Genomic DNA, 69,087 nt, shown 5'->3' with positions numbered 1-69,087 from the left:
GAACTTTATTTAGCCTTTTGCAAAAACAATCAAAGCTTGAAGATTTTCTAAGGAAAACAGATGAATCTCCATGTCATTGTAGAGAACAGGAGCCCACAGATGCTGTGCACTGGTTCCCCCAACTGGCCCGGGCCCTCACTTCTGAGAAGGTGACTACTCCCTCTTCAATCACAGAGGGAAGGATTACCCTGGCTGCTGCTCTGGCTCAGGCCCCCTATTCCTCCTCCCTCGCAGCCTCTGCAGACAGGAGTGGGGAGGCCCTCAAAGCCCTCTGTTAGACCCTGAGCACAGACACCATGACTTGCCACTTGCTGGTCTCCACATAGGCCAGGGCACCCCACAGGAACTCATAGCGAGCAGGGTGGCTGTCAGGCACCTGCTGGTATTCCAGGTATCCCTCCCGCACCCACACTTGGGTCAGCAGCTCCCTGAGTTCCCCAAAGAGACAGGGCTCACTCCCAACACACACCCCCGTCCTGCTGAGTACTCCCAAGACTGCTTCCTCAGGGGTCAGGTCTTCACTCTGCATGATCAGGTTGAGGACCAGCACCAGGATGCCAGCCTTGGGCAGGGTCTGCCCACTGCTCAGCATCACATTGCAGGTGAGGCCCAGGGTAGGGACCATGATGTAGATGTGCTGCCTGGGGTCCAACTGCTTTACCTCCAGGCCAACGACAACCTGTAGGCACTCTGCAGCTTGACTGAAGACCACTAGGACATGCTCCTGGTTATTCCTGAGGACCTTCTTCAGCATTTCCGCCTGGGATGTCAGATGTTTGGCCAGATACTACAGGAGCAAGAACTTCATCAAGTTAGCCACTATCTCATTCAGAGCTTCATGGGGCAAGGCCTCCACAAGGGTGGAGCAGGAGACTGTGGGGGAGGAGGCTGAGGGTGATACAGCCTCCCCCGCTCAGCCCCAGAGAGCTGCACTTCCACAGGACCCTGGCCTCACCTGGGTGCTGAAGGTCTTCCTCGAGCTTGCTCAGCTCAGTCATCTTGACCACGAGCCTGATGCCTGGGATCAAACTACAGAGTGAGGCAGGAGTGAGGCATGGGGGCAAATGGGACAGATGAGGACCATGGGCCTGGATGGTGGATAGACGGGCTGTGAATGGCCTCACCTGAGAACCGCCGCACCCTGGTTGGCCACAGGCCACTTGCAGGTCTCCTCTTGAAAAGTGCTCTCAGACCACACAGGGACATGCCTCTGGAGTGGCCAGTCCCCTGGCTACCTGAAGAAGGAAGTGAGGTGGCTCCCCAGGGTGTGGTCAGCACAGCCCGAGATTTCTGGGACTGACAAGGTAAGGGGATTAGGCCCTTGTGGGGTCCCCTCTGTTCTGGGATGGGCAGCACTTGGTGTCCACTCAGGGCACCCTCGTCACCTTGACTCCTGGCATTGCCTGGACCTCCTCTGTTCACTGACCTCAGGACACGGGCCTCAGATGTCTGCCTTGGCCTACTGCTTCCTACAGCTCCTGTGAGAAATGGAGGGGCACCTCAGTGGTATCCTGTGGCACAGCCCTTAGCATTCTCTGACAGTACAAGGGGTGCACACTGTGAGGGTCCCTCAGTTGTGTGGTGAGAGGTCCCTTCAGAGCTCCCCTTTCGTGCTTACATTTGCCCTGGCTCACCCTGGCCCTCCCCTCTGGTGGCCTGGAGGGAAACACAGAACAAGACCCGAGACTGAAAAGAAAGCGCTGAGGGGCCCCACATGCGACCGCACCTGCCCAAGGTCTCCTGTGGGGCCTAGGCCAGGGAGGTGTTCGGTCCTCAGCTCCTCCTCATGTCCTGCCTTCCCTCCCAGCACTGACCACAGGGGCGGGGGTCTGCTCAGTCCTCCATTGCGGCTGAGGAGTCCAGCCTCTGCCAACCGGAAGCCTTCGGCTGTTCCTGAAATACCTCACCTCCCGAGGTCCCTAAGCCAGAGTTCAAGAAACTGCTCAGCCCACTCTGCACCCTCCAAGACCCCCTTGCAAGGGCCAAGATCCCTCCCTGTTGGGGTCTAACTGCCTTAGTCCTTCCTTGCATGGGGTCTAGACTCCACACAAGACCTGCAAGTGTCCCATCCGCCATTTGGAGTTTCCCCTGCTTTCAAGAGGTCCCCAGTCTCTCTGCCAGGGTCATCAGGCAATGCGGCACGAGGTTATCCTGCCCAGGGACTACCAGGGTTCCCTCTGTTCTGAGATCTGGCTACCCTCAGTCCTCCCTCAGGGTCCTCACCTTGATTTCCAGGAGGACCTAGTCTCTGTCCTCTCCCCACCATAGTCCCTGCTCCTCACACCAAGTCCCCAGCCTCACAGAGCTGGATGTCAGGAACTCAGGACAGACCTAGTGTGCTCTTCTCACCCCGAGGGCTCCCAGGGCCGATGGCAGGGGCAGGGATCTCTGGGGTTCCATCACTCTTATCTTGGGATCCCTAGAGTTTTCACTTGGGGTCCCTTCAGCCTTCCCTCAGAGACCTCAACTTTATCTCCAGGTATGACTTCAGATTCTCTCCTCTCCCCTACTAACGCCCCAAACCTCATACCAGGAGCCCAGTCTTTCTGATATGCGGATGTCAGTAAGTCATCTCTCTATACTAGGACACCAGTCTGAAATCTGGATATTAGGGAGTCAGCCCCCCATGCCAGGTCCCCAGTCTCTCTGAGACCCAGTCAGGAAATCCAGCATACGTTCATCCACCCAATGTCCTCCCAGAGCCCACTTTGCTCTTGGGACCAGGGTCCCCTCTGTCCTTCCTCAGTGTCCTCACCTTGACTCTCAAAAGAAAGACGATCTTTCTCACTGCCCATCTGACGCCCTGACGCTTCTAACAATTGCCTAATGTTTCTGAGATACAGATGCGGAAGTCAGAAGAGGCTGCCAAGCGCTCACCCCACCACCAGGGTGGCCCAGGGCTGACAGTAGGGTCAGGAATCTGTGGGGTTCCTTAATCCTTCCTAAGGAATCTCATCTAGAGCCCTGGCATTCTGGGGATGCCCCTTGTGTTGACCAGAGGCGGGACCCTCACATCAAGTCTCAGGGATGACAGAGGGTGGATGAGCACATGCTGCATTTCCTGACATCTGGGTCTCAGAGAAACTGGGGACCTGGGAAAGGGGGTGTAGCCTCAGGTGAGCAGAGGGAAGATCCCCAGCTCCTCCAGGGTTTCCATTTGAGGACCCTGACGGACGATTGAGTGGACCCTGGACCCAAATCAGAGGAGACCTCAGAAAAGCCTGGAGCTGCTGTTGGTCCTTGGCCGAACTGGGATACGATGAGCCCGAAGTGCATGGTCTCACTTCCTGACATCCGGGTCTCTGACTGGGGACGTCACATATGGGGCGGGGCCTCGGGGGGCAGACTCCCAGGTCCTGCAGGGTTGAAGACCTTGAGGACCCTGAAGAGGGACTAGAGGACCCTGAACCCCTAATCAGAGGAGACCTCAGAGAAGCGAATCTCTGGTGGAAGTCCAGGGCAACCGTGGGGGCAGGATGAGTGCCACAGGCATGAGCTGTCTTCCTGACATCCGGGTCTTCAAGAGACTGGGGTCCTGCTATAAGGGGCGGGGCTTCAGTTGCGGAGAGGCGAGAATCCAGGTCCTGCGCGGAGGCAAGGTGAGGTTCCTGAAGGAGGACTGTGGGCACCCTGAGTGAGGACTGATGGAACCCCACAGATCCCCATCCCTGTAGTCGTCCCTGGGAGCCCTTGGGGTGAGAAGAGCACAGTAGGTCTGTCTGACTTCCTCACATGCGGGTCTCAGAGGGACTGGAGGCCTTGTGAAAGGGGCGGGGTCTCAAAATGGCAGACGCGACAAACGCGAGTCCTGCCTGGAGTCCAGGCTCCATGCGAGGAAGGATTGAGGCGGTTCGACGGCAACCTGGAGGGATCTTGGCCCTTGCAAGAGGGTCTTGGAGGGCCCAGAGTGGGGTGAGCAGGGCGAGCAGTTTCTTGACCGCTGGCTTAGGGAACTCGGGAGGTGAGGTTTTACGGGCAGAGGTGGAGGCTTCAGGTTGGCAGAGGCTGGACTCCCCAACCCCAAGGTTGGACTGAGCAAACCCCCGCCCCTGTGGCGAGTGCTTGGAGGCCAGGGAGGACATGAGGAGGAGCTGGGGACCGAGCATCTCCCCAGCCTAGGGCCGGCGTGAGGCCCTGGACAGGTGCGGCCGCATGTGGGGCCCCTCAGTGCTTTCTGTTCAGGCTTGTGTCTTGTTTTGAGTTCCCTTCTACTCCTCCAAAGGGGACCGTCCAGGTCATGCCAGGGGAAAGGTGAGCATTACAAGGTACCCACAACACAACTGGGTGTAATCCGAGTGTCCGTCCCCACCTAGCAGCACAGAAGGCCCAGGGCTCTGCCACAGTATAGCCCTTAGATGTCACCTCCATTTCTCTCACAGGAGCTCCAGGAACCGGGAGGCGAAGGCAGAGGTCTGAAGCCTGTGTCCTGAGTTCAGACGGGCAGTATCAGGAGACAAGGTGAGAGGGTGACCTGAAGTGAACCAGAGGCTCCCTATCCCAGAACATAGAGGGGGGGGGTGCAGAAGGCCCCAATTCCTCACACTTTTTTGGACCTGGAAAACTCGGGCTGTACTGACCACACCCTGGGGAGCCACCTTCCTTCCTCCTTCGGGTAGCCAGGGGACTGGCCTCCCAGGAGGAGCGCTCCTGTGAGGTCTGAGAGAACCCCTCAAGGGGAGAGCTGTAAGTGGCCTGTGTTGTACCATCCAGGATGCATTTCTTAGCCCAGGTTGCTCACACCTCCTCTCTCCCAGAGGCCCTTGGTCCCCATCTGTACCTCTGCCTCACTTCCGTGTCTTGTTTCACCTCAGGCATTGTGCTCGTGGTTGAGATGAGTGAGCTCAGCAAACCCGAGGAAGACCTTCAGGACCCAGGCGAGGCCCAGGGCCCTATCGAGGTGCCGCTCTTGGGGGCTGAGGTCGGGGAGTCCGCATCCCACTTGGCCTCCTACCCCCTAGCATCCTCCTCCGCTCCTATGGAGGCCTTGCCCCAGGAAATTCTGGATAGGATAATAGGTAAACTGATGAAGTTCCTGCTCCTCAAGTATCGAGCCAAGGAGCTGACCTCCCAGGCGGAAATGCTGAATAAGGTCCTCAGGGATAACCAGGAGCACTTCCAGGTGGTCTTCAGGGAAGTCTCAGTGTGCCTGCAGCTGGTCTTTGGAGTGGATGTGAAAGAGGTGGACCCAGTGGAGCACATCTACATCTTGGTCCCCATCCTGGGCCTCACTTGCGATGAGATGCTGAGCGATGGGGTGGGCCTGCCCAAGGCCGGCTTCCTGGTGCTGGTCCTCAGCATGATCATGCGGTTTGGAGACCCGGCCCCTGAGGAGGCGGTCTGGGGAGCACTCAGCAGGATGGGGGTGTATGTTGGGAGTGAGCAGTGTGTCTTTGGGGAGCTCAGGGAGCTTCTGACCCAAGTGTGGGTGCGGGAGGGATACCTGCGGTACCAGCAGGTGCCTGACAGCCACCCTGTTTGCTATGAGTTCCTGTGGGGTCCCCGGGCCTATGAGGAGACCAGCAAGCGGCAAGTCATGGCATTTATGCTCAGGGTCAACCAAAGGGCTTTGAGGACCTTCCCATTCCTGTCTGCATAAGATGCGAGGGAGGAGGAATAGGGGGCCTGAGACAGAGCAGCAGCCAGGTTGTTCCTTCTCTCTGTGGTTAAAGAGGGGGTAGTCAGCTTTCTCAAATGTGAGGGCCCGGGCTAGTTGGGGGAACCAGTTTGTAGCATCTTTTGGTTCCTGTTCTCTATGATGACATGGGGATTCATCTCTGTTTTCTTTAGAAATTTTTCAAAGTTTGGTTTCAGAGTAGGCTAAAGAAACTTCAATATCTTAGCTTTGTGAATGATACGGATCCGAGTGTCTCTGATGTTACACAGTTCAAAAACAAGAGTTTTTGTAAGAGAGATTGGAAAGTCTTCCATTTTGTTTTGTGGTCCTGAACAGAATGCAATGGAATCGAAATTAGAAATGTTTTGAAAATGTGAACTTCTGTAGCAATAGTATTGTATGGAGAAGAGTTCGATAATAAAAGTAATCCTAGTGAATTCATGCCTATGGCCTTCTTGTCTGTCATTCACAATAACTAAATGATCTCGGTTAATTGAATTTTCCTGGATTATTAAAGAAAGTAGCAGACAATCTGAGACCCCTGCTCATTGGCTCAGTGATTCCAAAGACGTGTACAGATTCTCTGCTCCGTGAAAGGCCATGTTAACAGTGGGGAGACTAGGAGTAGCAGGACACACCCAAACCTACAGCAATGGTCGAGGAGCCGCAGTCACATGAGGTCTGTCTTGGGGGTGAGGGGAATCTCTGGAACGGATCATTGCTGTGAGGTGTCCCTTTGCTTCTTGGATAAACCCCAGAGAGATCTCTTTCTAGGGCAGGCAGGAAGGGGTCCTGGCTCTTGTCCCATCGCTGTTGACCACAGGGATGAAATAGGTGTTTTCTCTCCACCATCTGCTAGGAATCCTAGAGAAATGTGAATCTTGCTCTTTGATATGTGCCCAGTATTCCCTGTACTAGCCCTCTTGTCTCTGCCTTGGGAAGCTGATCACCAAGTACATTGAAATAACAGTTTCTTTGGTCATCTGGACTTTATGATTTTCACTTGTGAGCATGCTCTAGATTTCATTTGGATGAAATGAGTGAAGAGAAGCTGCAAAAGTGGACAGGACCTGCTGTGTGTCTAGAATCCTGGGATCTATGAGTGAGCCGTGCCCAGCTGGAGACACTGCTCTCCACCCCGAAACACACACAGACACTGAAATTGATATACATTCTCCAGGAGGAAAACACAGAACAGCACTTCTGAGTGGTTTTCTGTTCCATTTCTAATTAAGCTGCCAATTCTCTGAGGTGTCCTGAAAACAAAACAGTTTCCAGAGGGGAGAGGGACAGAGTCTGAGATCCGAATAGCATGAGAAATAAGTACTAGCCAGTAAAGATGCAACATCTGCCAGCATCCCTGTGTTCGGGTGGGTTCAGAAGTGCGGAGGCAGCAGAGACCCAGGTTAAGGCTGTGCCTGGCATCAAAAGGCAGGAGCGACTTCCGGGCCTAAGGAGGTGGTGAGGTCACTGCAGTGGGGGTGTGGATGGGTGCAGGGGGCTAATGGGGCAGCTATCCATGCTGAGTGCCAGAGAAAATGGGGAACAGGTGATGTGATTCTGGTCACATATATGGCAGCTGCCAGATAGTCAGTGGATGCTTGGAAAAGCCCCGTGGCCTGAGTTCTTCTCCTGTGAAGCCAGCCGGTTTGAGGAGCCCACGTGTTGGGCTGCACTATTCGCCTGAGGGATGGGATGCAGGTGCCAGGGCCTGGCGGTGATTGCCTCTGTGATGTCGGGACAGGAATCCGTCACAGTGTTGCCCCAAGAGTGTCCTCCACTCTCCACTGTAGGAAGGGGTCAGCTACTTTGTGGTCCAGGGCTTGTCCGAGAATGTGCACCTCAATAGGATGTGGGATACCTACTCAGCCAAATAGGATGTTTCACAAATAAAACTAAGAGACTTTGCTACTTAGACCATAGTGGACCATAATGTTAGTCGCTCAGTCGTGTCAGACTGTTTGCAACTGCATGGACTGTAGCCTTCCAATCTCCTCTGTCCATGGAATTCTCCAGGCAAGAATACTGGAGTGGGTTGCCATGCCCTTCTTCAGGTGATCTCCCTGACCCATGAATCGATCCCATGTCTCCCACAGTGTAAGCGGAATCTTCATCATTTGAGCTCCTGGGCAAGCCCCATTTCCATAGAAAACCTGTTAAATTTGGGTATGAAGGAGTGTTCCAACAGGACCCAAGCTGCTCCAGGAAATAGAAGCAAGAGCCACTCTTTGCCTCTGCCCTAGCTGGTCTTCCATGCAAAACAGTACTTTCCTTTCTTGCAGCCTCAACTAAGGTCAAGTCCTTGATTACAATGGCCAATTACAATCAAGATAATTGAAAGCTAATTAAGACCGTGGGTTCTGGATCTCCGGGGCCAGGAAAGAAAGGGTAGTTCCATGCATTTCTTGGGCACCACTTCAAGGGAGTGCGACCAAAGTTCTGCAGGATTCCTAGCAGATGTGGGGTAGAAAACACCTCCTTTGCCCCTGTGATCAACAGCAATGCGACAAGAGTCAGGACCCCTTCCTTCCTGCCCCAGAAAGAGATCTCTCTGGGCTTTGTCCGAGATGCAAAAGGCCACCTTACAGCCATGATCCATTTCAGAATTTGCCATCACCCCGAAGACACACTGTCTGCAAGTCTGAGGGCTGCTAGCAGCCTGCCTCACCTCGACCACCTCCCACAGAAGGAACCCAGGGTCCTAAAGGCCCAAACCACCTTGGCTCAGGCACTGAAACTCGAGTGCTCCTCCTGGAGCTCCACCGCCCTACCTCGTGTTGCCTTGTTCGGTGCGACTAGGGGAGGTCTCTCCACCTTCCTTGTGTGACTGCGGCTCCTAGAACTTTGCTCGAGGTGTGGGGGTGTCCTGCTTCTCCTAGTGTCCCCACTCCTAACACCGCCTTTCCTGGAGAAGATACTCTGTAAAGGTCTTCAGAGTATATGAGCTAGTGAACAGGGGCCTCAGATTTATTGCCAGCTGCTTCCTTAAATAACCCAGACAAACCCAAATAAAGATAATTTAGTTTTTGAGAATGACACACAAGAAGGACAGATGGGTGAATTCCTTGCAATTACTTTTATCGTCTAATTCTTGCCCCATCAATATTAGTGCTTCCCTGGTGGCTCAGACGGTAAAGCGTCTGTCTACATTGGGAGACCCGTGTTCCATCCCTGGGTCATGATGATCCCCTGGAGAAAGAAATGACAGCCCACCCAAGTACTCTTGCCTGGAAAATCCCATGGACTGAGGAGCCTTGTTGGCTCCTCAGTCCATGGGGCCGCAAAGAGTCGGACAGGACTGAGCGACTCCACCACTCCAACCACAAGCTCACATTTCCGAAACGGTTCTAATTCCATTTCCACTGTGTCCCATTCAGGGTCACAAAACAAAATGGAAGAGTTTCCAATCTCTTACAAAACAGCAAAACTCTTGTTCTTGAACTGTGTAAGCACAAACACATATTGATCAACCTCATTCTCCAAGCTAAGACACTGAACTTTATTTAGCCTTTTGCAAAAACAATCAAAGCTTGAAGATTTTCTAAGGAAAACAGATGAATCTCCATGTCATTGTAGAGAACAGGAGCCCACAGATGCTGTGCACTGGTTCCCCCAACTGGCCCGGGCCCTCACTTCTGAGAAGGTGACTACTCCCTCTTCAATCACAGAGGGAAGGATTACCCTGGCTGCTGCTCTGGCTCAGGCCCCCTATTCCTCCTCCCTCGCAGCCTCTGCAGACAGGAGTGGGGAGGCCCTCAAAGCCCTCTGTTAGACCCTGAGCACAGACACCATGACTTGCCACTTGCTGGTCTCCACATAGGCCAGGGCACCCCACAGGAACTCATAGCGAGCAGGGTGGCTGTCAGGCACCTGCTGGTATTCCAGGTATCCCTCCCGCACCCACACTTGGGTCAGCAGCTCCCTGAGTTCCCCAAAGAGACAGGGCTCACTCCCAACACACACCCCCGTCCTGCTGAGTACTCCCAAGACTGCTTCCTCAGGGGTCAGGTCTTCACTCTGCATGATCAGGTTGAGGACCAGCACCAGGATGCCAGCCTTGGGCAGGGTCTGCCCACTGCTCAGCATCACATTGCAGGTGAGGCCCAGGGTAGGGACCATGATGTAGATGTGCTGCCTGGGGTCCAACTGCTTTACCTCCAGGCCAACGACAACCTGTAGGCACTCTGCAGCTTGACTGAAGACCACTAGGACATGCTCCTGGTTATTCCTGAGGACCTTCTTCAGCATTTCCGCCTGGGATGTCAGATGTTTGGCCAGATACTACAGGAGCAAGAACTTCATCAAGTTAGCCACTATCTCATTCAGAGCTTCATGGGGCAAGGCCTCCACAAGGGTGGAGCAGGAGACTGTGGGGGAGGAGGCTGAGGGTGATACAGCCTCCCCCGCTCAGCCCCAGAGAGCTGCACTTCCACAGGACCCTGGCCTCACCTGGGTGCTGAAGGTCTTCCTCGAGCTTGCTCAGCTCAGTCATCTTGACCACGAGCCTGATGCCTGGGATCAAACTACAGAGTGAGGCAGGAGTGAGGCATGGGGGCAAATGGGACAGATGAGGACCATGGGCCTGGATGGTGGATAGACGGGCTGTGAATGGCCTCACCTGAGAACCGCCGCACCCTGGTTGGCCACAGGCCACTTGCAGGTCTCCTCTTGAAAAGTGCTCTCAGACCACACAGGGACATGCCTCTGGAGTGGCCAGTCCCCTGGCTACCTGAAGAAGGAAGTGAGGTGGCTCCCCAGGGTGTGGTCAGCACAGCCCGAGATTTCTGGGACTGACAAGGTAAGGGGATTAGGCCCTTGTGGGGTCCCCTCTGTTCTGGGATGGGCAGCACTTGGTGTCCACTCAGGGCACCCTCGTCACCTTGACTCCTGGCATTGCCTGGACCTCCTCTGTTCACTGACCTCAGGACACGGGCCTCAGATGTCTGCCTTGGCCTACTGCTTCCTACAGCTCCTGTGAGAAATGGAGGGGCACCTCAGTGGTATCCTGTGGCACAGCCCTTAGCATTCTCTGACAGTACAAGGGGTGCACACTGTGAGGGTCCCTCAGTTGTGTGGTGAGAGGTCCCTTCAGAGCTCCCCTTTCGTGCTTACATTTGCCCTGGCACAACCTGGTCCCTCCCATCTGGGGTCCTGGAGGGAAACACAGAACAAGACCCGAGACTGAAAAGAAAGCGCTGAGGGGCCCCACATGCGACCGCACCTGCCCAAGGTCTCCTGTGGGGCCTAGGCCAGGGAGGTGTTCGGTCCTCAGCTCCTCCTCATGTCCTGCCTTCCCTCCCAGCACTGACCACAGGGGCGGGGGTCTGCTCAGTCCTCCATTGCGGCTGAGGAGTCCAGCCTCTGCCAACCGGAAGCCTTCGGCTGTTCCTGAAATACCTCACCTCCCGAGGTCCCTAAGCCGGAGTTCAAGAAACTGCTCAGCCCACTCTGCACCCTCCAAGACCCCCTTGCAAGGGCCAAGATCCCTCCCTGTTGGGGTCTAACTGCCTTAGTCCTTCCTTGCATGGGGTCTAGACTCCACACAAGACCTGCAAATATCCCATTCGCCATTTGGAGTTTCCCCTGCTTTCAAGAGGTCCCCAGTCTCTCTGCCAGGGTCATCAGGCAATGCGGCACGAGGTTATCCTGCCCAGGGACTACCAGGGTTCCCTCTGTTCTGAGATCTGGCTACCCTCAGTCCTCCCTCAGGGTCCTCACCTTGATTTCCAGGAGGACCTAGTCTCTGTCCTCTCCCCACCAGAGTCCCTGCTCCTCACACCAAGTCCCCAGCCTCACAGAGCTGGATGTCAGGAACTCAGGACAGACCTAGTGTGCTCTTCTCACCCCGAGGGCTCCCAGGGCCGATGGCAGGGGCAGGGATCTCTGGGGTTCCATCACTCTTATCTTGGGATCCCTAGAGTTTTCACTTGGGGTCCCTTCAGCCTTCCCTCAGAGACCTCAACTTTATCTCCAGGTACGACTTCAGATTCTCTCCTCTCCCCTACTAACGCCCCAAACCTCATACCAGGAGCCCAGTCTTTCTGATATGCGGATGTCAGTAAGTCATCTCTCTATACTAGGACACCAGTCTGAAATCTGGATATTAGGGAGTCAGCCCCCCATGCCAGGTCCCCAGTCTCTCTGAGACCCAGTCAGGAAATCCAGCATACGTTCATCCACCCAATGTCCTCCCAGAGCCCACTCTGCTCTTGGGACCAGGGTCCCCTCTGTCCTTCCTCAGTGTCCTCACCTTGACTCTCAAAAGAAAGACGATCTTTCTCACTGCCCATCTGACGCCCTGACGCTTCTAACAATTGCCTAATGTTTCTGAGATACAGATGCGGAAGTCAGAAGAGGCTGCCAAGCGCTCACCCCACCACCAGGGTGGCCCAGGGCTGACAGTAGGGTCAGGAATCTGTGGGGTTCCTTAATCCTTCCTAAGGAATCTCATCTAGAGCCCTGGCATTCTGGGGATGCCCCTTGTGTTGACCAGAGGCGGGACCCTCACATCAAGTCTCAGGGATCACAGAGGGTGGATGAGCACATGCTGCATTTCCTGACATCTGGGTCTCAGAGAAACTGGGGACCTGGGAAAGGGGGTGTAGCCTCAGGTGAGCAGAGGGAAGATCCCCAGCTCCTCCAGGGTTTCCATTTGAGGACCCTGACGGACGATTGAGTGGACCCTGGACCCAAATCAGAGGAGACCTCAGAAAAGCCTGGAGCTGCTGTTGGTCCTTGGCCGAACTGGGATACGATGAGCCCGAAGTGCATGGTCTCACTTCCTGACATCCGGGTCTCTGACTGGGGACGTCACATATGGGGCGGGGCCTCGGGGGGCAGATTCCCAGGTCCTGTGGGTTGAAGACCTTGAGGACCCTGAAGAGGGACTAGAGGACCCTGAACCCCTAATCAGAGGAGACCTCAGAGAAGCGAATCTCTGTTGGCAGTCCAGGGCAACCGTGGGGGCAGGATGAGTGCCACAGGCATGAGCTGTCTTCCTGACATCCGGGTCTTCAAGAGACTGGGGTCCTGCTATAAGGGGCGGGGCTTCAGTTGCGGAGAGGCGAGAATCCAGGTCCTGCGCGGAGGCAAGGTGAGGTTCCTGAAGGAGGACTGTGGGCACCCTGAGTGAGGACTGATGGAACCCCACAGATCCCCATCCCTGTAGTCGTCCCTGGGAGCCCTTGGGGTGAGAAGAGCACAGTAGGTCTGTCTGACTTCCTCCCATGCGGGTCTCAGAGGGACTGTAGGCCTTGTGAAAGGGGCGGGGTCTCAAAATGGCAGACGCGACAAACGCGAGTCCTGCCTGGAGTCCAGGCTCCATGCGAGGAAGGATTGAGGCGGTTCGACGGCAACCTGGAGGGATCTTGGCCCTTGCAAGAGGGTCTTGGAGGGCCCAGAGTGGGGTGAGCAGGGCGAGCAGTTTCTTGACCGCTGGCTTAGGGAACTCGGGAGGTGAGGTTTTACGGGCAGAGGTGGAGGCTTCAGGTTGGCAGAGGCTGGACTCCCCAACCCCAAGGTTGGACTGAGCAAACCCCCGCCCCTGTGGCGAGTGCTTGGAGGCCAGGCAGGACATGAGGAGGAGCTGAGGACCGAGCATCTCCCCAGCCTAGGGCCCGCGCGAGGCCCTGGAAAGTTGCGGCCGCATGTGGGGCCCCTCAGTGCTTTCTGTTCAGGCTTGTGTCTTGTTTTGAGTTCCCTTCTACTCCTCCAAAGGGGACCGTCCAGGTCATGCCAGGGGAAAGGTGAGCATTACAAGGTACCCACAACACAACTGGGTGTAATCCGAGTGTCCGTCCCCACCTAGCAGCACAGAAGGCCCAGGGCTCTGCCACAGTATAGCCCTTAGATGTCACCTCCATTTCTCTCACAGGAGCTCCAGGAACCGGGAGGCGAAGGCAGAGTTCTAAAGCCTGTGTCCTGAGTTCAGACAGGCAGTATCAGGAGTCAAGGTGAGAGGGTGACCTGAAGTGAACCAGAGGCTCCCTATCCCAGAACATACGGGGGGGCCCCAGAAGGCCTCAATTCCTCACACTTTTTTGGACCTGGAAAACTCGGGCTGTACTGACCACACCCTGGGGAGCCACCTTCCTTCCTCCTTCGGGTATCCAGGGGACTGGCCTCCCAGGAGGAGCGCTCCTGTGAGGTCTGAGAGAACCCCTCAAGGGGAGAGCTGTAAGTGGCCTGTGTTGTACCATCGAGGATGCATTTCTTAGCCCAGGTTGCTCACACCTCCTCTCTCCCAGAGGCCCTTGGTCCCCATCTGTACCTCTGCCTCACTTCCGTGTCTTGTTTCACCTCAGGCATTGTGCTCGTGGTTGAGATGAGTGAGCTCAGCAAACCCGAGGAAGACCTTCAGGACCCAGGCGAGGCCCAGGGCCCTATCGAGGTGCCGCTCTTGGGGGCTGAGGTGGGGGAGTCCGCATCCCACTTGGCCTCCTACCCTCAGCATCCTCCTCCGCTCCTATGGAGGCCTTGCCCCAGGAAATTCTGGATAGGATAATAGGTAAACTGATGAAGTTCCTGCTCCTCAAGTATCGAGCCAAGGAGCTGACCTCCCAGGCGGAAATGCTGAATAAGGTCCTCAGGGATAACCAGGCGCACTTTCAGGTGGTCTTCAGGGAAGTCTCAGTGTGCCTGCAGCTGGTCTTTGGAGTGGATGTGAAAGAGGTGGACCCAGTGGAGCACATCTACATCTTGGTCCCCATCCTGGGCCTCACTTGCGATGAGATGCTGAGCGATGGGGTGGGCCTGCCCAAGGCCGGCTTCCTGGTGCTGGTCCTCAGCATGATCATGCGGTTTGGAGACCCGGCCCCTGAGGAGGCGGTCTGGGGAGCACTCAGCAGGATGGGGGTGTATGTTGGGAGTGAGCAGTGTGTCTTTGGGGAGCTCAGGGAGCTTCTGACCCAAGTGTGGGTGCGGGAGGGATACCTGCGGTACCAGCAGGTGCCTGACAGCCACCCTGTTTGCTATGAGTTCCTGTGGGGTCCCCGGGCCTATGAGGAGACCAGCAAGCGGCAAGTCGTGGCATTTATGCTCAGGGTCAACCAAAGGGCTTTGAGGACCTTCCCATTCCTGTCTGCATAAGATGCGAGGGAGGAGGAATAGGGGGCCTGAGACAGAGCAGCAGCCAGGTTGTTCCTTCTCTCTGTGGTTAAAGAGGGGGTAGTCAGCTTTCTCAAATGTGAGGGCCCGGGCTAGTTGGGGGAACCAGTTTGTAGCATCTTTTGGTTCCTGTTCTCTATGATGACATGGGGATTCATCTCTGTTTTCTTTAGAAATTTTTCAAAGTTTGGTTTCAGAGTAGGCTAAAGAAACTTCAATATCTTAGCTTTGTGAATGGTACGGATCCGAGTGTCTCTGATGTTACTCAGTTCAAAACCAAGAGTTTTTGTAAGAGAGATTGGAAAGTCTTCCATTTTGTTTTGTGGTCCTGAACAGAATGCAATGGAATCGAAATTAGAAATGTTTTGAAAATGTGAACTTCTGTAGCAATAGTATTGTATGGAGAAGAGTTCGATAATAAAAGTAATCCTAGTGAATTCATGCCTATGGCCTTCTTGTCTGTCATTCACAATAACTAAATGATCTCAGTTAATTGAATTTTCCTGGATTATTAAAGAAAGTAGCAGACAATCTGAGACCCCTGCTCATTGGCTCAGTGATTCCAAAGACGTGTACAGATTCTCTGCTCCGTGAAAGGCCATGTTAACAGTGGGGAGACTAGGAGTAGCAGGACACACCCAAACCTACAGCAATGGTCGAGGAGCCGCAGTCACATGAGGTCTGTCTTGGGGGTGAGGGGAATCTCTGGAACGGATCATTGCTGTGAGGTGTCCCTTTGCTTCTTGGATAAACCCCAGAGAGATCTCTTTCTAGGGCAGGCAGGAAGGGGTCCTGGCTCTTGTCCCATCGCTGTTGACCACAGGGATGAAATAGGTGTTTTCTCTCCACCATCTGCTAGGAATCCTAGAGAAATGTGAATCTTGCTCTTTGATATGTGCCCAGTATTCCCTGTACTAGCCCTCTTGTCTCTGCCTTGGGAAGCTGATCACCAAGTACATTGAAATAACAGTTTCTTTGGTCATCTGGACTTTATGATTTTCACTTGTGAGCATGCTCTAGATTTCATTTGGATGAAATGAGTGAAGAGAAGCTGCAAAAGTGGACAGGACCTGCTGTGTGACTAGAATCCTGGGATCTTTGAGTGAGCCGTGCCCAGCTGGAGACACTGCTCTCCACCCCGAAACACACACAGACACTGAAATTGATATACATTCTCCAGGAGGAAGACACAGAACAGCACTTCTGAGTGGTTTTCTGTTCCATTTCTAATTAAGCTGCCAATTCTCTGAGGTGTCCTGAAAACAAAACAGTTTCCACAGGGGAGAGGGACAGAGTCTGAGATCCGAATAGCATGAGAAATAAGTACTAGCCAGTAAAGATGCAACATCTGCCAGCATCCCTGTGTTCGGGTGGGTTCAGAAGTGCGGAGGCAGCAGAGACCCAGGTTAAGGCTGTGCCTGGCATCAAAAGGCAGGAGCGACTTCCGGGCCTAAGGAGGTGGTGAGGTCACTGCAGTGGGGGTGTGGATGGGTGCAGGGGGCTAATGGGGCAGCTATCCATGCTGAGTGCCAGAGAAAATGGGGAACAGGTGATGTGATTCTGGTCACATATATGGCAGCTGCCAGATAGTCAGTGGATGCTTGGAAAAGCCCCGTGGCCTGAGTTCTTCTCCTGTGAAGCCAGCCGGTTTGAGGAGCCCACGTGTTGGGCTGCACTATTCGCCTGAGGGATGGGATGAAGCTGCAAGGGCCTGGCGGTGATTGCCTCTGTGATGTCGGGACAGGAATCCGTCACAGTGTTGCCCCAAGAGTGTCCTCCACTCTCCACTGTAGGAAGGGGTCAGCTACTTTGTGGTCCTGGGCTTGTCCGAGAATGTGCACCTCAATAGGATGTGGGATACCTACTCAGCCAAATAGGATGTTTCACAAATAAAACTAAGAAACTTTGCTACTTAGACCATAGTGGACCATAATGTTAGTCGCTCAGTCGTGTCGGACTGTTTGCAACTCCATGGACTGTAGCCTTCCAATCTCCTCTGTCCATGGAATTCTCCAGGCAAGAATACTGGAGTGGGTTGCCATGCTCTTCTTCAGGTGATCTCCCTGACCCATGAATCGATCCCATGTCTCCCACAGTGTAAGCGGAATCTTCATCATTTGAGCTCCTGGGCAAGCCCCATTTCCATAGAAAACCTGTTAAATTTGGGTATGAAGGAGTGTTCCAACAGGACCCAAGCTGCTCCAGGAAATAGAAGCAAGAGCCACTCTTTGCCTCTGCCCTAGCTGGTCTTCCATGCAAAACAGTACTTTCCTTTCTTGCAGCCTCAACTAAGGTCAAGTCCTTGATTACAATGGCCAATTACAATCAAGATAATTGAAAGCTAATTAAGACCGTGGGTTCTGGATCTCCGGGGCCAGGAAAGAAAGGGTAGTTCCATGCATTTCTTGGGCACCACTTCAAGGGAGTGCGACCAAAGTTCTGCAGGATTCCTAGCAGATGTGGGGTAGAAAACACCTCCTTTGCCCCTGTGATCAACAGCAATGCGACAAGAGTCAGGACCCCTTCCTTCCTGCCCCAGAAAGAGATCTCTCTGGGCTTTGTCCGAGATGCAAAAGGCCACCTTACAGCCATGATCCATTTCAGAATTTGCCATCACCCCGAAGACACACTGTCTGCAAGTCTGAGGGCTGCTAGCAGCCTGCCTCACCTCGACCACCTCCCACAGAAGGAACCCAGGGTCCTAAAGGCCCAAACAACCTTGGCTCAGGCACTGAAACTCGAGTGCTCCTCCTGGAGCTCCACCGCCCTACCTCGTGTTGCCTTGTTCGGTGCGACTAGGGGAGGTCTCTCCACCTTCCTTGTGTGACTGCGGCTCCTAGAACTTTGCTCGAGGTGTGGGGGTGTCCTGCTTCTCCTAGTGTCCCCACTCCTAACACCGCCTTTCCTGGAGAAGATACTCTGTAAAGGTCTTCAGAGTATATGAGCTAGTGAACAGGGGCCTCAGATTTATTGCCAGCTGCTTCCTTAAATAACCCAGACAAACCCAAATAAAGATAATTTAGTTTTTGAGAATGACACACAAGAAGGACAGATGGGTGAATTCCTTGCAATTACTTTTATCGTCTAATTCTTGCCCCATCAATATTAGTGCTTCCCTGGTGGCTCAGACGGTAAAGCGTCTGTCTACATTGGGAGACCCGTGTTCCATCCCTGGGTCATGATGATCCCCTGGAGAAAGAAATGACAGCCCACCCAAGTACTCTTGCCTGGAAAATCCCATGGACTGGGGAGCCTTGTTGGCTCCTCAGTCCATGGGGCCGCAAAGAGTCGGACAGGACTGAGCGACTCCACCACTCCAACCACAAGCTCACATTTCTGAAACGGTTCTAATTCCATTTACACTGTGTCCCATTCAGGGTCACAAAACAAAATGGAAGAGTTTCCAATCTCTTACAAAACAGCAAAACTCTTGTTCTTGAACTGTGTAAGCACAAACACATATTGATCAACCTCATTCTCCAAGCTAAGACACTGAACTTTATTTAGCCTTTTGCAAAAACAATCAAAGCTTGAAGATTTTCTAAGGAAAACAGATGAATCTCCATGTCATTGTAGAGAACAGGAGCCCACAGATGCTGTGCACTGGTTCCCCCAACTGGCCCGGGCCCTCACTTCTGAGAAGGTGACTACTCCCTCTTCAATCACAGAGGGAAGGATTACCCTGGCTGCTGCTCTGGCTCAGGCCCCCTATTCCTCCTCCCTCGCAGCCTCTGCAGACAGGAGTGGGGAGGCCCTCAAAGCCCTCTGTTAGACCCTGAGCACAGACACCATGACTTGCCACTTGCTGGTCTCCACATAGGCCAGGGCACCCCACAGGAACTCATAGCAAGCAGGGTGGCTGTCAGGCACCTGCTGGTATTCCAGGTATCCCTCCCGCACCCACACTTGGGTCAGCAGCTCCCTGAGTTCCCCAAAGAGACAGGGCTCACTCCCAACACACACCCCCGTCCTGCTGAGTACTCCCAAGACTGCTTCCTCAGGGGTCAGGTCTTCACTCTGCATGATCAGGTTGAGGACCAGCACCAGGATGCCAGCCTTGGGCAGGGTCTGCCCACTGCTCAGCATCACATTGCAGGTGAGGCCCAGGGTAGGGACCATGATGTAGATGTGCTGCCTGGGGTCCAACTGCTTTACCTCCAGGCCAACGACAACCTGTAGGCACTCTGCAGCTTGACTGAAGACCACTAGGACATGCTCCTGGTTATTCCTGAGGACCTTCTTCAGCATTTCCGCCTGGGATGTCAGATGTTTGGCCAGATACTACAGGAGCAAGAACTTCATCAAGTTAGCCACTATCTCATTCAGAGCTTCATGGGGCAAGGCCTCCACAAGGGTGGAGCAGGAGACTGTGGGGGAGGAGGCTGAGGGTGATACAGCCTCCCCCGCTCAGCCCCAGAGAGCTGCACTTCCACAGGACCCTGGCCTCACCTGGGTGCTGAAGGTCTTCCTCGAGCTTGCTCAGCTCAGTCATCTTGACCACGAGCCTGATGCCTGGGATCAAACTACAGAATGAGGCAGGAGTGAGGCATGGGGGCAAATGGGACAGATGAGGACCATGGGCCTGGATGGTGGATAGACGGGCTGTGAATGGCCTCACCTGAGAACCGCCGCACCCTGGTTGGCCACAGGCCACTTGCAGGTCTCCTCTTGAAAAGTGCTCTCAGACCACACAGGGACATGCCTCTGGAGTGGCCAGTCCCCTGGCTACCTGAAGAAGGAAGTGAGGTGGCTCGCCAGGGTGTGGTCAGCACAGCCCGAGATTTCTGGGACTGACAAGGTAAGGGGATTAGGCCCTTGTGGGGTCCCCTCTGTTCTGGGATGGGCAGCACTTGGTGTCCACTCAGGGCACCCTCGTCACCTTGACTCCTGGCATTGCCTGGACCTCCTCTGTTCACTGACCTCAGGACACGGGCCTCAGATGTCTGCCTTCGCCTACTGCTTCCTACAGCTCCTGTGAGAAATGGAGGGGCAACTCAGTGGTATCCTGTGGCACAGCCCTTAGCATTCTCTGACAGTACAAGGGGTGCACACTGTGAGGGTCCCTCAGTTGTGTGGTGAGAGGTCCCTTCAGAGCTCCCCTTTAGTGCTTACATTTGCCCTGGCACAACCTGGTCCCTCCCCTCTGGGGGCCTGGAGCGAAACACAGAACAAGACCCGAGACTGAAAAGAAAGCGCTGAGGGGCCCCACATGCGGCCGCACCTGCCCAAGGTCTCCTGTGGGGCCTAGGCCAGGGAGGTGTTCGGTCCTCAGCTCCTCCTCATGTCCTGCCTTCCCTCCCAGCACTGACCACAGGGGCGGGGGTCTGCTCAGTCCTCCATTGCGGCTGAGGAGTCCAGCCTCTGCCAACCGGAAGCCTTCGGCTGTTCCTGAAATACCTCACCTCCCGAGGTCCCTAAGCCAGAGTTCAAGAAACTGCTCAGCCCACTCTGCACCCTCCAAGACCCCCTTGCAAGGGCCAAGATCCCTCCCTGTTGGGGTCTAACTGCCTTAGTCCTTCCTTGCATGGGGTCTAGACTACACGCAAGACCTGCAAGTGTCCCATCCGCCATTTGGAGTTTCCCCTGCTTTCAAGAGGTCCCCAGTCTCTCTGCCAGGGTCATCAGGCAATGCGGCACGAGGTTATCCTGCCCAGGGACTACCAGGCTTCCCTCTGTTCTGAGATCTGGCTACCCTCAGTCCTCCCTCAGGGTCCTCACCTTGATTTCCAGGAGGACCTAGTCTCTGTCCTCTCCCCACCAGAGTCCCTTCTCCTAACACCAAGTCCCCAGCCTCACAGAGCTGGATGTCAGGAACTCAGGACAGACCTAGTGTGCTCTTCTCACCCCGAGGGCTCCCAGGGCCGATGGCAGGGGCAGGGATCTCTGGGGTTCCATCACTCTTATCTTGGGATCCCTAGAGTTTTCACTTGGGGTCCCTACAGCCTTCCCTCAGAGACCTCAACTTTATCTCCAGGTACGCCTTCAGATTCTCTCCTCTCCCCTACTAACACCCCAAACCTCATACCAGGAGCCCAGTCTTTCTGATATGTGGATGTCAGTAAATCATCTCTCTATATTAGGACACCAGTCTGCAATCTGGATATTAGGGAGTCAGCCCCCCATGCCAGGTCCCCAGTCTCTCTGAGACCCAGTCAGGAAATCCAGCATACGTTCATCCACCCAATGTCCTCCCAGAGCCCACTCTGCTCTTGGGACCAGGGTCCCCTCTGTCCTTCCTCAGTGTCCTCACCTTGACTCTCAAAAGAAAGAAAATCTTTCTCACTGCCCATCTGACGCACTGACGCTTCTAACAATTGCCTAATGTTTCTGAGATACAGATGCGGAAGTCAGAAGAGACTGCCAAGCGCTCACCCCACCACCAGGGTGGCCCAGGGCTGACAGTAGGGTCAGGAATCTGTGGGGTTCCTTAATCCTTCCTAAGGAATCTCATCTAGAGCCTTGGCATTCTGGGGATGCCCCTTGTGTTGACCAGAGGCGGGACCCTCACATCAAGTCTCAGGGATCACAGAGGGTGGATGAGCACATGCTGCATTTCCTGACATCTGGGTCTCAGAGAAACTGGGGACCTGGGAAAGGGGGTGTAGCCTCAGGTGAGCAGAGGGAAGATCCCCAGCTCCTCCAGGGTTTCCATTTGAGGACCCTGACGGACGATTGAGTGGACCCTGGACCCAAATCAGAGGAGACCTCAGAAAAGCCTGGAGCTGCTGTTGGTCCTTGGCCGAACTAGGATATGATGAGCCCGAAGTGCATGGTCTCACTTCCTGACATCCGGGTCTCTGACTGGGGACGTCACATATGGGGCGGGGCCTCGGGGGGCAGATTCCCAGGTCCTGCAGGGTTGAAGACCTTGAGGACCCTGAAGAGGGACTAGAGGACCCTGAACCCCTAATCAGAGGAGACCTCAGAGAAGCGAATCTCTGTTGGCAGTCCAGGGCAACCGTGGGGGCAGGATGAGTGCCACAGGCATGAGCTGTCTTCCTGACATCCGGGTCTTCAAGAGACTGGGGTCCTGCTATAAGGGGCGGGGCTTCAGTTGCGGAGAGGCGAGAATCCAGGTCCTGCGCGGAGGCAAGGTGAGGTTCCTGAAGGAGGACTGTGGGCACCCTGAGTGAGGACTGATGGAACCCCACAGATCCCCATCCCTGTAGTCGTCCCTGGGAGCCCTTGGGGTGAGAAGAGCACAGTAGGTCTGTCTGACTTCCTCACATGCGGGTCTCAGAGGGACTGGAGGCCTTGTGAAAGGGGCGGGGTCTCAAAATGGCAGACGAGACTAAAAGGCGAGTCCAGCCTGGAGTCCAGGCTCCATGCGAGGAAGGATTGAGGCGGTTCGACGGCAACCTGGAGGGATCTTGGCCCTTGCAAGAGGGTCTTGGAGGGCCCAGAGTGGGGTGAGCAGGGTGAGCAGTTTCTTGACCGCTGGCTTAGGGAACTCGGGAGGTGAGGTTTTACGGGCAGAGGTGGAGGCTTCAGGTTGGCAGAGGCTGGACTCCCCAACCCCAAGGTTGGACTGAGCAAACCCCCGCCCCTGTGGCGAGTGCTTGGAGGCCAGGCAGGACCTGAGGAGGAGCTGAGGAACGAGCATCTCCCCAGCCTAGGGCCCGCGGGAGGCCCTGGACAAGTGCGGCCGCATGTGGGGCCCCTCAGTGCTTTCTGTTCAGGCTTGTGTTTTGTTTTGAGTTCCCTTCTACTCGTCCAAAGGGGACCGTCCAGGTCATGCCAGGGGAAAGGTGAGCATTACAAGGTACCCACAACACAACTGGGTGTAATCCGAGTGTCCGTCCCCACCTAGCAGCACAGAAGGCCCAGGGCTGTGCCACAGTATAGCCCTTAGATGTCACCTTCATTTCTCTCACAGGTGCTCCAGGAACTGGGAGGCGATGGCAAAGGTCTGAAGGCTGTGTCCTGAGTTCAGACAGGCAGTATCAGGAGTCAAGGTGAGAGGGTGACCTGAAGTGAACCAGAGGCTCCCTATCCCAGAACATAGCGGGGGGGGGTGCCCAGAAGGCCCCAATTCCTCACAGTTTTTTGGACCTGGAAAATTCGGGCTGTACTGACCACACCCTGGGGAGCCACCTTCCTTCCTCCTTCGGGTAGCCAGGGGACTGGCCTCCCAGGAGGAGCGCTCCTGTGAGGTCTGAGAGAACCCCTCAAGGGGAGAGCTGTAAGTGGCCTGTGTCGTACCATCCAGGATGCATTTCTTAGCCCAGGTTGCTCACACCTCCTCTCTCCCAGAGGCCCTTGGTCCCCATCTGTACCTCTGCCTCACTTCCGTGTCTTGTTTCACCTCAGGCATTGTGCTCGTGGTTGAGATGAGTGAGCTCAGCAAACCCGAGGAAGACCTTCAGGACCCAGGCGAGGCCCAGGGCCCTATCGAGGTGCCGCTCTTGGGGGCTGAGGTGGGGGAGTCCGCATCCCACTTGGCCTCCTACACCCCAGCATCCTCCTCCGCTCCTATGGAGGCCTTGCCCCAGGAAATTCTGGATAGGATGATAGGTAAACTGATGAAGTTCCTGCTCCTCAAGTATCGAGCCAAGGAGCTGACCTCCCAGGCGGAAATGCTGAATAAGGTCCTCAGGGATAACCAGGAGCACTTCCCGGTGGTCTTCAGGGAAGTCTCAGTGTGCCTGCAGCTGGTCTTTGGAGTGGATGTGAAAGAGGTGGACCCAGTGGAGCACATCTACATCTTGGTCCCCATCCTGGGCCTCACTTGCGATGAGATGCTGAGCGATGGGGTGGGCCTGCCCAAGGCCGGCTTCCTGGTGCTGGTCCTCAGCATGATCATGCGGTTTGGAGACCCGGCCCCTGAGGAGGCGGTCTGGGGAGCACTCAGCAGGATGGGGGTGTATGTTGGGAGTGAGCAGTGTGTCTTTGGGGAGCTCAGGGAGCTTCTGACCCAAGTGTGGGTGCGGGAGGGATACCTGCGGTACCAGCAGGTGCCTGACAGCCACCCTGTTTGCTATGAGTTCCTGTGGGGTCCCCGGGCCTATGAGGAGACCAGCAAGCGGCAAGTCGTGGCATTTATGCTCAGGGTCAACCAAAGGGCTTTGAGGACCTTCCCATTCCTGTCTGCATAAGATGCGAGGGAGGAGGAATAGGGGGCCTGAGACAGAGCAGCAGCCAGGTTGTTCCTTCTCTCTGTGGTTAAAGAGGGGGTAGTCAGCTTTCTCAAATGTGAGGGCCCGGGCTAGTTGGGGGAACCAGTTTGTAGCATCTTTTGGTTCCTGTTCTCTATGATGACATGGGGATTCATCTCTGTTTTCTTTAGAAATTTTTCAAAGTTTGGTTTCAGAGTAGGCTAAAGAAACTTCAATATCTTAGCTTTGTGAATGGTACGGATCCGAGTGTCTCTGATGTTACTCAGTTCAAAACCAAGAGTTTTTGTAAGAGAGATTGGAAAGTCTTCCATTTTGTTTTGTGGTCCTGAACAGAATGCAATGGAATCGAAATTAGAAATGTTTTGAAAATGTGAACTTCTGTAGCAATAGTATTGTATGGAGAAGAGTTCAATAATAAAAGTAATCCTAGTGAATTCATGCCTATGGTCTTCTTGTCTGTCATTCACAATAACTAAATGATCTCGGTTAATTGAATATTCATGGATTATTAAAGAAAGTAGCAGACAATCTGAGACCCCTGCTCATTGGCTCAGTGATTCCAAAGCCGTGTACAGATTCTCTGCTCCGTGAAAGGCCATGTTAACAGTGGGGAGACTAGGAGCAGCAGGACACCCCCACACTTACAGCAATGGTCGAGGAGCCGCAGTCACATGAGGTCTGTCTTGGGGGTGAGGGGAATCTCTGGAACGGATCATTGCTGTGAGGTGTCCCTTTGCTTCTTGGATAAACCCCAGAGAGATCTCTTTCTAGGGCATGCAGGAAGAGGTCCTGGCTCTTGTCCCATCGCTGTTGACCACAGAGATGAAATAGGTGTTTTCTCTCCACCATCTGCTAGGAATCCTAGAGAAATGTGAATCTTGCTCTTTGATATGTGCCCAGTATTCCCTGTACTAGCCCTCTTGTCTCTGCCTTGGGAAGCTGAACACCAAGTACATTGAAATAACAGTTCTTTGGTCATCTGGACTTTATGATTTTCACTTGTGAGCATGCTCTAGATTTCATTTGGATGAAATGAGTGAAGAGAAGCTGCAAAAGTGGACAGGACCTGCTGTGTGACTAGAATCCTGGGATCTTTGAGTGAGCCGTGCCCAGCTGGAGACACTGCTCTCCACCCCGAAACACGCACAGACACTGAAATTGATATACACTCTCCAGGAAGAAAACACAGAGCAGCACTTCTGAGTGGTTTTCCATTGCATTTCTAATTAAGCTGCCAATTCTCTGAGGTGTCCTGAAAACAAAACAGTTTCCAGAGGGGAGAGGGACAGAATCTGAGATCCGAATAGCATGAGAAATAAGTGCTAGACAGTAAAGATGCAACATCTGCCAGCATCCCTGTGTTCGGGTGGGTTCAGAAGTGCGGAGGCAGCGGAGACCCAGGTTAAGGCTGTGCCTGGCATCAAAAGGCAGGAGCGACTTCCGGGCCTAAGGAGGTGGTGAGGTCACTGCAGTGGGGGTGTGGATGGGTGCAGGGGGCTAATGGGGCAGCTATCCATGCTGAGTGCCAGAGAAAAAGGGGAACAGGTGATGTGATTCTGGTCACATATATGGCAGCTGCCAGATAGTCAGTGGATGCTTGGGAAAGCCCCGTGGCCTGATTTCTTCTCCTGTGAAGCCAGCCGGTTTGAGGAGCCCACGTGTTGGGCTGCACTATTCGCCTGAGGGATGGGATGCAGGTGCCAGGGCCTGGCGGTGATTGCCTCTGTGATGTCGGGACAGGAATCTGTCACAGTGTTGCCCCAAGAGTGTCCTCCTCTCTCCACTGTAGGAAGGGGTCAGCTACTTTGTGGTCCAGGGCTTGTCCGAGAATGTGCACCTCAATAGGATGTGGGATACCTACTCAGCCAAATAGGATGTTTCACAAATAAAACTAAGAAACTTTGCTACTTAGACCATAGTGGACCATAATGTTAGTCGCTCATTCGTGTCGGACTGTTTGCAACTCCATGGACTGTAGCCTTCCAATCTCCTCTGTCCATGGAATTCTCCAGGCAAGAATACTGGAGTGGGTTGCCATGCCCTTCTTCAGGTGATCTCCCTGACCCATGAATCGATCCCATGTCTCCCACAGTGTAAGCGGAATCTTCATCATTTGAGCTCCTGGGCAAGCCCCATTTCCATAGAAAACCTGTTAAATTTGGGTATGAAGGAGTGTTCCAACAGGACCCAAGCTGCTCCAGGAAATAGAAGCAAGAGCCACTCTTTGCCTCTGCCCTAGCTGGTCTTCCATGCAAAACAGTACTTTCCTTTCTTGCAGCCTCAACTAAGGTCAAGTCCTTGATTACAATGGCCAATTACAATCAAGATAATTGAAAGCTAATTAAGACCGTGGGTTCTGGATCTCCGGGGCCAGGAAAGAAAGGGTAGTTCCATGCATTTCTTGGGCACCACTTCAAGGGAGTGCGACCAAAGTTCTGCAGGATTCCTAGCAGATGTGGGGTAGAAAACACCTCCTTTGCCCCTGTGATCAACAGCAATGCGACAAGAGTCAGGACCCCTTCCTTCCTGCCCCAGAAAGAGATCTCTCTGGGCTTTGTCCGAGATGCAAAAGGCCACCTTACAGCCATGATCCATTTCAGAATTTGCCATCACCCCGAAGACACACTGTCTGCAAGTCTGAGGGCTGCTAGCAGCCTGCCTCACCTCGACCACCTCCCACAGAAGGAACCCAGGGTCCTAAAGGCCCAAACCACCTTGGCTCAGGCACTGAAACTCGAGTGCTCCTCCTGGAGCTCCACCGCCCTACCTCGTGTTGCCTTGTTTGGTGCGACTAGGGGAGGTCTCTCAACCTTCCTTGTGTGACTGCGGCTCTTAGAACTTTGCTCGAGTTGTGGGGGGTGTCCTGCTTCTCCTAGTGTCCCCACTCCTAACACCGCCTTTCCTGGAGAAGATACTCTGTAAAGGTCTTCAGAGTATATGAGCTAGTGAACAGGGGCCTCAGATTTATTGCCAGCTGCTTCCTTAAATAACCCAGACAAACCCAAATAAAGATAATTTAGTTTTTGAGAATGACACACAAGAAGGACAGATGGGTGAATTCCTTGCAATTACTTTTATCGTCTAATTCTTGCCCCATCAATATTAGTGCTTCCCTGGTGGCTCAGACGGTAAAGCGTCTGTCTACATTGGGAGACCCGTGTTCCATCCCTGGGTCATGATGATCCCCTGGAGAAAGAAATGACAGCCCACCCAAGTACTCTTGCCTGGAAAATCCCATGGACTGAGGAGACTTGTTGGCTCCTCAGTCCATGGGGCCGCAAAGAGTCGGACAGGACTGAGCGACTCCACCACTCCACCACAAGCTCACATTTCCGAAACGGTTCTAATTCCATTTCCACTGTGTCCCATTCAGGGTCACAAAACAAAATGGAAGAGTTTCCAATCTCTTACAAAACAGCAAAACTCTTGTACTTGACCTGTGTAAGCACAAACACATATTGATCAACCTCATTCTCCAAGCTAAGACACTGAACTTTATTTAGCCTTTTGCAAAAACAATCAAAGCTTGAAGATTTTCTAAGGAAAACAGATGAATCTCCATGTCACTGTAGAGAACAGGAGCCCACAGATGCTGTGCACTGGTTCCCCCAACTGGCCCGGGCCCTCACTTCTGAGAAGGTGACTACTCCCTCTTCAATCACAGAGGGAAGGATTACCCTGGCTGCTGCTCTGGCTCAGGCCCCCTATTCCTCCTCCCTTGCAGCCTCTGCAGACAGGAGTGGGGAGGCCCTCAAAGCCCTCTGTTAGACCCTGAGCACAGACACCATGACTTGCCACTTGCTGGTCTCCACATAGGCCAGGGCAACCCACAGGAACTCATAGCGAACAGGGTGGCTGTCAGGCACCTGCTGGTATTCCAGGTATCCCTCCCGCACCCACACTTGGGTCAGCAGCTCCCTGAGTTCCCCAAAGAGACAGGGCTCACTCCCAACACACACCCCCGTCCTGCTGAGTACTCCCAAGACTGCTTCCTCAGGGGTCAGGTCTTCACTCTGCATGATCAGGTTGAGGACCAGCACCAGGATGCCAGCCTTGGGCAGGGTCTGCCCACTGCTCAGCATCACATTGCAGGTGAGGCCCAGGGTAGGGACCATGATGTAGATGTGCTGCCTGGGGTCCAACTGCTTTACCTCCAGGCCAACGACAACCTGTAGGCACTCTGCAGCTTGACTGAAGACCACTAGGACAGGCTCCTGGTTATTCCTGAGGACCTTCTTCAGCATTTCCACCTGGGATGTCAGATGTTTGGCCAGATACTACAGGAGCAAGAACTTCATCAAGTTAGCCACTATCTCATTCAGAGCTTCATGGGGCAAGGCCTCCACAAGGGTGGAGCAGGAGACTGTGGGGGAGGAGGCTGAGGGGGATACAGCCTCCCCCGCTCAGCCCCAGAGAGCTGCACTTCCACAGGACCCTGGCCTCACCTGGGTGCTGAAGGTCTTCCTCGAGCTTGCTCAGCTCAGTCATCTTGACCACGAGCCTGATGCCTGGGCTCAAACTACAGAGTGAGGCAGGAGTGAGGCATGGGGGCAAATGGGACAGATGAGGACCATGGGCCTGGATGGTGGATAGACGGGCTGTGAATGGCCTCACCTGAGAACCGCCGCACCCTGGTTGGCCACAGGCCACTTGCAGGTCTCCTCTTGAAAAGTGCTCTCAGACCACACAGGGAGATGCCTCTGGTGTGGCCAGTCCCCTGGCTACCTGAAAAAGGAAGTGAGGTGGCTCCCCAGGGTGTGGTCAGCACAGCCCGAGATTTCTGGGACTGACAAGGTAAGGGGATTAGGCCCTTGTGGGGTCCCCTCTGTTCTGGGATGGGCAGCACTTGGTGTGCACTCAGGGCACCCTCGTCACCTTGACTCCTGGCATTGCCTGGACCTCCTCTGTTCACTGACTTCAGGACACGGGCCTCAGATGTCTGCCTTCGCCTACTGCTTCCTACAGCTCCTGTGAGAAAAGGAGGGGCACCTCAGTGGTATCCTGTGGCACAGCCCTTAGCATTCTCTGACAATACAAGGGGTGCAAACTGTGAGGGTCCCTCAGTTGTGTGGTGAGAGGTCCCTTCAGAGCTCCCCTTTTGTGCTTACATTTGCCCTGGCACAACCTGGTCCCTCCCCTCTGGGGGCCTGGAGCGAAACACAGAACAAGACCCGAGACTGAAAAGAAAGCGATGAGGGGCCCCACATGCGGCCGCACCTGCCCAAGGTCTCCTGTGGGGCCTAGGCCAGGGAGGTGTTCGGTCCTCAGCTCCTCCTCATGTCCTGCCTTCCCTCCCAGCACTGACCACAGGGGCGGGGGTCTGCTCAGTCCTCCATTGCGGCTGAGGAGTCCAGCCTCTGCCAACCGGAAGCCTTCGGCTGTTCCTGAAATACCTCACCTCCCGAGGTCCCTAAGCCAGAGTTCAAGAAACTGTTCAGCCCACTCTGCACCCTCCAAGACCCCCTTGCAAGGGCCAAGATCCCTCCCTGTTGGGGTCTAACTGCCTTAGTCCTTCCTTGCATGGGGTCTAGACTCCACGCAAGACCTGCAAGTGTCCCATCTGCCATTTGGAGTTTCCCCTGCTTTCAAGAGGTCCCCAGTCTCTCTGCCAGGGTCATCAGGCAATGCGGCACGAGGTTATCCTGCCCAGGGACTACCAGGCTTCCCTCTGTTCTGAGATCTGGCTACCCTCAGTCCTCCCTCAGGGTCCTCACCTTGATTTCCAGGAGGACCTAGTCTCTGTCCTCTCCCCACCATAGTCCCTGCTCCTCACACCAAGTCCCCAGCCTCACAGAGCTGGATGTCAGGAACTCAGGACAGACCTAGTGTGCTCTTCTCACCCCGAGGGCTCCCAGGGCCGATGGCAGGGGCAGGGATCTCTGGGGTTCCATCACTCTTATCTTGGGATCCCTAGAGTTTTCACTTGGGGTCCCTTCAGCCTTCCCTCAGAGACCTCAACTTTATCTCCAGGTACGACTTCAGATTCTCTCCTCTCCCCTACTAACGCCCCAAACCTCATACCAGGAGCCCAGTCTTTCTGATATGCGGATGTCAGTAAGTCATCTCTCTATACTAGGACACCAGTCTGAAATCTGGATATTAGGAAGTCAGCCCCCCATGCCAGGTCCCCAGTCTCTCTGAGACCCAGTCAGGAAATCCAGCATACGTTCATCCACCCAATGTCCTCCCAGAGCCCACTCTGCTCTTGGGACCAGGGTCCCCTCTGTCCTTCCTCAGTGTCCTCACCTTGACTCTCAAAAGAAAGAAGATCTTTCTCACTGCCCATCTGACGCCCTGACGCTTCTAACAATTGCCTAATGTTTCTGAGATACAGATGCGGAAGTCAGAAGAGGCTGCCAAGCGCTCACCCCACCACCAGGGTGGCCCAGGGCTGACAGTAGGGTCAGGAATCTGTGGGGTTCCTTAATCCTTCCTAAGGAATCTCATCTAGAGCCTTGGCATTCTGGGGATGCCCCTTGTGTTGACCAGAGGCGGGACCCTCACATCAGGTCTCAGGGATCACAGAGGGTGGATGAGCACATGCTGCATTTCCTGACATCTGGGTCTCAGAGAAACTGGGGACCTGGGAAAGGGGCTGTAGCCTCAGGTGAGCAGAGGGAAGATCCCCAGCTCCTCCAGGGTTTCCATTTGAGGACCCTGACGGACGATTGAGTGGACCCTGGACCCAAATGAGAGGAGACCTCAGAAAAGCCTGGAACTGCTGTTGGTCCTTGGCCGAACTGGGATACGATGAGCCTGAAGTGCATGGTCTCACTTCCTGACATCCGGGTCTCTGACTGGGGACGTCACATATGGGGCGGGGCCTCGGGGGGCAGATTCCTGAAGAGGGACTAGAGGACCCTGAACCCCTAATCAGAGGAGACCTCAGTGAAGCGAATCTCTGTTGGCAGTCCAGGGAAACCGTGGGGGCAGGATGAGTGCCACAGGCATGAGCTGTCTTCCTGACATCCGGGTCTTCAAGAGACTGGGGTCCTACTATAAGGGGCGGGGCTTCAGTTGCAGAGAGGCGAGAATCCAAGTCCTGCGGGGAGGCAAGGTGAGGTTCCTTAAGGAGGACTGTGGGCACCCTGAGTGAGTACTGATGGAACCCCACAGATCCCCATCCCTGTAGTCATCCCTGGGAGCCCTTGGGGTGAGAAGAGCACAGTAGGTCTGTCTGACTTCCTCACATGCGGGACTCAGAGGAACTGGAGGCCTTGTGAAAGGGGCGGGGTCTCAAAATGGCAGACGCGACAAACGCGAGTCCTGCCTGGAGTCCAGGCTCCATGCGAGGAAGGATTGAGGCGGTTCGACGGCAACCTGGAGGGATCTTGGCCCTTGCAAGAGGGTCTTGGAGGGCCCAGAGTGGGGTGAGCAGGGTGAGCAGTTTCTTGACCGCTGGCTTAGGGAACTCGGGAGGTGAGGTTTTACGGGCAGAGGTGGAGGCTTCAGGTTGGCAGAGGCTGGACTCCCCAACCCCAAGGTTGGACTGAGCAAACCCCCGCCCCTGTGGCGAGTGCTTGGAGGCCAGGCAGGACATGAGGAGGAGCTGAGGACCGAGCATCTCCCCAGCCTAGGGCCCGCGCGAGGCCCTGGACAGGTGCGGCCGCATGTGGGGCCCCTCAGTGCTTTCTGTTCAGGCTTGTGTCTTGTTTTGAGTTCCCTTCTACTCCTCCAAAGGGGACCGTCCAGGTCATGCCAGGGGAAAGCTGAGCATTACAAGGTACCCACAACACAACTGGGTGTAATCTGAGTGTCCGTCCCCACCTAGCAGCACAGAAGGCCCAGGGCTGTGCCACAGTATAGCCCTTAGATGTCACCTCCACTTCTCTCACAGGAGCTGCAGGAACCAGGAGGCGATGGCAGAGGTCTGAAGCCTGTGTCCTGAGTTCAGACAGGCAGTATCAGGAGTCAAGGTGAGAGGGTGACCTGAAGTGAACCAGAGGATCCCTATCCCAGAACATAGAGGGGGGGGGGGGGCCCAGAAGGCCCCAATTCCTCACACTTTTTTGGACCTGGAAAATTCGGGCTGTACTGACCACACCCTGGGGAGCCACCTTCCTTCCTCCTTCGGGTAGCCAGGGGACTGGCCTCCCAGGAGGAGCGCTCCTGTGAGGTCTGAGAGAACCCCTCAAGGGGAGAGCTGTAAGTGGCCTGTGTCGTACCATCCAGGATGCATTTCTTAGCCCAGGTTGCTCACACCTCCTCTCTCCCAGAGGCCCTTGGTCCCCATCTGTACCTCTGCCTCACTTCCGTGTCTTGTTTCACCTCAGGCATTGTGCTCGTGGTTGAGATGAGTGAGCTCAGCAAACCCGAGGAAGACCTTCAGGACCCAGGCGAGGCCCAGGGCCCTATCGAGGTGCCGCTCTTGGGGGCTGAGGTGGGGGAGTCCGCATCCCACTTGGCCTCCTACCCCCCAGCATCCTCCTCCGCTCCTATGGAGGCCTTGCCCCAGGAAATTCTGGATAGGATGATAGGTAAACTGATGAAGTTCCTGCTCCTCAAGTATCGAGCCAAGGAGCTGACCTCCCAGGCGGAAATGCTGAATAAGGTCCTCAGGGATAACCAGGAGCACTTCCCGGTGGTCTTCAGGGAAGTCTCAGTGTGCCTGCAGCTGGTCTTTGGAGTGGATGTGAAAGAGGTGGACCCAGTGGAGCACATCTACATCTTGGTCCCCATCCTGGGCCTCACTTGCGATGAGATGCTGAGCGATGGGGTGGGCCTGCCCAAGGCCGGCTTCCTGGTGCTGGTCCTCAGCATGATCATGCGGTTTGGAGACCCGGCCCCTGAGGAGGCGGTCTGGGGAGCACTCAGCAGGATGGGGGTGTATGTTGGGAGTGAGCAGTGTGTCTTTGGGGAGCTCAGGGAGCTTCTGACCCAAGTGTGGGTGCGGGAGGGATACCTGCGGTACCAGCAGGTGCCTGACAGCCACCCTGTTTGCTATGAGTTCCTGTGGGGTCCCCGGGCCTATGAGGAGACCAGCAAGCGGCAAGTCGTGGCATTTATGCTCAGGGTCAACCAAAGGGCTTTGAGGACCTTCCCATTCCTGTCTGCATAAGATGCGAGGGAGGAGGAATAGGGGGCCTGAGACAGAGCAGCAGCCAGGTTGTTCCTTCTCTCTGTGGTTAAAGAGGGGGTAGTCAGCTTTCTCAAATGTGAGGGCCCGGGCTAGTTGGGGGAACCAGTTTGTAGCATCTTTTGGTTCCTGTTCTCTATGATGACATGGGGATTCATCTCTGTTTTCTTTAGAAATTTTTCAAAGTTTGGTTTCAGAGTAGGCTAAAGAAACTTCAATATCTTAGCTTTGTGAATGGTACGGATCCGAGTGTCTCTGATGTTACTCAGTTCAAAACCAAGAGTTTTTGTAAGAGAGATTGGAAAGTCTTCCATTTTGTTTTGTGGTCCTGAACAGAATGCAATGGAATCGAAATTAGAAATGTTTTGAAAATGTGAACTTCTGTAGCAATAGTATTGTATGGAGAAGAGTTCAATAATAAAAGTAATCCTAGTGAATTCATGCCTATGGTCTTCTTGTCTGTCATTCACAATAACTAAATGATCTCGGTTAATTGAATATTCATGGATTATTAAAGAAAGTAGCAGACAATCTGAGACCCCTGCTCATTGGCTCAGTGATTCCAAAGCCGTGTACAGATTCTCTGCTCCGTGAAAAGCCATGTTAACAGTGGGGAGACAAGGAGCAGCAGGACACCCCCACACTTACAGCAATGGTCGAGGAGCCGCAGTCACATGAGGTCTGTCTTGGGGGTGAGGGGAATCTCTGGAACGGATCATTGCTGTGAGGTGTCCCTTTGCTTCTTGGATAAACCCCAGAGAGATCTCTTTCTAGGGCATGCAGGAAGAGGTCCTGGCTCTTGTCCCATCGCTGTTGACCACAGAGATGAAATAGGTGTTTTCTCTCCACCATCTGCTAGGAATCCTAGAGAAATGTGAATCTTGCTCTTTGATATGTGCCCAGTATTCCCTGTACTAGCCCTCTTGTCTCTGCCTTGGGAAGCTGAACACCAAGTACATTGAAATAACAGTTCTTTGGTCATCTGGACTTTATGATTTTCACTTGTGAGCATGCTCTAGATTTCATTTGGATGAAATGAGTGAAGAGAAGCTGCAAAAGTGGACAGGACCTGCTGTGTGACTAGAATCCTGGGATCTTTGAGTGAGCCGTGCCCAGCTGGAGACACTGCTCTCCACCCCGAAACACGCACAGACACTGAAATTGATATACACTCTCCAGGAAGAAAACACAGAGCAGCACTTCTGAGTGGTTTTCCATTGCATTTCTAATTAAGCTGCCAATTCTCTGAGGTGTCCTGAAAACAAAACAGTTTCCAGAGGGGAGAGGGACAGAATCTGAGATCCGAATAGCATGAGAAATAAGTGCTAGACAGTAAAGATGCAACATCTGCCAGCATCCCTGTGTTCGGGTGGGTTCAGAAGTGCGGAGGCAGCGGAGACCCAGGTTAAGGCTGTGCCTGGCATCAAAAGGCAGGAGCGACTTCCGGGCCTAAGGAGGTGGTGAGGTCACTGCAGTGGGGGTGTGGATGGGTGCAGGGGGCTAATGGGGCAGCTATCCACGCTGAGTTCCAGAGAAAAAGGGGAACAGGTGATGTGATTCTGGTCACATATATGGCAGCTGCCAGAAAGTCAGTGGATGCTTGGGAAAGCCCCGTGGCCTGATTTCTTCTCCTGTGAAGCCAGCCGGTTTGAGGAGCCCACGTGTTGGGCTGCACTATTCGCCTGAGGGATGGGATGCAGGTGCCAGGGCCTGGCGGTGATTGCCTCTGTGATGTCGGGACAGGAATCTGTCACACTGTTGCCCCAAGAGTGTCCTCCACTCTCCACTGTAGGAAGGGGTCAGCTATTTTGTGGTCCCGGGCTTGTCCGAGAATGTGCACCTCAATAGGATGTGGGATACCTATTCAGCCAAATAGGATGTTTCACAAATAAAACTAAGAAACTTTGCTACTTAGACCATAGTGGACCATAATGTTAGTCGCTCAGTCGTGTCGGACTGTTTGCAACTCCATGGACTGTAGCCTTCCAATCTCCTCTGTCCATGGAATTCTCCAGGCAAGAATACTGGAGTGGGTTGCCATGCCCTTCTTCAGGTGATCTCCCTGACCCATGAATCGATCCCATGTCTCCCACAGTGTAAGCGGAATCTTCATCATTTGAGCTCCTGGGCAAGCCCCATTTCCATAGAAAACCTGTTAAATTTGGGTATGAAGGAGTGTTCCAACAGGACCCAAGCTGCTCCAGGAAATAGAAGCAAGAGCCACTCTTTGCCTCTGCCCTAGCTGGTCTTCCATGCAAAACAGTACTTTCCTTTCTTGCAGCCTCAACTAAGGTCAAGTCCTTGATTACAATGGCCAATTACAATCAAGATAATTGAAAGCTAATTAAGACCGTGGGTTCTGGATCTCCGGGGCCAGGAAAGAAAGGGTAGTTCCATGCATTTCTTGGGCACCACTTCAAGGGAGTGCGACCAAAGTTCTGCAGGATTCCTAGCAGATGTGGGGTAGAAAACACCTCCTTTGCCCCTGTGATCAACAGCAATGCGACAAGAGTCAGGACCCCTTCCTTCCTGCCCCAGAAAGAGATCTCTCTGGGCTTTGTCCGAGATGCAAAAGGCCACCTTACAGCCATGATCCATTTCAGAATTTGCCATCACCCCGAAGACACACTGTCTGCAAGTCTGAGGGCTGCTAGCAGCCTGCCTCACCTCGACCACCTCCCACAGAAGGAACCCAGGGTCCTAAAGGCCCAAACAACCTTGGCTCAGGCACTGAAACTCGAGTGCTCCTCCTGGAGCTCCACCGCCCTACCTCGTGTTGCCTTGTTTGGTGCGACTAGGGGAGGTCTCTCAACCTTCCTTGTGTGACTGCGGCTCTTAGAACTTTGCTCGAGTTGTGGGGGTGTCCTGCTTCTCCTAGTGTCCCCACTCCTAACACCGCCTTTCCTGGAGAAGATACTCTGTAAAGGTCTTCAGAGTATATGAGCTAGTGAACAGGGGCCTCAGATTTATTGCCAGCTGCTTCCTTAAATAACCCAGACAAACCCAAATAAAGATAATTTAGTTTTTGAGAATGACACACAAGAAGGACAGATGGGTGAATTCCTTGCAATTACTTTTATCGTCTAATTCTTGCCCCATCAATATTAGTGCTTCCCTGGTGGCTCAGACGGTAAAGCGTCTCTCTACATTGGGAGACCCGTGTTCCATCCCTGGGTCATGATGATCCCCTGGAGAAAGAAATGACAGCCCACCCAAGTACTCTTGCCTGGAAAATCCCATGGACTGAGGAGACTTGTTGGCTCCTCAGTCCATGGGGCCGCAAAGAGTCGGACAGGACTGAGCGACTCCACCACTCCACCACAAGCTCACATTTCCGAAACGGTTCTAATTCCATTTCCACTGTGTCCCATTCAGGGTCACAAAACAAAATGGAAGAGTTTCCAATCTCTTACAAAACAGCAAAACTCTTGTACTTGACCTGTGTAAGCACAAACACATATTGATCAACCTCATTCTCCAAGCTAAGACACTGAACTTTATTTAGCCTTTTGCAAAAACAATCAAAGCTTGAAGATTTTCTAAGGAAAACAGATGAATCTCCATGTCACTGTAGAGAACAGGAGCCCACAGATGCTGTGCACTGGTTCCCCCAACTGGCCCGGGCCCTCACTTCTGAGAAGGTGACTACTCCCTCTTCAATCACAGAGGGAAGGATTACCCTGGCTGCTGCTCTGGCTCAGGCCCCCTATTCCTCCTCCCTTGCAGCCTCTGCAGACAGGAGTGGGGAGGCCCTCAAAGCCCTCTGTTAGACCCTGAGCACAGACACCATGACTTGCCACTTGCTGGTCTCCACATAGGCCAGGGCAACCCACAGGAACTCATAGCGAACAGGGTGGCTGTCAGGCACCTGCTGGTATTCCAGGTATCCCTCCCGCACCCACACTTGGGTCAGCAGCTCCCTGAGTTCCCCAAAGAGACAGGGCTCACTCCCAACACACACCCCCGTCCTGCTGAGTACTCCCAAGACTGCTTCCTCAGGGGTCAGGTCTTCACTCTGCATGATCAGGTTGAGGACCAGCACCAGGATGCCAGCCTTGGGCAGGGTCTGCCCACTGCTCAGCATCACATTGCAGGTGAGGCCCAGGGTAGGGACCATGATGTAGATGTGCTGCCTGGGGTCCAACTGCTTTACCTCCAGGCCAACGACAACCTGTAGGCACTCTGCAGCTTGACTGAAGACCACTAGGACAGGCTCCTGGTTATTCCTGAGGACCTTCTTCAGCATTTCCACCTGGGATGTCAGATGTTTGGCCAGATACTACAGGAGCAAGAACTTCATCAAGTTAGCCACTATCTCATTCAGAGCTTCATGGGGCAAGGCCTCCACAAGGGTGGAGCAGGAGACTGTGGGGGAGGAGGCTGAGGGGGATACAGCCTCCCCCGCTCAGCCCCAGAGAGCTGCACTTCCACAGGACCCTGGCCTCACCTGGGTGCTGAAGGTCTTCCTCGAGCTTGCTCAGCTCAGTCATCTTGACCACGAGCCTGATGCCTGGGCTCAAACTACAGAGTGAGGCAGGAGTGAGGCATGGGGGCAAATGGGACAGATGAGGACCATGGGCCTGGATGGTGGATAGACGGGCTGTGAATGGCCTCACCTGAGAACCGCCGCACCCTGGTTGGCCACAGGCCACTTGCAGGTCTCCTCTTGAAAAGTGCTCTCAGACCACACAGGGAGATGCCTCTGGTGTGGCCAGTCCCCTGGCTACCTGAAAAAGGAAGTGAGGTGGCTCCCCAGGGTGTGGTCAGCACAGCCCGAGATTTCTGGGACTGACAAGGTAAGGGGATTAGGCCCTTGTGGGGTCCCCTCTGTTCTGGGATGGGCAGCACTTGGTGTCCACTCAGGGCACCCTCGTCACCTTGACTCCTGGCATTGCCTGGACCTCCTCTGTTCACTGACTTCAGGACACGGGCCTCAGATGTCTGCCTTCGCCTACTGCTTCCTACAGCTCCTGTGAGAAAAGGAGGGGCACCTCAGTGGTATCCTGTGGCACAGCCCTTAGCATTCTCTGACAATACAAGGGGTGCAAACTGTGAGGGTCCCTCAGTTGTGTGGTGAGAGGTCCCTTCAGAGCTCCCCTTTTGTGCTTACATTTGCCCTGGCACAACCTGGTCCCTCCCCTCTGGGGGCCTGGAGCGAAACACAGAACAAGACCCGAGACTGAAAAGAAAGCGATGAGGGGCCCCACATGCGGCCGCACCTGCCCAAGGTCTCCTGTGGGGCCTAGGCCAGGGAGGTGTTCGGTCCTCAGCTCCTCCTCATGTCCTGCCTTCCCTCCCAGCACTGACCACAGGGGCGGGGGTCTGCTCAGTCCTCCATTGCGGCTGAGGAGTCCAGCCTCTGCCAACCGGAAGCCTTCGGCTGTTCCTGAAATACCTCACCTCCCGAGGTCCCTAAGCCAGAGTTCAAGAAACTGTTCAGCCCACTCTGCACCCTCCAAGACCCCCTTGCAAGGGCCAAGATCCCTCCCTGTTGGGGTCTAACTGCCTTAGTCCTTCCTTGCATGGGGTCTAGACTCCACGCAAGACCTGCAAGTGTCCCATCTGCCATTTGGAGTTTCCCCTGCTTTCAAGAGGTCCCCAGTCTCTCTGCCAGGGTCATCAGGCAATGCGGCACGAGGTTATCCTGCCCAGGGACTACCAGGCTTCCCTCTGTTCTGAGATCTGGCTACCCTCAGTCCTCCCTCAGGGTCCTCACCTTGATTTCCAGGAGGACCTAGTCTCTGTCCTCTCCCCACCATAGTCCCTGCTCCTCACACCAAGTCCCCAGCCTCACAGAGCTGGATGTCAGGAACTCAGGACAGACCTAGTGTGCTCTTCTCACCCCGAGGGCTCCCAGGGCCGATGGCAGGGGCAGGGATCTCTGGGGTTCCATCACTCTTATCTTGGGATCCCTAGAGTTTTCACTTGGGGTCCCTTCAGCCTTCCCTCAGAGACCTCAACTTTATCTCCAGGTACGACTTCAGATTCTCTCCTCTCCCCTACTAACGCCCCAAACCTCATACCAGGAGCCCAGTCTTTCTGATATGCGGATGTCAGTAAGTCATCTCTCTATACTAGGACACCAGTCTGAAATCTGGATATTAGGAAGTCAGCCCCCCATGCCAGGTCCCCAGTCTCTCTGAGACCCAGTCAGGAAATCCAGCATACGTTCATCCACCCAATGTCCTCCCAGAGCCCACTCTGCTCTTGGGACCAGGGTCCCCTCTGTCCTTCCTCAGTGTCCTCACCTTGACTCTCAAAAGAAAGAAGATCTTTCTCACTGCCCATCTGACGCCCTGACGCTTCTAACAATTGCCTAATGTTTCTGAGATACAGATGCGGAAGTCAGAAGAGGCTGCCAAGCGCTCACCCCACCACCAGGGTGGCCCAGGGCTGACAGTAGGGTCAGGAATCTGTGGGGTTCCTTAATCCTTCCTAAGGAATCTCATCTAGAGCCTTGGCATTCTGGGGATGCCCCTTGTGTTGACCAGAGGCGGGACCCTCACATCAGGTCTCAGGGATCACAGAGGGTGGATGAGCACATGCTGCATTTCCTGACATCTGGGTCTCAGAGAAACTGGGGACCTGGGAAAGGGGCTGTAGCCTCAGGTGAGCAGAGGGAAGATCCCCAGCTCCTCCAGGGTTTCCATTTGAGGACCCTGACGGACGATTGAGTGGACCCTGGACCCAAATGAGAGGAGACCTCAGAAAAGCCTGGAACTGCTGTTGGTCCTTGGCCGAACTGGGATACGATGAGCCTGAAGTGCATGGTCTCACTTCCTGACATCCGGGTCTCTGACTGGGGACGTCACATATGGGGCGGGGCCTCGGGGGGCAGATTCCTGAAGAGGGACTAGAGGACCCTGAACCCCTAATCAGAGGAGACCTCAGTGAAGCGAATCTCTGTTGGCAGTCCAGGGAAACCGTGGGGGCAGGATGAGTGCCACAGGCATGAGCTGTCTTCCTGACATCCGGGTCTTCAAGAGACTGGGGTCCTACTATAAGGGGCGGGGCTTCAGTTGCAGAGAGGCGAGAATCCAAGTCCTGCGGGGAGGCAAGGTGAGGTTCCTTAAGGAGGACTGTGGGCACCCTGAGTGAGTACTGATGGAACCCCACAGATCCCCATCCCTGTAGTCATCCCTGGGAGCCCTTGGGGTGAGAAGAGCACAGTAGGTCTGTCTGACTTCCTCACATGCGGGACTCAGAGGAACTGGAGGCCTTGTGAAAGGGGCGGGGTCTCAAAATGGCAGACGCGACAAACGCGAGTCCTGCCTGGAGTCCAGGCTCCATGCGAGGAAGGATTGAGGCGGTTCGACGGCAACCTGGAGGGATCTTGGCCCTTGCAAGAGGGTCTTGGAGGGCCCAGAGTGGGGTGAGCAGGGTGAGCAGTTTCTTGACCGCTGGCTTAGGGAACTCGGGAGGTGAGGTTTTACGGGCAGAGGTGGAGGCTTCAGGTTGGCAGAGGCTGGACTCCCCAACCCCAAGGTTGGACTGAGCAAACCCCCGCCCCTGTGGCGAGTGCTTGGAGGCCAGGCAGGACATGAGGAGGAGCTGAGGACCGAGCATCTCCCCAGCCTAGGGCCCGCGCGAGGCCCTGGACAGGTGCGGCCGCATGTGGGGCCCCTCAGTGCTTTCTGTTCAGGCTTGTGTCTTGTTTTGAGTTCCCTTCTACTCCTCCAAAGGGGACCGTCCAGGTCATGCCAGGGGAAAGCTGAGCATTACAAGGTACCCACAACACAACTGGGTGTAATCTGAGTGTCCGTCCCCACCTAGCAGCACAGAAGGCCCAGGGCTGTGCCACAGTATAGCCCTTAGATGTCACCTCCACTTCTCTCACAGGAGCTGCAGGAACCAGGAGGCGATGGCAGAGGTCTGAAGCCTGTGTCCTGAGTTCAGACAGGCAGTATCAGGAGTCAAGGTGAGAGGGTGACCTGAAGTGAACCAGAGGATCCCTATCCCAGAACATGGGTGGGTGTGCCCAGAAGGCCCCAATTCCTCACACTTTTTTGGACCTGGAAAACTCGGGCTGTACTGACCACTCCCTGGGGAGCCACCTTCCTTCCTCCTTCGGGTATCCAGGGGACTGGCCTCCCAGGAGGAGCGCTCCTGTGAGGTCTGAGAGAACCCCTCAAGGGGAGAGCTGTAAGTGGCCTGTGTCGTACCATCCAGGATGCATTTCTTAGCCCAGGTTGCTCACACCTCCTCTCTCCCAGAGGCCCTTGGTCCCCATCTGTACCTCTGCCTCACTTCCGTGTCTTGTTTCACCTCAGGCATTGTGCTCGTGGTTGAGATGAGTGAGCTCAGCAAACCCGAGGAAGACCTTCAGGACCCAGGCGAGGCCCAGGGCCCTATCGAGGTGCCGCTCTTGGGGGCTGAGGTGGGGGAGTCCGCATCCCACTTGGCCTCCTACCCCCCAGCATCCTCCTCCGCTCCTATGGAGGCCTTGCCCCAGGAAATTCTGGATAGGATGATAGGTAAACTGATGAAGTTCCTGCTCCTCAAGTATCGAGCCAAGGAGCTGACCTCCCAGGCGGAAATGCTGAATAAGGTCCTCAGGGATAACCAGGAGCACTTCCCGGTGGTCTTCAGGGAAGTCTCAGTGTGCCTGCAGCTGGTCTTTGGAGTGGATGTGAAAGAGGTGGACCCAGTGGAGCACATCTACATCTTGGTCCCCATCCTGGGCCTCACTTGCGATGAGATGCTGAGCGATGGGGTGGGCCTGCCCAAGGCCGGCTTCCTGGTGCTGGTCCTCAGCATGATCATGCGGTTTGGAGACCCGGCCCCTGAGGAGGCGGTCTGGGGAGCACTCAGCAGGATGGGGGTGTATGTTGGGAGTGAGCAGTGTGTCTTTGGGGAGCTCAGGGAGCTTCTGACCCAGTGTGGGTGCGGGAGGGATACCTGCGGTACCAGCAGGTGCCTGACCGCCACCCTGTTTGCTATGAGTTCCTGTGGGGTCCCCGGGCCTATGAGGAGACCAGCAAGCGGCAAGTCATGGCATTTATGCTCAGGGTCAACCAAAGGGCTTTGAGGACCTTCCCATTCCTGTCTGCATAAGATGCGAGGGAGGAGGAATAGGGGGCCTGAGACAGAGCAGCAGCCAGGTTGTTCCTTCTCTCTGTGGTTAAAGAGGGGGTAGTCCGCTTTCTCAAATGTGAGGATCCGGGCTAGTTGGGGGAACCAGTTTGTAGCATCTTTTGGTTCCTGTTCTCTATGATGACATGGGGATTCATCTCTGTTTTCTTTAGAAATTTTTCAAAGTTTGGTTTCAGAGTAGGCTAAAGAAACTTCAATATCTTAGCTTTGTGAATGATACGGATCCGAGTGTCTCTGATGTTACACAGTTCAAAAACAAGAGTTTTTGTAAGAGAGATTGGAAAGTCTTCCATTTTGTTTTGTGGTCCTGAACAGAATGCAATGGAATCGAAATTAGAAATGTTTTGAAAATGTGAACTTCTGTAGCAATAGTATTGTATGGAGAAGAGTTCGATAATAAAAGTAATCCTAGTGAATTCATGCCTATGGCCTTCTTGTCTGTCATTCACAATAACTAAATGATCTCGGTTAATTGAATTTTCCTGGATTATTAAAGAAAGTAGCAGACAATCTGAGACCCCTGCTCATTGGCTCAGTGATTCCAAAGACGTGTACAGATTCTCTGCTCCGTGAAAGGCCATGTTAACAGTGGGGAGACTAGGAGTAGCAGGACACACCCAAACCTACAGCAATGGTCGAGGAGCCGCAGTCACATGAGGTCTGTCTTGGGGGTGAGGGGAATCTCTGGAACGGATCATTGCTGTGAGGTGCCCCTTTGCTTCTTGGATAAACCCCAGAGAGATCTCTTTCTAGGGCAGGCAGGAAGGGGTCCTGGCTCTTGTCCCATCGCTGTTGACCACAGGGATGAAATAGGTGTTTTCTACCCACCATCTGCTAGGAATCCTAGAGAAATGTGAATCTTGCTCTTTGATATGTGCCCAGTATTCCCTGTACTAGCCCTCTTGTCTCTGCCTTGGGAAGCTGATCACCAAGTACATTGAAATAACAGTTTCTTTGGTCATCTGGACTTTATGATTTTCACTTGTGAGCATGCTCTAGATTTCTTTTGGATGAAATGAGTGAAGAGAGGCTGCAAAAGAGGACAGGACCTGCTGTTTGACTAGAATCCTGGGATCTTTGAGTGAGCCGTGCCCAGCTGGAGACACTGCTCTCCACCCCAAAACACAGACACTGAAATTGATATACATTCTCCAGGAGGAAAACACAGAACAGCACTTCTGAGTGGTTTTCTATTCCATTTCTAATTAAGCTGCCAATTGTCTGAGGTGTCCTGAAAACAAAACCGTTTCCACAGGGGAGAGGGACAGAGTCTGAGATCCGAATAGCATGAGAAATAAGTACTAGCCAGTAAAGATGCAACATCTGCCAGCATCCCTGTGTTCGGGTGGGTCAGAAATGCGGAGGCAGCAGAGACCCAGGTTAAGGCTGTGCCTGGCATCAAAAGGCAGGAGCGACTTCCGGGCCTAAGGAGGTTTTGAGGTCACTGCAGTGGGGGTGTGGATGGGTGCAGGGGGCTAATGGGGCAGCTATCCATGCTGAGTTCCAGAGAAAAAGGGGAACAGGTGATGTGATTCTGGTCACATATATGGCTGCTGCGAGATAGTCAGTGAATGCTTGGAAAAGCCCCGTGGCCCGAGTTCTTCTCCTGTGAAGCCAGCCGGTTTGAGGAGCCCACGTGTTGGGCTGCACTATTCGCCCGAGGGATGGGATGCAGCTGCCAGGGCCTGGCGGTGATTGCCTCTGTGATATCGGGACAGGAATCTGTCACAGTGTTGCCCAAGACTGTCCTCCACTCTCCACTGTAGGAAGGGGTCAGCTACTTTGTGGTCCAGGGCTTGTCCGAGAATGTGCACCTCAATAGGATGTGGGATACCTAATCAGCCAAATAGGATGTTTCACCAATAAAACTAAGAAACTTTGCTACTTAGACCATAGTGGACCATAATGTTAGTCGCTCAGTCGTGTCGGACTGTTTGCAACTCCATGGACTGTAGCCTTCCAATCTCCTCTGTCCATGGAATTCTCCAGGCAAGAATACTGGAGTGGGTTGCCATGCTCTTCTTCAGGTGATCTCCCTGACCCATGAATCGATCCCATGTCTCCCACAGTGTAAGCGGAATCTTCATCATTTGAGCTCCTGGGCAAGCCCCATTTCCATAGAAAACCTGTTAAATTTGGGTATGAAGGAGTGTTCCAACAGGACCCAAGCTGCTCCAGGAAATAGAAGCAAGAGCCACTCTTTGCCTCTGCCCTAGCTGGTCTTCCATGCAAAACAGTACTTTCCTTTCTTGCAGCCTCAACTAAGGTCAAGTCCTTGATTACAATGGCCAATTACAATCAAGATAATTGAAAGCTAATTAAGACCGTGGGTTCTGGATCTCCGGGGCCAGGAAAGAAAGGGTAGTTCCATGCATTTCTTGGGCACCACTTCAAGGGAGTGCGACCAAAGTTCTGCAGGATTCCTAGCAGATGTGGGGTAGAAAACACCTCCTTTGCCCCTGTGATCAACAGCAATGCGACAAGAGTCAGGACCCCTTCCTTCCTGCCCCAGAAAGAGATCTCTCTGGGCTTTGTCCGAGATGCAAAAGGCCACCTTACAGCCATGATCCATTTCAGAATTTGCCATCACCCCGAAGACACACTGTCTGCAAGTCTGAGGGCTGCTAGCAGCCTGCCTCACCTCGACCACCTCCCACAGAAGGAACCCAGGGTCCTAAAGGCCCAAACCACCTTGGCTCAGGCACTGAAACTCGAGTGCTCCTCCTGGAGCTCCACCGCCCTACCTCGTGTTGCCTTGTTCGGTGCGACTAGGGGAGGTCTCTCCACCTTCCTTGTGTGACTGCGGCTCCTAGAACTTTGCTCGAGGTGTGGGGGTGTCCTGCTTCTCCTAGTGTCCCCACTCCTAACACCGCCTTTCCTGGAGAAGATACTCTGTAAAGGTCTTCAGAGTATATGAGCTAGTGAACAGGGGCCTCAGATTTATTGCCAGCTGCTTCCTTAAATAACCCAGACAAACCCAAATAAAGATAATTTAGTTTTTGAGAATGACACACAAGAAGGACAGATGGGTGAATTCATTGCAATTACTTTTATCGTGTAATTCTTGCCCCATCAATATTAGTGCTTCCCTGGTAGCTCAGACGGTAAAGTGTCTGTCTACATTGGGAGACCCGTGTTCCATCGCTGGGTCATGATGATCCCCTGGAGAAAGAAATGACAGCCCACCCAAGTACTCTTGCCTGGAAAATCCCATGGACTGAGGAGCCTTGTTGGCTACAGTCCATGGGGCCGCAAAGAGTCAGACAGGACTGAGCGACTCCACCACTCCACCACAAGCTATCATTTCTGAAACGGTTCTAATTCCATTTCCACTGTGTCCCATTCAGGGTCACAAAACAAAATGGAAGAGTTTCCAATCTCTTACATAACAGCAAAACTCTTGTTCTTGAACTGTGTAAGCACAAACACATATTGATCAACCTCATTCTCCAAGCTAAGACACTGAACTTTATTTAGCCTTTTGCAAAAACAATCAAAGCTTGAAGATTTTCTAAGGAAAACAGATGAATCTCCATGTCATTGTAGAGAACAGGAGCCCACAGATGCTGTGCACTGGTTCCCCCAACTGGCCTGGGCCCTCACTTCTGAGAAGGTGACTACTCCCTCTTCAATCACAGAGGGAAGGATTACCCTGGCTGCTGCTCTGGCTCAGGCCCCCTATTCCTCCTCCCTCGCAGCCTCTGCAGACAGGAGTGGGGAGGCCCTCAAAGCCCTCTGTTAGACCCTGAGCACAGACACCATGACTTGCCACTTGCTGGTCTCCACATAGGCCAGGGCAACCCACAGGAACTCATAGCGAGCAGGGTGGCTGTCAGGCACCTGCTGGTATTCCAGGTATGCCTCTCGCACCCACACTTGGGTCAGCAGCTCCCTGAGTTCCCCAAAGAGACAGGGCTCACTCCCAACACACACCCCCGTCCTGCTGAGTACTCCCAAGACTGCTTCCTCAGGTGTCAGGTCTTCACTCTGCATGATCAGGTTGAGGACCAGCACCAGGATGCCAGCCTTGGGCAGGGTCTGCCCACTGCTCAGCATCACATTGCAGGTGAGGCCCAGGGTAGGGACCATGATGTAGATGTGCTCCCTGGGGTCCAACTGCTTTACCTCCAGGCCAACGACAACCTGTAGGCACTCTGCAGCTTGACTGACGACCACTAGGACAAGCTCCTGGTTATTCCTGAGGACCTTCTTCAGCATTTCCGCCTGGGATGTCAGATGTTTGGCCAGATACTACAGGAGCAAGAACTTCATCAAGTTAGCCACTATCTCATTCAGAGCTTCATGGGGCAAGGCCTCCACAAGGGTGGAGCAGGAGACTGTGGGGGAGGAGGCTGAGGGAGATACAGCCTCCCCCGCTCAGCCCCAGAGAGCTGCACTTCCACAGGACCCTGGCCTCACCTGGGTGCTGAAGGTCTTCCTCGAGCTTGCTCAGCTCAGTCATCTTGACCACGAGCCTGATGCCTGGGCTCAAACTACAGAGTGAGGCAGGAGTGAGGCATGGGGGCAAATGGGACAGATGAGGACCATGGGCCTGGATGGTGGATAGACGGGCTGTGAATGGCCTCACCTGAGAACCGCACCCTGGTTGGCCACAGGCCACTTGCAGGTCTCCTCTTGAAAAGTGCTCTCAGACCACACAGGGACATGCCTCTGGAGTGGCCAGTCCCCTGGCTACCTGAAGAAGGAAGTGAGGTGGCTCCCCAGGGTGTGGTCAGCACAGCCCGAGATTTCTGGGACTGACAAGGTAAGGGGATTAGGCCCTTGTGGGGTCCCCTCTGTTCTGGGATGGGCAGCACTTGGTGTCCACTCAGGGCACCCTCGTCACCTTGACTCCTGGCATTGCCTGGACCTCCTCTGTTCACTGACCTCAGGACACGGGCCTCAGATGTCTGCTTTCGCCTACTGCTTCCTACAGCTCCTGTGAGAAATGGAGGGGCAACTCAGTGGTATCCTGTGGCACAGCCCTTAGCATTCTCTGACAGTACAAGGGCTGCACACTCTGAGGGTCCCTCAGTGGTGTGGTGAGAGGTCCCTTCAGAGCTCCCCTTTCGTGCTTACATTTGCCCTGGCACAACCTGGTCCCTCCCCTCTGGGGGCCTGGAGGGAAACACAGAACAAGACCCGAGACTGAAAAGAAAGCGCTGAGGGGCCCCACATGCGGCCGCACCTGCCCAAGGTCTCCTGTGGGGCCTAGGCCAGGGAGGTGTTCGGTCCTCACCTCCTCCTCATGTCTTGCCTTCCCTCCCAGCACTGACCACAGGGGCGGGGGTCTGCTCAGTCCTCCATTGCGGCTGAGGAGTCCAGCCTCTGCCAACCGGAAGCCTTCGGCTGTTCCTGAAATACCTCACCTCCCGAGGTCCCTAAGCCAGAGTTCAAGAAACTGTTCAGCCCACTCTGCACCCTCCAAGACCCCCTTGCAAGGGCCAAGATCCCTCCCTGTTGGGGTCTAACTGCCTTAGTCCTTCCTTGCATGGGGTCTAGATTCCACGCAAGACCTGCAAGTGCCCCATCTGCCATTTGCAGTTTCCCCTGCTTTCAAGAGGTCCCCAGTCTCTCTGCCAGGGTCATCAGGCAATGCGGCACGAGGTTATCCTGCCCAGGGACTACCAGGCTTCCCTCTGTTCTGAGATCTGGCTACCCTCAGTCCTCCCTCAGGGTCCTCACCTTGATTTCCAGGAGGACCTAGTCTATGTCCTCTCCCCACCATAGTCCCTGCTCCTCACACCAAGTCCCCAGCCTCACAGAGCTGGATGTCAGGAATTCAGGACAGACCTAGTGTGCTCTTCTCACCCCGAGGGCTCCCAGGGCCGATGGCAGGGGCAGGGATCTCTGGGGTTCCATCAATCTTATCTTGGGATCCCTAGAGTTTTCACTTGGGGTCCCTTCAGCCTTCCCTCAGAGACCTCAACTTTATCTCCAGGTACGACTTCAGATTCTCTCCTCTCCCCTACTAACGCCCCAAACCTCATACCAGGAGCCCAGTCTTTCTGATATGCGGATGTCAGTAAGTCATCTCTCTATACTAGGACACCAGTCTGAAATCTGGATATTAGGAAGTCAGCCCCCCATGCCAGGTCCCCAGTCTCTCTGAGACCCAGTCAGGAAATCCAGCATACATTCATCCACCCAATGTCCTCCCAGAGCCCACTCTGCTCTTGGGACCAGGGTCCCCTCTGTCCTTCCTCAGTGTCCTCACCTTGACTCTCAAAAGAAAGAAGATCTTTCTCACTGCCCGTCTGACGCCCTGACGCTTCTAACAATTGCCTAATGTTTCTGAGATACAGATGCGGAAGTCAGAAGAGGCTGCCAAGCGCTCACCCCACCACCAGGGTGGCCCAGGGCTGACAGTAGGGTCAGGAATCTGTGGGGTTCCTTAATCCTTCCTAAGGAATCTCATCTAGAGCCCTGGCATTCTGGGGATGCCCCTTGTGTTGACCAGAGGCGGGACCCTCACATCAAGTCTCAGGGATCACAGAGGGTGGATGAGCACATGCTGCATTTCCTGACATCTGGGACTCAGAGAAACTGGGGACCTGGGAAAGGGGGTGTAGCCTCAGGTGAGCAGAGGGAAGATCCCCAGCTCCTCCAGGGTTTCCATTTGAGGACCCTGACGGACGATTGAGTGGACCCTGGACCCAAATCAGAGGAGACCTCAGAAAAGCCTGGAGCTGCTGTTGGTCCTTGGCCGAACTGGGATACGATGAGCCCGAAGTGCATGGTCTCACTTCCTGACATCCGGGTCTCTGACTGGGGACGTCACATATGGGGCGGGTCCTCGGGGGGCAGATTCCCAGGTCCTGCAGGGTTGAAGACCTTGAGGACCCTGAAGAGGGACTAGAGGACCCTGAACCCCTAATCAGAGGAGACCTCAGAGAAGCGAATCTCTGTTGGCATTCCAGGGAAACCGTGGGGGCAGGATGAGTGCCACAGGCATGAGCTGTCTTCCTGACATCCGGGTCTTCAAGAGACTGGGGTCCTGCTATAAGGGGCGGGGCTTCAGTTGCAGAGAGGCGAGAATCCAGGTTCTGCGCGGAGGCAAGGTGAGGTTCCTGAAGGAGGACTGTGGGCGCCCTGAGTGAGGACTGATGGAACCCCACAGATCCCCATCCCTGTAGTCGTCCCTGGGAGCCCTTGGAGTGAGAAGAGCACAGTAGGTCTGTCTGACTTCCTCACATGCGGGTCTCAGAGGGACTGGAGGCCTTGTGAAAGGGGCGGGGTCTCAAAATGGCAGACGCGACAAACGCGAGTCCTGCCTGGAGTCCAGGCTCCATGCGAGGAAGGATTGAGGCGGTTCGACGGCAACCTGGAGGGATCTTGGCCCTTGCAAGAGGGTCTTGGAGGGCCCAGAGTGGGGTGAGCAGGGTGAGCAGTTTCTTGACCGCTGGCTTAGGGAACTCGGGAGGTGAGGTTTTACGGGCAGAGGTGGAGGCTTCAGGTTGGCAGAGGCTGGACTCCCCAACCCCAAGGTTGGACTGAGCAAACCCCCGCCCCTGTGGCGAGTGCTTGGAGGCCAGGCAGGACATGAGGAGGAGCTGAGGACCGAGCATCTCCCCAGCCTAGGGCCCGCGCGAGGCCCTGGACAGGTGCGGCCGCATGTGGGCCCCTCAGTGCTTTCTGTTCAGGCTTGTGTCTTGTTTTGAGTTCCCTTCTACTCCTCCAAAGGGGACCGTCCAGGTCATGCCAGGGGAAAGCTGAGCATTACAAGGTACGCACAACACAACTGGGTGTAATCCGAGTGTCCGTCCCCACCTAGCAGCACAGAAGGCCCAGGGCTGTGCCACAGTATAGCCCTTAGATGTCACCTCCACTTCTCTCACAGGAGCTGCAGGATCCAGGAGGCGATGGCAGAGGTCTGAAGCCTGTGTCCTGAGTTCAGACAGGCAGTATCAGGAGACAAGGTGAGAGGGTGACCTGAAGTGAACCAGAGGCTCCCTATCCCAGAACATACCGGTTGGGGGCCCAGAAGGCCCCAATTCCTCACACTTTTTTGGACCTGGAAAACTCGGGCTGTACTGACCACACCCTGGGGAGCCACCTTCTTTCCTCCTTCGGGTAGCCAGGGGACTGGCCTCCCAGGAGGAGCGCTCCTGTGAGGTCTGAGAGAACCCCTCAAGGGGAGAGCTGTAAGTGGCCTGTGTCGTACCATCCAGGATGCATTACTTAGCCCAGGTTGCTCACACCTCCTCTCTCCCAGAGGCCCTTGGTCCCCATCTGTACCTCTGCCTCACTTCCGTGTCTTGTTTCACCTCAGGCATTGTGCTCGTGGTTGAGATGAGTGAGCTCAGCAAACCCGAGGAAGACCTTCAGGACCCAGGCGAGGCCCAGGGCCCTATCGAGGTGCCGCTCTTGGGGGCTAAGGTGGGGGAGTCCGCATCCCACTTGGCCTCCTACCCCCCAGCATCCTCCTCCGCTCCTATGGAGGCCTTGCCCCAGGAAATTCTGGATAGGATGATAGGTAAACTGATGAAGTTCCTGCTCCTCAAGTATCGAGCCAAGGAGCTGACCTCCCAGGCGGAAATGCTGAATAAGGTCCTCAGGGATAACCAGGAGCACTTCCCGGTGGTCTTCAGGGAAGTCTCAGTGTGCCTGCAGCTGGTCTTTGGCGTGGATGTGAAAGAGGTGGACCCAGTGGAGCACATCTACATCTTGGTCCCCATCCTGGGCCTCACTTGCGATGAGATGCTGAGCGATGGGGTGGGCCTGCCCAAGGCCGGCTTCCTGGTGCTGGTCCTCAGCATGATCATGCGGTTTGGAGACCCGGCCCCTGAGGAGGCGGTCTGGGGAGCACTCAGCAGGATGGGGGTGTATGTTGGGAGTGAGCAGTGTGTCTTTGGGGAGCTCAGGGAGCTTCTGACCCAAGTGTGGGTGCGGGAGGGATACCTGCGGTACCAGCAGGTGCCTGACAGCCACCCTGTTTGCTATGAGTTCCTGTGGGGTCCCCGGGCCTATGAGGAGACCAGCAAGCGGCAAGTCATGGCATTTATGCTCAGGGTCAACCAAAGGGCTTTGAGGACCTTCCCATTCCTGTCTGCATAAGATGCGAGGGAGGAGGAATAGGGGGCCTGAGACAGAGCAGCAGCCAGGTTGTTCCTTCTCTCTGTGGTTAAAGAGGGGGTAGTCAGCTTTCTCAAATGTGAGGGCCCGGGCTAGTTGGGGGAACCAGTTTGTAGCATCTTTTGGTTCCTGTTCTCTATGATGACATGGGGATTCATCTCTGTTTTCTTTAGAAATTTTTCAAAGTTTGGTTTCAGAGTAGGCTAAAGAAACTTCAATATCTTAGCTTTGTGAATGATACGGATCCGAGTGTCTCTGATGTTACACAGTTCAAAAACAAGAGTTTTTGTAAGAGAGATTGGAAAGTCTTCCATTTTGTTTTGTGGTCCTGAACAGAATGCAATGGAATCGAAATTAGAAATGTTTTGAAAATGTGAACTTCTGTAGCAATAGTATTGTATGGAGAAGAGTTCGATAATAAAAGTAATCCTAGTGAATTCATGCCTATGGCCTTCTTGTCTGTCATTCACAATAACTAAATGATCTCGGTTAATTGAATTTTCCTGGATTATTAAAGAAAGTAGCAGACAATCTGAGACCCCTGCTCATTGGCTCAGTGATTCCAAAGACGTGTACAGATTCTCTGCTCCGTGAAAGGCCATGTTAACAGTGGGGAGACTAGGAGCAGCAGGCGACCCCCACACTTACAGCAATGGTCGAGGAGCCGCAGTCACATGAGGTCTGTCTTGGGGGTGAGGGGAATCTCTGGAACGGATCATTGCTGTGAGGTGTCCCTTTGCTTCTTGGATAAACCCCAGAGAGATCTCTTTCTAGGGCAGGCAGGAAGAGGTCCTGGCTCTTGTCCCATCACTGTTGACGACAGAGATGAAATAGGTGTTTTCTACCCACCATCTGCTAGGAATCCTAGAGAAATGTGAATCTTGCTCTTTGATATGTGCCCAGTATTCCCTGTACTAGCCCTCTTGTCTCTGCCTTGGGAAGCTGATCACCAAGTACATTGAAATAACAGTTTCTTTGGTCATCTGGACTTTATGATTTTCACTTGTGAGCATGCTCTAGATTTCATTTGGATGAAATGAGTGAAGAGAAGCTGCAAAAGTGGACAGGACCTGCTGTGTGACTAGAATCCTGGGATCTTTGAGTGAGCCGTGCCCAGCTGGAGACACTGCTCTCCACCCCGAAACACACACAGACACTGAAATTGATATACATTCTCCAGGAAGAAAACACAGAGCAGCAATTCTGAGTGGTTTTCTGTTCCATTTCTAGCTAAGCTGCCAATTCTCTGAGGTGTCCTGAAAACAAAACAGTTTCCAGAGGGGAGAGGGACAGAGTCTGAGATCCGAATAGCATGAGAAATAAGTGCTAGCCAGTAAAGATGCAACATCTGCCAGCATCCCTGTGTTCGGGTGGGTTCAGAAGTGCGGAGGCAGCGGAGACCCAGGTTAAGGCTGTGCCTGGCATCAAAAGGCAGGAGCGACTTCCGGGCCTAAGGAGGTGGTGAGGTCACTGCAGTGGGGGTGTGGATGGGTGCAGGGGGCTAATGGGGCAGCTATCCATGCTGAGTGCCAGAGAAAAAGGGGAACAGGTGATGTGATTCTGGTCACATATATGGCAGCTGCCAGATAGTCAGTGGATGCTTGGAAAAGCCCCGTGGCCTGATTTCTTCTCCTGTGAAGCCAGCCGGTTTGAGGAGCCCACGTGTTGGGCTGCACTATTCGCCTGAGGGATGGGATGCAGCTGCCAGGGCCTGGCGGTGATTGCCTCTGTGATGTCGGGACAGGAATCTGTCACAGTGTTGCCCCAAGAGTGTCCTCCACTCTCCACTGTAGGAAGGGGTCAGCTACTTTGTGGTCCAGGGCTTGTCCGAGAATGTGCACCTCAATAGGATGTGGGATACCTACTCAGCCAAATAGGATGTTTCACAAATAAAACTAAGAAACTTTGCTACTTAGACCATAGTGGACCATAATGTTAGTCGCTCAGTCGTGTCGGACTGTTTGCAACTCCATGGACTGTGGCCTTCCAATCTCCTCTGTCCATGGAATTCTCCAGGCAAGAATACTGGAGTGGGTTGCCATGCCCTTCTTCAGGTGATCTCCCTGACCCATGAATCGATCCCATGTCTCCCACAGTGTAAGCGGAATCTTCATCATTTGAGCTCCTGGGCAAGCCCCATTTCCATAGAAAACCTGTTAAATTTGGGTATGAAGGAGTGTTCCAACAGGACCCAAGCTGCTCCAGGAAATAGAAGCAAGAGCCACTCTTTGCCTCTGCCCTAGCTGGTCTTCCATGCAAGACAGTACTTTCCTTTCTTGCAGCCTCAACTAAGGTCAAGTCCTTGATTACAATGGCCAATTACAATCAAGATAATTGAAAGCTAATTAAGACCGTGGGTTCTGGATCTCCGGGGCCAGGAAAGAAAGGGTATTTCCATGCATTTCTTGGGCACCACTTCAAGGGAGTGCGACCAAAGTTCTGCAGGATTCCTAGCAGATGTGGGGTAGAAAACACCTCCTTTGCCCCTGTGATCAACAGCAATGCGACAAGAGTCAGGACCCCTTCCTTCCTGCCCCAGAAAGAGATCTCTCTGGGCTTTGTCCGAGATGCAAAAGGCCACCTTACAGCCATGATCCATTTCAGAATTTGCCATCACCCCGAAGACACACTGTCTGCAAGTCTGAGGGCTGCTAGCAGCCTGCCTCACCTCGACCACCTCCCACAGAAGGAACCCAGGGTCCTAAAGGCCCAAACCACCTTGGCTCAGGCACTGAAACTCGAGTGCTCCTCCTGGAGCTCCACCGCCCTACCTCGTGTTGCCTTGTTCGGTGCGACTAGGGGAGGTCTCTCCACCTTCCTTGTGTGACTGCGGCTCCTAGAACTTTGCTCGAGGTGTGGGGGTGTCCTGCTTCTCCTAGTGTCCCCACTCCTAACACCGCCTTTCCTGGAGAAGATACTCTGTAAAGGTCTTCAGAGTATATGAGCTAGTGAACAGGGGCCTCAGATTTATTGCCAGCTGCTTCCTTAAATAACCCAGACAAACCCAAATAAAGATAATTTAGTTTTTGAGAATGACACACAAGAAGGACAGATGGGTGAATTCCTTGCAATTACTTTTATCGTCTAATTCTTGCCCCATCAATATTAGTGCTTCCCTGGTGGCTCAGACGGTAAAGCGTCTGTCTACATTGGGAGACCCGTGTTCCATCCCTGGGTCATGATGATCCCCTGGAGAAAGAAATGACAGCCCACCCAAGTACTCTTGCCTGGAAAATCCCATGGACTGAGGAGCCTTGTTGGCTCCTCAGTCCATGGGGCCGCAAAGAGTCGGACAGGACTGAGCGACTCCACCACTCCAACCACAAGCTCACATTTCCGAAACGGTTCTAATTCCATTTCCACTGTGTCCCATTCAGGGTCACAAAACAAAATGGAAGAGTTTCCAATCTCTTACAAAACAGCAAAACTCTTGTTCTTGAACTGTGTAAGCACAAACACATATTGATCAACCTCATTCTCCAAGCTAAGACACTGAACTTTATTTAGCCTTTTGCAAACACAATCAAAGCTTGAAGATTTTCTAAGGAAAACAGATGAATCTCCATGTCATTGTAGAGAACAGGAGCCCACAGATGCTGTGCACTGGTTCCCCCAACTGGCCCGGGCCCTCACTTCTGAGAAGGTGACTACTCCCTCTTCAATCACAGAGGGAAGGATTACCCTGGCTGCTGCTCTGGCTCAGGCCCCCTATTCCTCCTCCCTCGCAGCCTCTGCAGACAGGAGTGGGGAGGCCCTCAAAGCCCTCTGTTAGACCCTGAGCACAGACACCATGACTTGCCACTTGCTGGTCTCCACATAGGCCAGGGCACCCCACAGGAACTCATAGCGAGCAGGGTGGCTGTCAGGCACCTGCTGGTATTCCAGGTATTCCTCCCGCACCCACACTTGGGTCAGCAGCTCCCTGAGTTCCCCAAAGAGACAGGGCTCACTCCCAACACACACCCCCGTCCTGCTGAGTACTCCCAAGACTGCTTCCTCAGGGGTCAGGTCTTCACTCTGCATGATCAGGTTGAGGACCAGCACCAGGATGCCAGCCTTGGGCAGGGTCTGCCCACTGCTCAGCATCACATTGCAGGTGAGGCCCAGGGTAGGGACCATGATGTAGATGTGCTCCCTGGGGTCCAACTGCTTTACCTCCAGGCCAACGACAACCTGTAGGCACTCTGCAGCTTGACTGAAGACCACTAGGACATGCTCCTGGTTATTCCTGAGGACTTTCTTCAGCATTTCCGCCTGGGATGTCAGATGTTTGGCCAGATACTACAGGAGCAAGAACTTCATCAAGTTAGCCACTATCTCATTCAGAGCTTCATGGGGCAAGGCCTCCACAAGGGTGGAGCAGGAGACTGTGTGGGAGGAGGCTGAGGGTGATACAGCCTCCCCCGCTCAGCCCCAGAGAGCTGCACTTCCACAGGACACTGGCCTCACCTGGGTGCTGAAGGTCTTCCTCGAGGTTGTTCAGCTCAGTCATCTTGACCACGAGCCTGATGCCTGGGCTCAAACTACAGAGTGAGGCAGGAGTGAGGCATGGGGGCAAATGGGACAGATGAGGACCATGGGCCTGGATGGTGGATAGACGGGCTGTGAATGGCCTCACCTGAGAACCGCCGCACCCTGGTTGGCCACAGGCCACTTGCAGGTCTCCTCTTGAAAAGTGCTCTCAGACCACACAGGGACATGCCTCTGGAGTGGCCAGTCCCCTGGCTACCTGAAGAAGGAAGTGAGGTGGCTCCCCAGGGTGTGGTCAGCACAGCCCGAGATTTCTGGGACTGACAAGGTAAGGGGATTAGGCCCTTGTGGGGTCCCCTCTGTTCTGGGATGGGCAGCACTTGGTGTCCACTCAGGGCACCCTCGTCACCTTGACTCCTGGCGTTGCCTGGACCTCCTCTGTTCACTGACCTCAGGACACGGGCCTCAGATGTCTGCCTTGGCCTACTGCTTCCTACAGCTCCTGTGAGAAATGGAGGGGCACCTCAGTGGTATCCTGTGGCACAGCCCTTAGCATTCTCTGACAGTACAAGGGGTGCACACTGTGAGGGTCCCTCAGTTGTGTGGTGAGAGGTCCCTTCAGAGCTCCCCTTTAGTGCTTACTTTTGCCCTGGCACAACCTGGTCCCTCCCCTCTGGGGGCCTGGAGGGAAACACAGAACAAGACCCGAGACTGAAAAGAAAGCGCTGAGGGGCCCCACATGCGGCCGCACCTGCCCAAGGTCTCCTGTGGGGCCTAGGCCAGGGAGGTGTTCGGTCCTCAGCTCCTCCTCATGTCCTGCCTTCCATCCCAGCACTGACCACAGGGGCGGGGGTCTGCTCAGTCCTCCATTGCGGCTGAGGAGTCCAGCCTCTGCCAACCGGAAGCCTTCGGCTGTTCCTGAAATACCTCTCCTCCCAAGGTCCCTAAGCCAGAGTTCAAGAAACTGCTCAGCCCACTCTGCACCCTCCAAGACCCCCTTGCAAGGGCCAAGATCCCTCCCTGTTGGGGTCTAACTGCCTTAGTCCTTCCTTGCATGGGGTCTAGACTACACGCAAGACCTGCAAGTGTCCCATCCGCCATTTGGAGTTTCCCCTGCTTTCAAGAGGTCCCCAGTCTCTCTGCCAGGGTCATCAGGCAATGCGGCACGAGGTTATCCTGCCCAGGGACTACCAGGCTTCCCTCTGTTCTGAGATCTGGCTACCCTCAGTCCTCCCTCAGGGTCCTCACCTTGATTTCCAGGAGGACCTAGTCTCTGTCCTCTCCCCACCATAGTCCCTGCTCCTCACACCAAGTCCCCAGCCTCACAGAGCTGGATGTCAGGAACTCAGGACAGACCTAGTGTGCTCTTCTCACCCCGAGGGCTCCCAGGGCCGATGGCAGGGGCAGGGATCTCTGGGGTTCCATCACTCTTATCTTGGGATCCCTAGAGTTTTCACTTGGGGTCCCTACAGCCTTCCCTCAGAGACCTCAACTTTATCTCCAGGTACGCCTTCAGATTCTCTCCTCTCCCCTACTAACACCCCAAACCTCATACCAGGAGCCCAGTCTTTCTGATATGCGGATGTCAGTAAATCATCTCTCTATATTAGGACACCAGTCTGCAATCTGGATATTAGGGAGTCAGCCCCCCATGCCAGGTCCCCAGTCTCTCTGAGACCCAGTCAGGAAATCCAGCATACGTTCATCCACCCAATGTCCTCCCAGAGCCCACTCTGCTCTTGGGACCAGGGTCCCCTCTGTCCTTCCTCAGTGTCCTCACCTTGACTCTCAAAAGAAAGAAAATCTTTCTCACTGCCCATCTGACGCCCTGACGCTTCTAACAATTGCCTAATGTTTCTGAGATACAGATGCGGAAGTCAGAAGAGGCTGCCAAGCGCTCACCCCACCACCAGGGTGGCCCAGGGCTGACAGTAGGGTCAGGAATCTGTGGGGTTCCTTAATCCTTCCTAAGGAATCTCATCTAGAGCCCTGGCATTCTGGGGATGCCCCTTGTGTTGACCAGAGGCGGGACCCTCACATCAGGTCTCAGGGATCACAGAGGGTGGATGAGCACATGCTGCATTTCCTGACATCTGGGTCTCAGAGAAACTGGGGACCTGGGAAAGGGGGTGTAGCCTCAGGTGAGCAGAGGGAAGATCCCCAGCTCCTCCAGGGTTTCCATTTGAGGACCCTGACGGACGATTGAGTGGACCCTGGACCCAAATCAGAGGAGACCTCAGAAAAGCCTGGAGCTGCTGTTGGTCCTTGGTCGAACTAGGATACGATGAGCCCGAAGTGCATGGTCTCACTTCCTGACATCCGGGTCTCTGACTGGGGACGTCACATATGGGGCGGGGCCTCGGGGGGCAGATTCCCAGGTCCTGCAGGGTTGAAGACCTTGAGGACCCTGAAGAGGGACTAGAGGACCCTGAACCCCTAATCAGAGGAGACCTCAGAGAAGCGAATCTCTGTTGGCAGTCCAGGGCAACCGTGGGGGTAGGATGAGTGCCAGAGGCATGAGCTGCCTTCCTGACATCCGGGTCATCAAGAGACTGGGGTCCTGCTATAAGGGGCGGGGCTTCAGTTGCGGAGAGGCGAGAATCCAGGTCCTGCGCGGAGGCAAGGTGAGGTTCCTGAAGGAGGACTGTGGGCACCCTGAGTGAGGACTGATGGAACCCCACAGATCCCCATCCCTGTAGTCGTCCCTGGGAGCCCTTGGGGTGAGAAGAGCACAGTAGGTCTGTCTGACTTCCTCACATGCGGGTCTCAGAGGGACTGGAGGCCTTGTGAAAGGGGCGGGGTCTCAAAATGGCAGACGAGACTAAAAGGCGAGTCCTGCCTGGAGTCCAGGCTCCATGCGAGGAAGGATTGAGGCGGTTCGACGGCAACCTGGAGGGATCTTGGCCCTTGCAAGAGGGTCTTGGAGGGCCCAGAGTGGGGTGAGCAGGGTGAGCAGTTTCTTGACCGCTGGCTTAGGGAACTCGGGAGGTGAGGTTTTACGGGCAGAGGTGGAGGCTTCAGGTTGGCAGAGGCTGGACTCCCCAACCCCAAGGTTGGACTGAGCAAACCCCCGCCCCTGTGGCGAGTGCTTGGAGGCCAGGCAGGACATGAGGAGGAGCTGAGGACCGAGCATCTCCCCAGCCTAGGGCCCTCGCGAGGCCCTGGACAGGTGCGGCCGCATGTGGGCCCCTCAGTGCTTTCTGTTCAGGCTTGTGTCTTGTTTTGAGTTCCCTTCTACTCCTCCAAAGGGGACCGTCCAGGTCATGCCAGGGGAAAGCTGAGCATTACAAGGTACGCACAACACAACTGGGTGTAATCCGAGTGTCCGTCCCCACCTAGCAGCACAGAAGGCCCAGGGCTGTGCCACAGTATAGCCCTTAGATGTCACCTCCACTTCTCTCACAGGAGCTGCAGGATCCAGGAGGCGATGGCAGAGGTCTGAAGCCTGTGTCCTGAGTTCAGACAGGCAGTATCAGGAGACAAGGTGAGAGGGTGACCTGAAGTGAACCAGAGGCTCCCTATCCCAGAACATACCGGTTGGGGGCCCAGAAGGCCCCAATTCCTCACACTTTTTTGGACCTGGAAAACTCGGGCTGTACTGACCACACCCTGGGGAGCCACCTTCTTTCCTCCTTCGGGTAGCCAGGGGACTGGCCTCCCAGGAGGAGCGCTCCTGTGAGGTCTGAGAGAACCCCTCAAAGGGAGAGCTGTAAGTGGCCTGTGTCGTACCATCCAGGATGCATTACTTAGCCCAGGTTGCTCACACCTCCTCTCTCCCAGAGGCCCTTGGTCCCCATCTGTACCTCTGCCTCACTTCCGTGTCTTGTTTCACCTCAGGCATTGTGCTCGTGGTTGAGATGAGTGAGCTCAGCAAACCCGAGGAAGACCTTCAGGACCCAGGCGAGGCCCAGGGCCCTATCGAGGTGCCGCTCTTGGGGGCTGAGGTGGGGGAGTCCGCATCCCACTTGGCCTCCTACCCCCCAGCATCCTCCTCCGCTCCTATGGAGGCCTTGCCCCAGGAAATTCTGGATAGGATGATAGGTAAACTGATGAAGTTCCTGCTCCTCAAGTATCGAGCCAAGGAGCTGACCTCCCAGGCGGAAATGCTGAATAAGGTCCTCAGGGATAACCAGGAGCACTTCCCGGTGGTCTTCAGGGAAGTCTCAGTGTGCCTGCAGCTGGTCTTTGGCGTGGATGTGAAAGAGGTGGACCCAGTGGAGCACATCTACATCTTGGTCCCCATCCTGGGCCTCACTTGCGATGAGATGCTGAGCGATGGGGTGGGCCTGCCCAAGGCCGGCTTCCTGGTGCTGGTCCTCAGCATGATCATGCGGTTTGGAGACCCGGCCCCTGAGGAGGCGGTCTGGGGAGCACTCAGCAGGATGGGGGTGTATGTTGGGAGTGAGCAGTGTGTCTTTGGGGAGCTCAGGGAGCTTCTGACCCAAGTGTGGGTGCGGGAGGGATACCTGCGGTACCAGCAGGTGCCTGACAGCCACCCTGTTTGCTATGAGTTCCTGTGGGGTCCCCGGGCCTATGAGGAGACCAGCAAGCGGCAAGTCGTGGCATTTATGCTCAGGGTCAACCAAAGGGCTTTGAGGACCTTCCCATTCCTGTCTGCATAAGATGCGAGGGAGGAGGAATAGGGGGCCTGAGACAGAGCAGCAGCCAGGTTGTTCCTTCTCTCTGTGGTTAAAGAGGGGGTAGTCAGCTTTCTCAAATGTGAGGGCCCGGGCTAGTTGGGGGAACCAGTTTGTAGCATCTTTTGGTTCCTGTTCTCTATGATGACATGGGGATTCATCTCTGTTTTCTTTAGAAATTTTTCAAAGTTTGGTTTCAGAGTAGGCTAAAGAAACTTCAATATCTTAGCTTTGTGAATGGTACGGATCCGAGTGTCTCTGATGTTACTCAGTTCAAAACCAAGAGTTTTTGTAAGAGAGATTGGAAAGTCTTCCATTTTGTTTTGTGGTCCTGAACAGAATGCAATGGAATCGAAATTAGAAATGTTTTGAAAATGTGAACTTCTGTAGCAATAGTATTGTATGGAGAAGAGTTCAATAATAAAAGTAATCCTAGTGAATTCATGCCTATGGTCTTCTTGTCTGTCATTCACAATAACTAAATGATCTCGGTTAATTGAATATTCATGGATTATTAAAGAAAGTAGCAGACAATCTGAGACCCCTGCTCATTGGCTCAGTGATTCCAAAGCCGTGTACAGATTCTCTGCTCCGTGAAAGGCCATGTTAACAGTGGGGAGACTAAGAGCAGCAGGACACCCCCACACTTACAGCAATGGTCGAGGAGCCGCAGTCACATGAGGTCTGTCTTGGGGGTGAGGGGAATCTCTGGAACGGATCATTGCTGTGAGGTGTCCCTTTGCTTCTTGGATAAACCCCAGAGAGATCTCTTTCTAGGGCAGGCAGGAAGAGGTCCTGGCTCTTGTCCCATCGCTGTTGACCACAGGGATGAAATAGGTGTTTTCTACCCACCATCTGCTAGGAATCCTAGAGAAATGTGAATCTTGCTCTTTGATATGTGCCCAGTATTCCCTGTACTAGCCCTCTTGTCTCTGCCTTGGGAAGCTGATCACCAAGTACATTGAAATAACAGTTTCTTTGGTCATCTGGACTTTATGATTTTCACTTGTGAGCATGCTCTAGATTTCATTTGGATGAAATGAGTGAAGAGAAGCTGCAAAAGTGGACAGGACCTGCTGTGTGACTAGAATCCTGGGATCTTTGAGTGAGCCGTGCCCAGCTGGAGACACTGCTCTCCACCCCGAAACACACACAGACACTGAAATTGATATACATTCTCCAGGAAGAAAACACAGAGCAGCAATTCTGAGTGGTTTTCTGTTCCATTTCTAGCTAAGCTGCCAATTCTCTGAGGTGTCCTGAAAACAAAACAGTTTCCAGAGGGGAGAGGGACAGAGTCTGAGATCCGAATAGCATGAGAAATAAGTGCTAGCCAGTAAAGATGCAACATCTGCCAGCATCCCTGTGTTCGGGTGGGTTCAGAAGTGCGGAGGCAGCGGAGACCCAGGTTAAGGCTGTGCCTGGCATCAAAAGGCAGGAGCGACTTCCGGGCCTAAGGAGGTGGTGAGGTCACTGCAGTGGGGGTGTGGATGGGTGCAGGGGGCTAATGGGGCAGCTATCCATGCTGAGTGCCAGAGAAAAAGGGGAACAGGTGATGTGATTCTGGTCACATATATGGCAGCTGCCAGATAGTCAGTGGATGCTTGGGAAAGCCCCGTGGCCTGATTTCTTCTCCTGTGAAGCCAGCCGGTTTGAGGAGCCCACGTGTTGGGCTGCACTATTCGCCTGAGGGATGGGATGCAGCTGCCAGGGCCTGGCGGTGATTGCCTCTGTGATGTCGGGACAGGAATCTGTCACAGTGTTGCCCCAAGAGTGTCCTCCTCTCTCCACTGTAGGAAGGGGTCAGCTACTTTGTGGTCCAGGGCTTGTCCGAGAATGTGCACCTCAATAGGATGTGGGATACCTACTCAGCCAAATAGGATGTTTCACAAATAAAACTAAGAAACTTTGCTACTTAGACCATAGTGGACCATAATGTTATTCGCTCAGTCGTGTCGGACTGTTTGCAACTCCATGGACTGTAGCCTTCCAATCTCCTCTGTCCATGGAATTCTCCAGGCAAGAATACTGGAGTGGGTTGCCATGCCCTTCTTCAGGTGATCTCCCTGACCCATGAATCGATCCCATGTCTCCCACAGTGTAAGCGGAATCTTCATCATTTGAGCTCCTGGGCAAGCCCCATTTCCATAGAAAACCTGTTAAATTTGGGTATGAAGGAGTGTTCCAACAGGACCCAAGCTGCTCCAGGAAATAGAAGCAAGAGCCACTCTTTGCCTCTGCCCTAGCTGGTCTTCCATGCAAGACAGTACTTTCCTTTCTTGCAGCCTCAACTAAGGTCAAGTCCTTGATTACAATGGCCAATTACAATCAAGATAATTGAAAGCTAATTAAGACCGTGGGTTCTGGATCTCCGGGGCCAGGAAAGAAAGGGTAGTTCCATGCATTTCTTCGGCACCCCTTCAAGGGAGTGCGACCAAAGTTCTGCAGGATTCCTAGCAGATGTGGGGTAGAAAACACCTCCTTTGCCCCTGTGATCAACAGCAATGCGACAAGAGTCAGGACCCCTTCCTTCCTGCCCCAGAAAGAGATCTCTCTGGGCTTTGTCCGAGATGCAAAAGGCCACCTTACAGCCATGATCCATTTCAGAATTTGCCATCACCCCGAAGACACACTGTCTGCAAGTCTGAGGGCTGCTAGCAGCCTGCCTCACCTCGACCACCTCCCACAGAAGGAACCCAGGGTCCTAAAGGCCCAAACCACCTTGGCTCAGGCACTGAAACTCGAGTGCTCCTCCTGGAGCTCCACCGCCCTACCTCGTGTTGCCTTGTTCGGTGCGACTAGGGGAGGTCTCTCCACCTTCCTTGTGTGACTGCGGCTCCTAGAACTTTGCTCGAGGTGTGGGGGTGTCCTGCTTCTCCTAGTGTCCCCACTCCTAACACCGCCTTTCCTGGAGAAGATACTCTGTAAAGGTCTTCAGAGTATATGAGCTAGTGAACAGGGGCCTCAGATTTATTGCCAGCTGCTTCCTTAAATAACCCAGACAAACCCAAATAAAGATAATTTAGTTTTTGAGAATGACACACAAGAAGGACAGATGGGTGAATTCCTTGCAATTACTTTTATCGTCTAATTCTTGCCCCATCAATATTAGTGCTTCCCTGGTGGCTCAGACGGTAAAGCGTCTGTCTACATTGGGAGACCCGTGTTCCATCCCTGGGTCATGATGATCCCCTGGAGAAAGAAATGACAGCCCACCCAAGTACTCTTGCCTGGAAAATCCCATGGACTGAGGAGCCTTGTTGGCTCCTCAGTCCATGGGGCCGCAAAGAGTCGGACAGGACTGAGCGACTCCACCACTCCAACCACAAGCTCACATTTCCGAAACGGTTCTAATTCCATTTCCACTGTGTCCCATTCAGGGTCACAAAACAAAATGGAAGAGTTTCCAATCTCTTACAAAACAGCAAAACTCTTGTTCTTGAACTGTGTAAGCACAAACACATATTGATCAACCTCATTCTCCAAGCTAAGACACTGAACTTTATTTAGCCTTTTGCAAACACAATCAAAGCTTGAAGATTTTCTAAGGAAAACAGATGAATCTCCATGTCATTGTAGAGAACAGGAGCCCACAGATGCTGTGCACTGGTTCCCCCAACTGGCCCGGGCCCTCACTTCTGAGAAGGTGACTACTCCCTCTTCAATCACAGAGGGAAGGATTACCCTGGCTGCTGCTCTGGCTCAGGCCCCCTATTCCTCCTCCCTCGCAGCCTCTGCAGACAGGAGTGGGGAGGCCCTCAAAGCCCTCTGTTAGACCCTGAGCACAGACACCATGACTTGCCACTTGCTGGTCTCCACATAGGCCAGGGCACCCCACAGGAACTCATAGCGAGCAGGGTGGCTGTCAGGCACCTGCTGGTATTCCAGGTATTCCTCCCGCACCCACACTTGGGTCAGCAGCTCCCTGAGTTCCCCAAAGAGACAGGGCTCACTCCCAACACACACCCCCGTCCTGCTGAGTACTCCCAAGACTGCTTCCTCAGGGGTCAGGTCTTCACTCTGCATGATCAGGTTGAGGACCAGCACCAGGATGCCAGCCTTGGGCAGGGTCTGCCCACTGCTCAGCATCACATTGCAGGTGAGGCCCAGGGTAGGGACCATGATGTAGATGTGCTCCCTGGGGTCCAACTGCTTTACCTCCAGGCCAACGACAACCTGTAGGCACTCTGCAGCTTGACTGAAGACCACTAGGACATGCTCCTGGTTATTCCTGAGGACTTTCTTCAGCATTTCCGCCTGGGATGTCAGATGTTTGGCCAGATACTACAGGAGCAAGAACTTCATCAAGTTAGCCACTATCTCATTCAGAGCTTCATGGGGCAAGGCCTCCACAAGGGTGGAGCAGGAGACTGTGTGGGAGGAGGCTGAGGGTGATACAGCCTCCCCCGCTCAGCCCCAGAGAGCTGCACTTCCACAGGACACTGGCCTCACCTGGGTGCTGAAGGTCTTCCTCGAGGTTGTTCAGCTCAGTCATCTTGACCACGAGCCTGATGCCTGGGCTCAAACTACAGAGTGAGGCAGGAGTGAGGCATGGGGGCAAATGGGACAGATGAGGACCATGGGCCTGGATGGTGGATAGACGGGCTGTGAATGGCCTCACCTGAGAACCGCCGCACCCTGGTTGGCCACAGGCCACTTGCAGGTCTCCTCTTGAAAAGTGCTCTCAGACCACACAGGGACATGCCTCTGGAGTGGCCAGTCCCCTGGCTACCTGAAGAAGGAAGTGAGGTGGCTCCCCAGGGTGTGGTCAGCACAGCCCGAGATTTCTGGGACTGACAAGGTAAGGGGATTAGGCCCTTGTGGGGTCCCCTCTGTTCTGGGATGGGCAGCACTTGGTGTCCACTCAGGGCACCCTCGTCACCTTGACTCCTGGCGTTGCCTGGACCTCCTCTGTTCACTGACCTCAGGACACGGGCCTCAGATGTCTGCCTTGGCCTACTGCTTCCTACAGCTCCTGTGAGAAATGGAGGGGCACCTCAGTGGTATCCTGTGGCACAGCCCTTAGCATTCTCTGACAGTACAAGGGGTGCACACTGTGAGGGTCCCTCAGTTGTGTGGTGAGAGGTCCCTTCAGAGCTCCCCTTTAGTGCTTACTTTTGCCCTGGCACAACCTGGTCCCTCCCCTCTGGGGGCCTGGAGGGAAACACAGAACAAGACCCGAGACTGAAAAGAAAGCGCTGAGGGGCCCCACATGCGGCCGCACCTGCCCAAGGTCTCCTGTGGGGCCTAGGCCAGGGAGGTGTTCGGTCCTCAGCTCCTCCTCATGTCCTGCCTTCCATCCCAGCACTGACCACAGGGGCGGGGGTCTGCTCAGTCCTCCATTGCGGCTGAGGAGTCCAGCCTCTGCCAACCGGAAGCCTTCGGCTGTTCCTGAAATACCTCTCCTCCCAAGGTCCCTAAGCCAGAGTTCAAGAAACTGCTCAGCCCACTCTGCACCCTCCAAGACCCCCTTGCAAGGGCCAAGATCCCTCCCTGTTGGGGTCTAACTGCCTTAGTCCTTCCTTGCATGGGGTCTAGACTACACGCAAGACCTGCAAGTGTCCCATCCGCCATTTGGAGTTTCCCCTGCTTTCAAGAGGTCCCCAGTCTCTCTGCCAGGGTCATCAGGCAATGCGGCACGAGGTTATCCTGCCCAGGGACTACCAGGCTTCCCTCTGTTCTGAGATCTGGCTACCCTCAGTCCTCCCTCAGGGTCCTCACCTTGATTTCCAGGAGGACCTAGTCTCTGTCCTCTCCCCACCATAGTCCCTGCTCCTCACACCAAGTCCCCAGCCTCACAGAGCTGGATGTCAGGAACTCAGGACAGACCTAGTGTGCTCTTCTCACCCCGAGGGCTCCCAGGGCCGATGGCAGGGGCAGGGATCTCTGGGGTTCCATCACTCTTATCTTGGGATCCCTAGAGTTTTCACTTGGGGTCCCTACAGCCTTCCCTCAGAGACCTCAACTTTATCTCCAGGTACGCCTTCAGATTCTCTCCTCTCCCCTACTAACACCCCAAACCTCATACCAGGAGCCCAGTCTTTCTGATATGCGGATGTCAGTAAATCATCTCTCTATATTAGGACACCAGTCTGCAATCTGGATATTAGGGAGTCAGCCCCCCATGCCAGGTCCCCAGTCTCTCTGAGACCCAGTCAGGAAATCCAGCATACGTTCATCCACCCAATGTCCTCCCAGAGCCCACTCTGCTCTTGGGACCAGGGTCCCCTCTGTCCTTCCTCAGTGTCCTCACCTTGACTCTCAAAAGAAAGAAAATCTTTCTCACTGCCCATCTGACGCCCTGACGCTTCTAACAATTGCCTAATGTTTCTGAGATACAGATGCGGAAGTCAGAAGAGGCTGCCAAGCGCTCACCCCACCACCAGGGTGGCCCAGGGCTGACAGTAGGGTCAGGAATCTGTGGGGTTCCTTAATCCTTCCTAAGGAATCTCATCTAGAGCCCTGGCATTCTGGGGATGCCCCTTGTGTTGACCAGAGGCGGGACCCTCACATCAGGTCTCAGGGATCACAGAGGGTGGATGAGCACATGCTGCATTTCCTGACATCTGGGTCTCAGAGAAACTGGGGACCTGGGAAAGGGGGTGTAGCCTCAGGTGAGCAGAGGGAAGATCCCCAGCTCCTCCAGGGTTTCCATTTGAGGACCCTGACGGACGATTGAGTGGACCCTGGACCCAAATCAGAGGAGACCTCAGAAAAGCCTGGAGCTGCTGTTGGTCCTTGGTCGAACTAGGATACGATGAGCCCGAAGTGCATGGTCTCACTTCCTGACATCCGGGTCTCTGACTGGGGACGTCACATATGGGGCGGGGCCTCGGGGGGCAGATTCCCAGGTCCTGCAGGGTTGAAGACCTTGAGGACCCTGAAGAGGGACTAGAGGACCCTGAACCCCTAATCAGAGGAGACCTCAGAGAAGCGAATCTCTGTTGGCAGTCCAGGGCAACCGTGGGGGTAGGATGAGTGCCAGAGGCATGAGCTGCCTTCCTGACATCCGGGTCATCAAGAGACTGGGGTCCTGCTATAAGGGGCGGGGCTTCAGTTGCGGAGAGGCGAGAATCCAGGTCCTGCGCGGAGGCAAGGTGAGGTTCCTGAAGGAGGACTGTGGGCACCCTGAGTGAGGACTGATGGAACCCCACAGATCCCCATCCCTGTAGTCGTCCCTGGGAGCCCTTGGGGTGAGAAGAGCACAGTAGGTCTGTCTGACTTCCTCACATGCGGGTCTCAGAGGGACTGGAGGCCTTGTGAAAGGGGCGGGGTCTCAAAATGGCAGACGAGACTAAAAGGCGAGTCCTGCCTGGAGTCCAGGCTCCATGCGAGGAAGGATTGAGGCGGTTCGACGGCAACCTGGAGGGATCTTGGCCCTTGCAAGAGGGTCTTGGAGGGCCCAGAGTGGGGTGAGCAGGGTGAGCAGTTTCTTGACCGCTGGCTTAGGGAACTCGGGAGGTGAGGTTTTACGGGCAGAGGTGGAGGCTTCAGGTTGGCAGAGGCTGGACTCCCCAACCCCAAGGTTGGACTGAGCAAACCCCCGCCCCTGTGGCGAGTGCTTGGAGGCCAGGCAGGACATGAGGAGGAGCTGAGGACCGAGCATCTCCCCAGCCTAGGGCCCTCGCGAGGCCCTGGACAGGTGCGGCCGCATGTGGGCCCCTCAGTGCTTTCTGTTCAGGCTTGTGTCTTGTTTTGAGTTCCCTTCTACTCCTCCAAAGGGGACCGTCCAGGTCATGCCAGGGGAAAGCTGAGCATTACAAGGTACGCACAACACAACTGGGTGTAATCCGAGTGTCCGTCCCCACCTAGCAGCACAGAAGGCCCAGGGCTGTGCCACAGTATAGCCCTTAGATGTCACCTCCACTTCTCTCACAGGAGCTGCAGGATCCAGGAGGCGATGGCAGAGGTCTGAAGCCTGTGTCCTGAGTTCAGACAGGCAGTATCAGGAGACAAGGTGAGAGGGTGACCTGAAGTGAACCAGAGGCTCCCTATCCCAGAACATACCGGTTGGGGGCCCAGAAGGCCCCAATTCCTCACACTTTTTTGGACCTGGAAAACTCGGGCTGTACTGACCACACCCTGGGGAGCCACCTTCTTTCCTCCTTCGGGTAGCCAGGGGACTGGCCTCCCAGGAGGAGCGCTCCTGTGAGGTCTGAGAGAACCCCTCAAAGGGAGAGCTGTAAGTGGCCTGTGTCGTACCATCCAGGATGCATTACTTAGCCCAGGTTGCTCACACCTCCTCTCTCCCAGAGGCCCTTGGTCCCCATCTGTACCTCTGCCTCACTTCCGTGTCTTGTTTCACCTCAGGCATTGTGCTCGTGGTTGAGATGAGTGAGCTCAGCAAACCCGAGGAAGACCTTCAGGACCCAGGCGAGGCCCAGGGCCCTATCGAGGTGCCGCTCTTGGGGGCTGAGGTGGGGGAGTCCGCATCCCACTTGGCCTCCTACCCCCCAGCATCCTCCTCCGCTCCTATGGAGGCCTTGCCCCAGGAAATTCTGGATAGGATGATAGGTAAACTGATGAAGTTCCTGCTCCTCAAGTATCGAGCCAAGGAGCTGACCTCCCAGGCGGAAATGCTGAATAAGGTCCTCAGGGATAACCAGGAGCACTTCCCGGTGGTCTTCAGGGAAGTCTCAGTGTGCCTGCAGCTGGTCTTTGGCGTGGATGTGAAAGAGGTGGACCCAGTGGAGCACATCTACATCTTGGTCCCCATCCTGGGCCTCACTTGCGATGAGATGCTGAGCGATGGGGTGGGCCTGCCCAAGGCCGGCTTCCTGGTGCTGGTCCTCAGCATGATCATGCGGTTTGGAGACCCGGCCCCTGAGGAGGCGGTCTGGGGAGCACTCAGCAGGATGGGGGTGTATGTTGGGAGTGAGCAGTGTGTCTTTGGGGAGCTCA

General features: G+C 54.4%; 6 protein-coding genes and 1 pseudogene across 6 annotated transcripts in view; all 7 read left to right on the top strand.

Annotated features, from left to right (window-relative positions):
* The first annotated feature begins 4,831 nt into the window (after positions 1-4,831).
* Positions 4,832-5,596, top strand: LOC133052338 (melanoma-associated antigen 8-like). Its single transcript, XM_061137158.1, has one exon. The coding sequence runs from the start codon at positions 4,832-4,834 to the stop codon at positions 5,594-5,596; it is 765 nt and encodes a 254-aa protein (XP_060993141.1).
* Positions 5,597-23,049: 17,453 nt separating this feature from the next.
* Positions 23,050-23,814, top strand: LOC133052337 (melanoma-associated antigen 8-like). The gene has a single exon (XM_061137157.1). The coding sequence runs from the start codon at positions 23,050-23,052 to the stop codon at positions 23,812-23,814; it is 765 nt and encodes a 254-aa protein (XP_060993140.1).
* Positions 23,815-32,128: 8,314 nt separating this feature from the next.
* LOC133052339 (melanoma-associated antigen 8-like) lies at positions 32,129-32,893 on the top strand. Its single transcript, XM_061137159.1, has one exon. The coding sequence runs from the start codon at positions 32,129-32,131 to the stop codon at positions 32,891-32,893; it is 765 nt and encodes a 254-aa protein (XP_060993142.1).
* Positions 32,894-41,201: 8,308 nt separating this feature from the next.
* Positions 41,202-41,986, top strand: LOC133052335 (melanoma-associated antigen 8-like; annotated as a pseudogene).
* Positions 41,987-50,296: 8,310 nt separating this feature from the next.
* On the top strand, positions 50,297-51,061 carry LOC133052343 (melanoma-associated antigen 8-like). Its single transcript, XM_061137162.1, has one exon. It carries the CDS (start codon positions 50,297-50,299, stop codon positions 51,059-51,061), a length of 765 nt encoding a protein of 254 aa, XP_060993145.1.
* An 8,345-nt stretch (positions 51,062-59,406) lies between these two features.
* On the top strand, positions 59,407-60,171 carry LOC133052340 (melanoma-associated antigen 8-like). Its single transcript, XM_061137160.1, has one exon. The coding sequence runs from the start codon at positions 59,407-59,409 to the stop codon at positions 60,169-60,171; it is 765 nt and encodes a 254-aa protein (XP_060993143.1).
* Positions 60,172-68,516: 8,345 nt separating this feature from the next.
* The window catches only part of LOC133052346 (melanoma-associated antigen 8-like), a 765-nt gene continuing 194 nt past the window's right edge, over positions 68,517-69,087 (top strand). The window contains exon 1 of the mRNA XM_061137166.1: positions 68,517-69,087. This exon is cut by the window's right edge and continues 194 nt beyond it. Within this exon, the coding sequence (XP_060993149.1) occupies positions 68,517-69,087 (571 nt within the window).

This window comes from Dama dama, chromosome X (assembly GCF_033118175.1).
Source record: "Dama dama isolate Ldn47 chromosome X, ASM3311817v1, whole genome shotgun sequence".
Lineage (NCBI taxonomy): Eukaryota > Metazoa > Chordata > Mammalia > Artiodactyla > Cervidae > Dama > Dama dama.
This window is presented reverse-complemented; position numbering and strand designations above follow the sequence as displayed.

Coding starts and splice junctions, on each gene's coding strand:
- LOC133052339 (XM_061137159.1), top strand. CDS start 32,129: ATGAGTGAGCTCAGCAAACCCGAGGAAGACCTTCAGGACCCAGGCGAG.
- LOC133052343 (XM_061137162.1), top strand. CDS start 50,297: ATGAGTGAGCTCAGCAAACCCGAGGAAGACCTTCAGGACCCAGGCGAG.
- LOC133052337 (XM_061137157.1), top strand. CDS start 23,050: ATGAGTGAGCTCAGCAAACCCGAGGAAGACCTTCAGGACCCAGGCGAG.
- LOC133052340 (XM_061137160.1), top strand. CDS start 59,407: ATGAGTGAGCTCAGCAAACCCGAGGAAGACCTTCAGGACCCAGGCGAG.
- LOC133052338 (XM_061137158.1), top strand. CDS start 4,832: ATGAGTGAGCTCAGCAAACCCGAGGAAGACCTTCAGGACCCAGGCGAG.